The sequence below is a fragment of the Primulina eburnea genome, chromosome 13, assembly GCF_022965805.1.
Source record: "Primulina eburnea isolate SZY01 chromosome 13, ASM2296580v1, whole genome shotgun sequence".
Taxonomy (NCBI): domain Eukaryota; kingdom Viridiplantae; phylum Streptophyta; class Magnoliopsida; order Lamiales; family Gesneriaceae; genus Primulina; species Primulina eburnea.
The window spans coordinates 25,068,154-25,134,530 of record NC_133113.1 but is presented as its reverse complement, the minus strand read 5'-3'; the positions used below and the strand labels follow the sequence as shown (position 1 = coordinate 25,134,530).

The 66,377-nt window shown below is 33.7% G+C and overlaps 5 protein-coding genes and 1 long non-coding RNA gene across 6 annotated transcripts; 4 read left to right on the top strand and 2 right to left on the bottom strand.

Annotated features, from left to right (window-relative positions):
* Positions 1-21,916: 21,916 nt before the first annotated feature.
* LOC140809052 (glycosyltransferase-like At2g41451) lies at positions 21,917-28,254 on the top strand. The gene is made up of 11 exons (XM_073166519.1): positions 21,917-22,484; positions 23,356-23,505; positions 24,665-24,717; positions 25,058-25,166; positions 25,254-25,388; positions 25,580-25,624; positions 25,958-26,145; positions 26,279-26,420; positions 27,193-27,239; positions 27,400-27,487; positions 27,591-28,254. Exons 1-11 carry the CDS (start codon positions 22,134-22,136, stop codon positions 27,870-27,872), a joined length of 1,590 nt encoding a protein of 529 aa, XP_073022620.1. The 5' UTR covers positions 21,917-22,133; the 3' UTR covers positions 27,873-28,254.
* Positions 28,255-33,036: 4,782 nt separating this feature from the next.
* On the bottom strand, positions 33,037-36,866 carry LOC140810889 (pentatricopeptide repeat-containing protein At4g20740). The gene is given in 3 exon segments (XM_073168795.1): positions 33,037-35,550; positions 36,376-36,592; positions 36,594-36,866. Coding segments are annotated over 3 exon segments (2,211 nt in total). The 5' UTR covers positions 36,822-36,866; the 3' UTR covers positions 33,037-33,784.
* A 664-nt stretch (positions 36,867-37,530) lies between these two features.
* LOC140810892 (uncharacterized) lies at positions 37,531-40,152 on the top strand. Its single transcript, XR_012113336.1, has 6 exons — positions 37,531-37,757; positions 38,733-38,885; positions 38,970-39,136; positions 39,782-39,871; positions 39,947-40,048; positions 40,123-40,152. It is a non-coding gene; the product is annotated as an uncharacterized lncRNA (long non-coding RNA).
* Positions 37,703-38,719, top strand: LOC140809061 (uncharacterized). Its single transcript, XM_073166526.1, has 2 exons — positions 37,703-38,020; positions 38,144-38,719. The coding sequence occupies exons 1-2, from the start codon at positions 37,991-37,993 to the stop codon at positions 38,717-38,719; spliced, it is 606 nt and encodes a 201-aa protein (XP_073022627.1). The 5' UTR covers positions 37,703-37,990.
* A 32-nt stretch (positions 40,153-40,184) lies between the features above and the next one.
* LOC140810391 (uncharacterized) lies at positions 40,185-41,497 on the top strand. The gene is made up of 5 exons (XM_073168258.1): positions 40,185-40,353; positions 40,441-40,563; positions 40,636-40,706; positions 40,781-41,238; positions 41,341-41,497. Exons 1-5 carry the CDS (start codon positions 40,185-40,187, stop codon positions 41,480-41,482), a joined length of 963 nt encoding a protein of 320 aa, XP_073024359.1. The 3' UTR covers positions 41,483-41,497.
* A 20,176-nt stretch (positions 41,498-61,673) lies between these two features.
* On the bottom strand, positions 61,674-65,259 carry LOC140810891 (uncharacterized). The gene is made up of 2 exons (XM_073168796.1): positions 64,996-65,259; positions 61,674-62,799 (listed from the first exon to the last, which is right to left on the bottom strand). Exons 1-2 carry the CDS (start codon positions 65,108-65,110, stop codon positions 61,907-61,909), a joined length of 1,008 nt encoding a protein of 335 aa, XP_073024897.1. The 5' UTR covers positions 65,111-65,259; the 3' UTR covers positions 61,674-61,906.
* Between the last annotated feature and the right edge of the window lie 1,118 nt (positions 65,260-66,377).

The window sequence follows — 66,377 nt, the reverse complement described above, 5'->3', positions numbered from 1 at the left end:
ATTTACTCAACGTAATTTAATCAATAAACAGAAGCGAATCATACGATTAAGAACCTAAGCTTTGATAGCACTTGTTGAAGTACTTTGTCTCGCACTCAAAACGCACCAGAAGTTCAAAATTTTCAAAAAAAAATTTATTTTTGACAATCAAAGTATTCTTGGGCCTTAGTATGCTTCAAATCCATTCATAGGATATTTACATGTATTACTTTTATGTTCCGAATGATGGATATCAAACTATTCTAGATTTTAAACAGAAACAATCCATCTTGTAAATGTCCACGAAGGATCTACTGGATTAATCACTGTTATTCAATCTCCTAATCAAGCCCAAGATCAAATATTGGATTTCTCTTCTAATCCGCACTAAAAAAAATATAGAATAAATTAGCGTTTGAGATTAATCGTCGGTGGCGGTGCAGTGGCACAAGCGGGTCACTATGTTTGATGATCGGTCGGTATTGTCGAAAAAGGGAATTGGCCGAGTGATATTGGTGAGAAGAGAGAGATGGAAGGAAAATCCAATACTATATTCTCTTGTGTTGTGCGTTATCAATTTTTATAACTCATGCATATAAGACAAGCTTCTCAACTATTCTAGAATTCTCCTTCATATAAGATTATGAGATTTTCCATTGTCAAATTTATTCATATTTATCTTATCAACTTAAAATTTGATATAATTAAATAATTATTATTTAATTGATCAATTTCAAACTCTTCTTAATGAAAAGTTTACACAATAGTCAAAACTACTTAATTAATATTTAATTTACACATTAATTCTGAATTTATTAATTAAAAAACTATGACTTTATCATAATATCGATCGACGATCAGAAAATGCCAAAATGATGATGGTACAAATCTCCTTATTATAATGAAAATCGAAAATTTTGAGGAAAAAAATTCACTAATTCATTTTGGCAACTGGCTATTTTAGAATTCATTTACTAAATCAGACAGTTATACTCTCCTCACTTATTTAGCAATCAAGCTAATTTCCACATCTTTCAAATATGAAATCCACTTATAAACTCTTTTATAAGCAATATATTTGATCTCTATCAAATTAAAACATCAAATTCAATTATTTGAATTTGACTATCTCAACAGAAACACGCAATTCAATATTTGAGTGACCCTCAATAGTTTAGAGATAGAATTAACTGTGAATTCACAACTTCATGTGATTCGAGACAAAATATGTCCTTACTCATATTTACCCTAATTAGCATCAATCTTTTCATCAACCATTTGATTAAGAACGTCAGAATTCACGCTTGGTTGCGCACATCAGACCATGGTAAGAGCATCTTGTATCACCGCCTCATGGTCTCCTAGATAACATTGATAGTTCCTGCAATAACAAGTAGGTTATGGTTAGTGTACAGTATTATCTCTTCAGCACATATATCCCAGATCGAATATAAAATCATTAGTATATCGACAGTTGTAAGTTAATCAGATAACAATTTTATGTAACTTTGAGTAATCATATTGGCATCTTATGCACAACTAAGGGAAAATCATTTCATAATGGACATGTCTTACTCTGGCCAAATATCCCTGGCACTATTAGTTCTATATCACATATGATATCCACATATGTAGACGATCGGTGAATCCTCAACTACTTTGAATCGGATCCTACGTATGTCGAAACTACATCCAATTTCACGACCTGATGTCCCTCATGAAGTCGATAAACGAATCCAAGTACAATGCTAGTACATAGAGCCTTCATGTTGTCTCGGGTTAAAGGACTAATGGTGTAAAACAAAGACCCCGGAGTAATCTATTCAATAAGTAATAACCACTTGGAAAATTTAAGAGATAGTTGTCCACCGCCTCATCCAATGAATGAACATCTTCATGTTTTTACTAATGAAATGTGGATAGATGGTAGTCTCGAGCTCGAACAACATTTATCCTTGTTTTAGGCGGCTAAATTGACTATGAACAAATTTGAATACACAATTCCTAAGGAATTTCATGATCTACTTTGCGAGATATACCTCATGGTATCATAGTATATTCAAGAATTTTATCTATGCAGCTCGTAAAAATAAATAAATAAAGTAAATGTCATAATTAGATAAAATCGTAAAATATTATTAAAATAAATATTGTTGCCACATAAGAATTAATAAAACTCAAGTCACAAGTTGGCTTGCTGGACACCTATTCTAACAAACGTGACCATAAAAATTAGTAGAGAATTATTAAAAAAAATACAAGTGACTACTTTCTTGTTATTAATTTGAGTTTATTGTTGAGTTTGAATTGATGATTTAAAGTATATTATCAAATAAATTTATCCAAATAAATATTTTATATTTGAAATCTTTTAACTTTTACTTATCCATCAAAATCAATCAAGTTGGTTTTATTAAAAGTTTCTCTTTTGAATTACGTGGATCCGTACAATTTAGGTTTTTTTTTTAAAAAATATTACAAATTAATAAAGTAATTGTAAAAATATAGCAAATTGGGGAGATTTGTAAAAATATAGCAATCCGGGACTTACTGTCCCGAATTCATATTTATTATTTTTTTTTAAAAAAAAAGAAAATAGGGCACGGATCTTTTAAAAAAATATATAAGAGAAATCGGCGACCGTTTATGCAAAACCGTCGCTATTGGCGACGGTTTTAGCAACAACCGTCGCTAGAGTATTTCTTTCTCTTTTCGTCACCACTAAATAAAATTGTTCCTCATGTTCATTCTCGCAACTTATTTGTTTCATTCGATTTATATATGCAAAATCAATCTTTTCTACTTCGATCATATATTAATATTATTTGTTGATTTTATCGTCTATTTCATTTGAAGAGATACGAAGATGTAATGTTTAATTTCGTTGATAATATTTTAATTATATATTAAGAAGTAATTTTTTTATAATACTTGTCATTTATCTCATATATTAGCATCGTCCGTTGATATTATTACAAGTTCCGTATAATTACGTCTGTGAAAATAATTTAATTAATTTTTTAATATTTTGTTTGTATTATTTATATTATATTAATGTAATTATAATTTTGTTCACTAACATTATTTGATTAAAGATAACTTAGTTAAATATTATATTTTTAATATTAATCGCGAGGTTAAAAAATAGTTTGATATAATATTATATCTACAATAATTATATTTAATTAACGTGATATAATATTATATCTATAATAATTAAAAATTTTAATTAATATACTTATTTTAATTACAATAATTATATTTACTTGATATAATATTATATTTACAATAATTACAATAATTACAATAGTTATATTTAATTTACGTGATATAATATTGTATCTACAATAATTACAATAATTATAATATTAATTATTTTATTGGAATTAGAATATGTATATAAATTACGGATTTTATATTTACGTGACATTTTATGTATACTATATGGGGTTTTTTACAAAAATAATTTAATTTTTAAAACTTTTTTCAAAATAATGTAAAAAAAAACCTTTTCAAAACTACCCTAATTCGCTCTCACGGAGCGCGGATCTGCACACGTGGAGCAGCGTCCGCGCTCCGTCAGAACGGACGCTGTGCCATGTAGGCATCAGAAAATATTAGCGACGGATAATATAATCAAACCGTCGCTACTTTGCGACAGTTTATAAAACCGTCGCAACACCGTCGCTATTATTAGCAACGATTTCTAAACCGTCGCTGCAATGTACCCAGCGACGAGTTATAAAACCGTCGCAACTTAGCGACGGTTTTAAACCGTCGCTAAAGGCGCCCTTAACCGTCGCTAAATGCGCATTTGAAACTTTAATAAATTTGCATGATGGCTTATACTCTTGCAAGCCCACGATCCATGCCCCCATTATATTAATATCATCATAATCTCGATCGACGATCCAATATCATTGATTAACAATTTCAACTTGTTTGTTTATATGACGCACACTTTAATTTCGAGATACCTACCTGTACGCACGCTACGCGTAATTGTATCAACATCGTGCACATATACGCCGCGGATAATTTTGAACTTTCAACGGTTTACAAGTTTGCAGGCTTCAATATACGCTGCGGTAAGAGAATTTGCGCGCTGCGAAAATCCATTTTTGTTGTAGTGAATATTGTGGGTGTTCAAACTTTGGATAAAAATCCATTTCAGTTGAACACCCACAATATTAACTACAACAAAAATGGATTTTGGCAGCGCGCAAATTCTCTTACCGCAGCGTATATTGAAGGCTGCAAACTTGCAAGCCGTTGAAAGTTCAAAATTATCCGCGGCGCATATGTGCACGCTGTTGATACAATTACGCGTAGCGTGCGTAGAGGTAGGTATCTCGAAATTAAAGTGTGCGTCATATAAACAAACAAGTTGAAATTGTCAATCAATGATATTGGATCGTCGATGGAGATTATGATGATATTAATATAATGGGGGCATGGATCGTGGGCTTGCAAGAGTATAAGTCCATCATGCAAATTTATTAAAGTTTCAAATGCGCATTTAGCGACGGTTAAGGGCGCCTTTAGCGACGGTTTAAAACCGTCGCTTAGTTGCGACGGTTTTATAACTCGTCGCTGGGTACATTGCAGCGACGGTTTATAAATCAGCGACGGTTTTATAAACCGTCGCAAAGTAGCGACGGTTTGATTATATTATCCGTCGCTAATATTTTCTGATGCCTGCATGGCACATCGTCCGTTCTTACGGAGCGCGGACGCTGCTCCACGTGTGCAGCGTCCGCGCTCCGTGAGAGCGGATTAGGGTAGTTTTGAAAAGGTTTTTTTTTTTACATTATTTTTGAAAAAAGTTTTAAAAATTAAATTATTTTTGTAAAAAACCCATACTATATGTATAATTATAGTATTAATTGCATTATAAATTACGGAGGTTAAAATTACGTGAAATTATAAAACTTATTCTCAATATACTTTAAAAACGTAACATAATACTTTATAATTTCATTAGTATTAAGTACACTAATAATAACTCATTCTTATATTAAATTAAATTATTTATATTAAAATTACTTGTTAATATATAATTATAATATTATCAACGAAATTAAACATTGCCTCTTCGTATCTCTTCAAATGAAATGGACCATAAATTCAACAAATAATATTATTATATGATCGAAGTAGAAAAGATGAATTTTGCACATATAAATCGAATGAAAAAAATAAGTTGCGAGAATGAATATGAGGAACAATTATTTTCGACGATGATGGAAAGAATACCCGCATTTCTACTTGAAGAAAAAAAACACACGTGACACGTCTTCTCAGAATCGAAGGCAGGAATTGACGGATTTAATTTAGCGACGGTTTTGCTTAAACCGTCGCTAAACGCGACGGGTTTTCCTTAACAGTCGCCAATAGCGACGGTTTAAATAAACCGTCGCCGATATCTCTTATATATTTTTTTAAAAGAGCCGTGCCCTACTTTCGTTTTTTTTTTAAAAAAAAATAATAAATATGAATCCGGGACAGTAAGTCTAGGATTGCTATATTTTTACAAATCTCCCCAATTTGCTATATTTTTACAATTACTTTATTAATTTGTAATATTTTTAAAAAAAACCCTACAATTTACTTCCTTTTTTTGTCTCATTTCCAGCATACCAACAACTCGATGCATCTAAATCTATGAATTCTTAAGGGGAAAAAAGAAAAAAAAAAAGAAAAAAAAAGTTTGTGCAACTCATCATCTATGCCTAATTCGGATTCTACGATAACAGAAAAATATTCCATACGTTTTTAATTCGAAGAAAATCTTATAATTTATGTCGCAATAATACTAAAAGTTAAAATTTATTAATAAACGTTACGTAATATGCTATGAATCAGCTGGCATATATGTTACGTAAACAAGTTTTTTACAACATGAACTCATTTAATCATAACGTAAAAACAAAATCTCTTTATACATAATATTGATTATTTTTAATAATATTAATATTATTTTTTTCATTTACAACATAAACTCGAGTAATCATTTATTTTATTATTATTATTATCATTCATAAATGAATCAAGTTCTTCCATATTATTGTTATTTTAATTTTCTCGTTTCATATCCGTTAAATTGCCATTTATTTCTTTTCTTGTTATTTTATTATCAGTACTAAAGTGTTTATCAATATCTCGAGTCTAACTCTAAGTTGGTGTTTCTTCTTTTTATTCCCTTTTTTTTCGATACTTAGGAAAATGTACTTTATCTTAACCAGGAAAAAAAAATAATAGTAATTTTCTTATGTATTGTATTAGAACTATAAAGTATATAACTGGAAAATTTGGAAAACATATGCATATTGAGTATCATACCCATGAGAATATTTGTCGAGCCCACGAGAACCTTTGCAAGCTCTATAAAGAATCGGTAAAGGGGAAAGAAATAGAGATCAACTTCACTGAACGCAGTGACCGTTTGAGTGATTCAGATCATTTTGATGCTGCAGATTTTCTTAATGATTTCTCTAGAAATGATCAATATGCTGGGGGAATAGAAATGAAAAATATTGATGCTGCAGATTTTCTCAACGATTTCTCTGAAAATGAACAATATATTGGTGGAACATAAATGTAAAATAATTTATTTTTCATGTACTCATATGATAATGTTTTATTGTATAATTACGATATGCCTTATGTTTTTCAATAAATTATATATGTATTGTCAGTAAAAAAAATTTCATTGCATATTTTTTTTGAATTTCAAATATGAAAACTGCTATGAACAAAGATAAACAAGGGATTAATCCCATGGAAGTTTGCAAACCTGATAGTGGTACAACACACACTATTCTCTGAGATAAAATATATTTATTGGAACTAAAACCAACAAAAATAATGATGAATACAATATCAGGTCATGTATACTTGATAAAAGGTTGTGATAAACCACATTTTTTGTTACCTAATGGTATAAAATTTCTGATAAATGATGTTTTGTATTCACCACAATCGAAAAAAAATTTGTTGAGTTTTAATGACATATATTCTCATGGATATGATAGTCAGACAATAAATGAAATAAATGAGAAATATATGTGTCTTACCAAATATAAATCAGGAAAAAAATATGTAGTTGAAAAACTACCAATGCTCCTTACTGGATTGCATTATACATATATAACTCCAATTAAATCAAACATGATAGTTGATAATTCTTCAATACTAATCAATTGGCATGATCGATTAGGACATCCTGGATCAACAATGATATGAAGAATTATAGAAAATACACATGGTAATCAGCTGAAAGACCTGAAGATCTTTCAAAATAATAAGTTTCAATGCAAAGCATGTTCTATTGGAAATCTTATTATAAGACCATCACCGACTAAAATCCAAACTGAAGCACCCATGTTTCTTGAACGTATTCAAGGTGATATTTTTGGACCAATTCATCCACCATATGGACCATTTAGATATTTTATGGTATTGATCGATGCCTCCAACAGATGGTCACATGTATGTTTATTATCAACCCGTAATGTGACATTTGCAAGATTACTTGATCAAATAATAAAATTTCGAAATCAATTTCCTTATCATACAGTCAAGAAAATTATACTTGATAATGCTGGTGAATTTACTTCTCAGACTTTCAATGATTGTTGTATATCAATGGGAATCACAGTGGAGCATCATGTTGCTCATGTACATACACAAAATGGATTAGCTGAATTATTGATTAAACGTCTACAACTGATTTCTAAACCAATGATTATGAAAACAAAATTCATTGTTTCTATATGGGGACATGCAATATTACATGCTGCTACATTAATTAGCATCAGACCAAGTGCATATCATAAATATTCCCCATTGCAGCTTGCATTTGGTAAAGAACTAGGTATTTCTCATCCGAGAAGTTTTGGATGTATGGTATATGTGCCTTTTACACCGCCTCAACGAACAAAAATAGGACCTCAAAGAAAAATCGGAATTTACATTTGTAACGCCCCGAAATTTAAAGGTCCACGTAAACCACATGCATGCAATTATTAAATTCTCTTGTATTTTAAATAATTTTTTTAATTACATTAATTAATTATGTTGTTCATTTTGACATGTTTAAAATATATTTTTCTACATGGTTGCATTAAAATATATTTTTAAAGGTTATTCGTGTTGCGATCGAGGAACGGAGAACGATGGCAGAAAAATAGAAAATGTTTTTATTAAAAATTCACAAACTTATTTAAACAAAACTATTTTTAATATTTTATATAAGCACTAATGAACCTAATTTGTATACTTAATAGGCCTAAGCCTTGTTAGTAAAATAATTAAGTATATAATATGTTAAACCCACCCCTTAAACCACACATCACAAGCCACTTTCCAAAACTTCTCCACCATATTCACGGCACACACACACCTTATTTCTCAAGAGGAAAGTCGAAAATTCAAGGGAGTTTCAAGCCAAGGTTCTTGTCCTCGTTCTTCGCAATCGTCCACGAGCATTCGTATGTTTAAAATGCAAAGACACACATATTTCTTTCCTTCAACATCTATCACAGCATATTAATCATCTAAACTTATTTTGAAGGAAAAACATGGCACACATGTTGAATTTTCGTTACTTCATGCATATGTGTTTTAAACTTGTGTTTTTTATTTCAAAAATCATGTTTTGTATGTGTTAAGGGGCTGCCATGATATAGGTTATGATCAAGCATTATTTTACATGATTTTAGAGCCCTAGAATATCACCATAACGCTGCACACAATCAGAACTCAAAAGCTAGAACCAAATCTGGCATAGGCGGATCATGGTGTTCGGTTTTCATGAGTTGATGGCTTGGCTTTTGTTCGGTTGGGACCAGGACCGAGCTAAGACCATTTATGAGTCAGGGGAGGAGTCCTAGCCACGCTAGGACTCGAACACCATGGGCTGGGAGGAGTCCTACCCACGCTAGGACTCGAACACCATGGGCTGGGAGGAGTCCTAGCCAACAAGGACTCCCACCCTAGAGCCCAAGGATGATCGCGCAGGTTCAGCAGGCTTGTGCATGCTGGATGGCTCGGCCAGAGGGCTTAGGGATGAGCTAGGGTGAGTCCTTAGGGTCCTAGGAAGGTGCACAAGAGGCGGGTACAGGGTCTGGTTGGGTTGGCTAGGTCCTAGCAACAGAAAACGAGTCCATGTTCATATGGGTTTCTCGGCCATGTCAAGTTGCTGAGATGTGGCTTCGGTTTTGGAGCTTGGGGTTGGTCTGGCGTGGTCCAGGGATGGTTAGGGTCGTGTGGGCTCAGTGGTTAAGGGTTAGTAGAGTCCTAGGCAGCTAGGAGTCCCACTACAACAAGGACACTACAAACGCACACATGCATGCACTTGGGGTCGAGTTCCAGGAGGTTTTTGTGCGAGCTAGGGCTGGTCTTGGTCAGTGGGGTCCCTAGGTAGGTTGGCTAGGGTTTGGCTTGAGGTGGCTCGGGCGTGGCTCAAATAAATTGAGATATGGCTCGGTGTGTTCGTCGTTGTGTCAAAAACGAAAATTAAAAGGCTAAAATTGAATCCATGGGCCCACGGGGGTGGCTCATGACTTGAAAGGGTATAATAAATAATATAAATGTTATGTTTAAAATTTGGGATCAAAATAATGAGTTTGGATTTATTCGGGATTTTATCGCCACACGAAACATTAATTAAAGAATTAATTGAAACACCTAGTTTAAGCTTTATAAAATTATGAAAAATTATATTTAAGCTCAAATAATTATTAAAAGTCGAAGTTTTTAATTTTGAAATTTTATATTAAGGTTTGGTTTAATTCAGGATTAAAACGCATTAAAAAGGTTATATTTAAAGATTAATTTAAAAGTCATCGATTTAAGCCAAATAAAAATATGGAAAAATTCATGCAGGCTTAAATAATTATTTGGACATGTTAGAGTCAACGGAATTAAGAAAATGTCAAAAACGTGAAATTTTACATCTAGGAGTAAAACGATCATTTTACACCCGAAAATTATTAAATGTCATGGCAGGGCTCTAATTGCTGTTTTATATGTTAATATGATTATTTTAAATGATTATGAATTTTTATATGTTAAATTGTGATTTTTAAATGTTAATGGATTTTTACGATTTAATCTTGACATTTAAAAGACATGTTGCATGCTTGGTTTAAAAGAAAAACCATATTATATGCATGTTTTTATTAAGTGATGAGAATACGAAATATTGAAGGACGTGAAGGGATTGTGACTAAATACGATGATATGTTAGAAATATCGTGAGGGTTATGGTCCTAGTGGGAGCCCGACGATGGTATTTATTTGGATACGGATACGAATACGTTAATATGTTAATACGTTGGCCAAGGCCCAGTTGACCGGTGAGAGTGTCGCTGGTGTCGCCGTCGCCAGTACTGTGGTTTTCTCTAGATGGATCAATCGCCCAATACGAATACGAATACGAGTCACAATCACGATTTGAATTCAACAAACACAAATAAGAATATGAATATGAATATGATGATATAAATATGTTGATATGAAAATATTTTTATTTTAAGTTTATGCATCATGAAAATGTTTACGAAAATTTGCATGTTTAAAGTTTATGCATCTTCATGAAAATGTTATTTTAAGTACAAATATTTTTCACTATTCTATGTGATCTGTATATGTATTATTTATTATCAAGAATATGATGTGTTGAGTTTTTAGACTCACTAGATGTGATTGATGTAGGTGAGAATGATAATAACGTTTATTGAGGTCTTGATGGTTGACTTTGCTGGACTGAAGGTGCACATAACCCGAGGATTCGATGTTAGTTTCCACACTAGTTTATGATTTATGATTTTAAGTATGTTAAAGATATTTTATGATTTTTATTTATGTTTATTAGTGGTTTTGAGAGGTTATAGTATGGGTTGTACTCTTCAAATAATGTTTTTAGATTGATAAAAAGTTTGACGCTTAAACTATTTATTTTGGGATTTTTAAATATTAATTGGTTGCTTTATTTTAAAAATAGTGTCAAGGTATTTTAAAGTATATATATGTATATTTTGAATTATGGAGATTAAGGAGAAAAAAAAATTTTCTAGCACGTTTTAAGCAAAACGAATAACAGACGTTTCAATGTTAGTTATGATAGTCCATCAATCATTCGATATCTTGAGCCTCAGACATGCGACGTGTTTACTGCACGTTTTGCTGATTATCATTTTAATGAGGAAATATTCCCAATGTTAGGGGAAGAAAAGAAACATATCGAAAAGTAAATTACATCGTATACATCATCATTGTTATATCTGGATCCAAGAACTAAACAATGTGAAAAAGATGTACAAAAAATTGTGCATTTGCAAAGAATAGCAAATTAAATACCAGATACATTTGCAGACACAAAAGGGTAACTAAATTATATATACATGCTGTAAATGTCTCTGCTCGAATTGAAATTCCAAAGAAACAAATTGAGAAGACACTCATGATGTCATTAAACGCTTGAAGCGTGGAAGACCAATCGGTTCTGTGGGGACCCGGGCTCTAACTCAATTCTTTTCGGGATTAATCGGATCTTTATTCAAAATGTGGGTCAATTTTTCGCTTTTAACATTAAATCAAATGTATATAAATAAGCATAAGGTCTTTACTTATTTTACAAACATACAAACATGTCTTGTTCTAGTACAATCATACAAACTATTGTTTACTTCAAACTACAAACATAAGTAGTACAAGTCTAATGAGAACCACTAGTCATCTTCTGCGCCCGAAGTCACCACGCTATCTCGATCTCATCTCTGTCGTGACCCAGATCCTGCCGCACCTGTTGTTATGCACACATACAGACATAACAACAGCCGGAAACTCCGGTGAGAACAAATCTCAGTATAAAACATGTATACATGCTAATACTAAATCATAAATCATGCATGAAAGCAATAACAATGGTTCCAGAGTCTATGAAACCGATATATCTAAACATGCAATTCAAATCAAATCATGTCTTGACTCGAATTGACTCTACTCTAGGGATCCCGGTGTGAATAAGACGTCACTGGCTGTCACCTAACCTCCCAATCGGGGTGACTGTACGTCTTATTCCTAGACTTCGGTCAGGTCTGTATCGAATGTCTACAATCGGATTAAATCTGGTCCGAAGCGTCGATACCTCCGAACATCTAGTTTGGCAGGTCTGCCAAAGACTCTCCTATCTCAAATGCTTGAATATAGATCTATAAACAAAGCATCATCATAACAAGAGAATTGAATATAATTCTATAAACAATTCAAAATCATATCAAAAGATAAACAACAATTCTAGTATGTGATTTTGTTGGGAAACTCAAATTGAATCTCATTTGAGTTGTGTCTTCCCCAAACAAAACATGAATTATACCTTTCGTCACACAATCTGTGTCGTAGTTGAAAACTCGGAGGCGAATTTGTCAATATCGAATCTGAAATGGAAATGTTGATACATATTCTATCAATCTCTAATCTTAATCAACACATATCCAATTCAATACTTGACCTCGGTACAATTTGACAGCATAACGACGTAATTTCTCGATACCGGTCAATCCAACTCTCAATATATATTACCAATCGATAATTCTCAACTCATAAACATCATCATAAGCATATGATAGTACTCAAAATCTGCATATTTAACTCTAAACATGCTGGAAAATCGTAACAATTGCATGTGACATCCGATAATCGATCCGACTTCGAATATATGATTACCAACTTCACAAGAACACATAATAGGTATCATATCATAATTTTCTCAACATGTAACTTTCAAAACATGTTGAAAAGATATAAAAAGTATACCCCTTTTGAAGCCCTTGTCAAGAGGATTCCAAATCTTGTCTCGGATTTAACTTTGGATGGCTAAATCTTGCATAAGTCTAATTCAAATCTATGAAAAAGCTTGCACCTTTCCTGGAACTATTCTCGGTTATCTGATGCTGAAAATGACAAGGAAAGAAGACACCTACCCCTTATATTGCATGGCAAGGACAAGTGTTATAATTCTTTGTATTACACGTCTCGCGCATATGCGCGACATCACTCGCGCATATGCGCGAGACCTACGGGTCTCGGAAATGCAACACCTCGCGCATATGCACTTAGGCGATTTTCCTAGCAGATTCTTCGTCACATATTTATCGTTATTGTATTATAAGTACTCAGCGTGGCCTTGTGTTTTGTAATATCGTTATATAAGATCAGATCTTGAATGTTGACAATACTCGGGACATTTTGAGACTTACATATTTGATGAAAAAATAGTCAAAAGTCAGCGAGACAAAGGACAAAGAGCAATATGTTCAAGAACAGATTAGAGATCAAGTCATCAGAAATATCATCAGTTAACAAGAGAAATATGTACAAGAACATATCAGAGATCAAGTGATAAAAAAAACAACGAGTTGATCAGAAACAATATGAATTACAAGATAATGTCATAGTTCAAGAAATGTATCAAGAATAGTAAGCATACACAAGAAGATCAGAGCATCTCAGCTCAAGACATCATATCAGAAAACAAGATCAATGTCTCAATACTCTAGTAGATCAAAGAAATCTATCAGTATAAAAGTACTCAACAAGTAAAACAAGATCAAAGATTGCATCAACAAGATCAGATCACTTGTACAGACTACAAAAGCTCACGAAATCCGAAAGACTCAAACACACGTGTATATACTTCGTAAGAGTAAAAAAAAAAATAAAAGAATAATTCACAAAAAAAGTGAAGCAGCCCCAAGTGCAACGTACTCGAAGAATAATACACATAAGAGTCTGTATAGAAGAAGAAAGAATAAAGATCAAAGTCTCAAAGACAAAGTCAGATTAGAGAATATCATAAAATCCGAATAAGCTTCCAAAGTCGTAACATTTAGAAAGACTCTAAATTTATTCAAATATCAAGAAATATTGACCATTGAATCCTTGAGCCCTATAAATACACTCTTTGAGGATCATATCTAAATATACACATACACATGGGGTTGTGAGTGTATAAAATACAGAGGGAAAATAGTCTACAAAGAGTGAAAACAATACATCTCCAACGCACCAAAAAGAAAGAAAACCCACGACGTTGATTTCCAAATTCACTCAAACACTTAGAATATTTTGGGAGTGAATTTCTTATAGACAAGCCCAAAATATCTTTTGTAAACCTTGCAGTTTGTATTGTATCGTATCACTTGTAAAATCATCATGATGTGTGATCTTGAAGTGTAATTTGAGTTTGCTGTAAAATGTCATTCTGTGTGATTTGAACGTTAACATGATGTATATCATCCCGTTGTGTGTTTTGAGTGTCAGCCTTGCATTCTATAGAGTAATTCGTCATGTGGCATGATCTAGATGTGATTTAGTAGATTTTTTCTTGGTTGTAAGATAAAAGGGAGACAGAGAAACATTTATCTTTGAACTTCCATTAAAAAAATGGTGTTTTTAATTTCTTCATTTACTGTTGGAAATTTGAATAAAAATTATATGTCATGAATGTGGGAGTGCCTTTTGGTTCTCCACATTCTTGAGTTGGTTGTGGCTCATTATTGTGGAATGTCTTTTGACTTTCCACATTCTTGAGTTACTTGAAAACTTGTGGCTCTTCATATTCTTGAGTTAATGGGAAGATTAATTGAGTTAATTAATCTTGCATGACTCTTGGTATGCTTTTTGGGGGCTTATAAATAGTGTGCTCATTTCCCCATTTCAAAGTGCATGAAAATCTTTTCTCTTTCAAGTATTCTCTTGCATTTCATATTGTTAGCTTTTCTTTTGGCCTCCGTTAAATCTCGGTGATAAAGTAAAGGTACGTTTTCAGTTCGTCGTAGTAGTGTCTCATGCTAAGTCACTGCTGGTTGTTCCGTTGTATCCTGGGAAACAGACGTCCAAGTTCATCCTCGAAGCACATCCCGGAGGGGACGAATCTGTTTTAAGATTGTTATACAAAATGTATGGAATAAACAGAAAGGTATACTAAAACCAACGAACTAGTAGTATGAACAAAACAGTAGCACAATGCTTAAAATAAAACAAACCGATGCCCGTATTGGTTGTGGCTCATTATTGTGGAGTGTCTTTTGACTTTCCACATTCTTGAGTTACTTGAAAACTTGAGGCTCTTCATATTCTTGAGTTAATGGGAAGATTAATTGAGTTAATTAATCTTGCATGACTCTTGGTATGCTTTTTGGGGGCTTATAAATAGTGTGCTCATTTCATCATTTCAAAGTGCATGAAAATCTTTTCTCTTTCAAGTATTCTCTTGCATTTCATATTGTTAGCTTTTCTTTTGGCCTCCGTTAAATCTCGGTGATAAAGTAAAGGTACGCTTTCAGTTCGTCGTAGTAGTGTCTCGTGCTAAGTCACTGCTGGTTGTTCCGTTGTATCCTGGGAAACAGACGTCCAAGTTCATCCTCGAAGCACATCCCGGAGGGGACGAATCTGTTTTAAGGACACTGTATTTTCATACAGGCCTCGGTTTGCTTTATTTTAAGCATTGTGCTACTGTTTTGTTCATACTACTAGTTCGTTGGTTTTAGTATACCTTTCTGTTTATTCCATACATTTTGTATAACAATTACTTTATTGTGTTTGTGTGCTGATTGTGTACGCATGAGTGTTAATAGTATAATAGATTATGCAAATTTAAGTATTATGCTAGCATATAAACTTTATATCAAATAAGATACGAAGCTTAACAACTTGGAATAACATTTTGGCCTAAAAGTTTTGGAAGATTACTAAAAGAATTTTAGTAAGTTTATTCGCCCCCTCTAAACCATATTTAATGTTTATTTAGTCCTAAAAAGTGGCATCAGATAAGTTTTATTTGATATATTTTTTGCATCACTCTTGATATGTGTACAGTTCAGCAAGCATGACTTTTACCAAAATAAGAGAGAACAGATGAAAGTTCTCTAAACAATATCCAAGACCACCAGATCAGAGGTTTGAATACTGGTGCGGTAGAGATTAAGCGAAGGACTCAATGCCACGCTACTCATCAGCTCAATCTACGAACTTCGCGAGGAAGAGTTTTCAGAGCAGCAAACTCTTTAAAGATTCCTTGAAGAAGAGATCAGAGAACACAATATATGCTGCATCAAAGGAGAAAAAGATTTATATGAAGGGACAGGGTGTTCCATTGACTCCCATATCCCAGATCAGATTAGGGGCAGCTGGAAAAATTTCAGTGCAAGGAGCAATTGCAAGGGACATGGCAAGGGACATGGTGCTCTATTGACTCCAGAGAACTCGCTTTCTTCCCCCCGAATATGTCTAAATGAATGCAATTTTAAAAACAACCATAAAAAAATCCACTCTCCCTTTTTTTGACAAAAATCAACCAAAATTCAAAGATCAAACTGAGAGTTTTCAATCAATGTTCTACCCTATCTTTGTGATGTTGTAACTCACATAAAATCTTCGAAAAAATTGATTGCATAGCATTTTTCATCATTTATTCTGTTAAAACAAACAAAAATAAGAGACATTTCATATTCAAATTAGACCATGATCCAATGCTCCCATTAAATTTCAACATTGCGATTTTCCTTCAGATTCTTTGACATATATTTACCATTATTACAACATATGTAATCGCATCGGTCTTGTTTTTTATTCATCATGCATTATATCATTGCCCTTCAAAACCGGACTCAAAAAACAGGATCAACATCATAAAAAATAATGAACTCGCTATTATATTACTAGTTGATTTGATTTTATCTTATTTTCCATAGTTTTCATAATTATCCCAATTAACTAAAAATAAAAGTGAAGAAAAATGAAAGACACAAACAATTTTAATATGATTTGGTCCAACCGACCTACTCCGTGAGGTCATGCCCAAATATCAAGTAAATCAACTACACTTCGGAAGTTACACTCATACAAGGACTTGATCAAACTAAAAGACTTCTTCTTTTAGAATGATAGGAGTTTGACATGATTAACGTATAGACTTGTAAAAGAGTTTATAATATATTCTATTTTTGAAAACCAGGAGAGTAATACTGTTAAAAACAGTATAGAGAGTGTGACTGTTAAAATAGTGTGGAAGTGTTAAAAATTTAGAAATTATCATAATTAGAATCAGTGGGTTGACAAATTGAAATTTATATCGTAATAAGGAACCATAAAATACCATGTCAGTGATATTGTATCATCGATCATAATTATGACGACACCACAATAATTGGCCAAAGAATGGTCCTAACCCTAGTAAATTTTGATAATTTTCATAATCCACAAATTCTATAATGATAATTGTTATAATCCACAAATTCTATAATATATATTAATGTTGATATTATCTTGTTACATAAAAAATTACAAAACTATTCATAATTCATGAATTAATTACATCAGTTGACAAAACTAAAAAAAAAAGTTAAAACACGATTATACATGCAACACAGTGTTGTGGCGTTAGTCTCAATTATAGACTTGGCCAAGGGCCGTTTTTTACCCGGATTCGAACCGGACCGTGGTCAATGGGCCAGTTAACCGGGTCAATAGGTTTAACCCTAAACCGTGCCTAAAACCGCCATAAGACGGTCCGTTACGATTTACGGTTAGGAAACCCGTCGTCCAGCCGGGTTGGACAGTCATGATCAACAGATCAAGTATTCGTTGGAGATCAAGGGTCATGATTTAGTGACCGTTTTTCGACCAGTGGGTCAACCCATCGGGTCGGCTGTTTGACTTTTTTTATTATTATTGCCTATGAAATCAGCGGCCACGATGACATGATTGTTGTGCAACGGTCGGCCCGTTGGGTAGACCCGCTAGTTCGACCCAGACCTGTTGCAATTTTTTATATTTTTGTCCGCGTTTTCCCCTATAAATATCCTTCCACCTCCTTCATTTTTTTACACAATTTTCTCTCAATTCTCACTCTCTAATTCTCAATTATTTTTTTATTCCCAAAATATCAAGTCTCGATTATTGGTTTATTGTGAATTGTTAATTTATTTTCATAATTACTTCAATTCCATATTTATACAAATGATCAGAGCCTGATCGAGTCGTAAGGATGACTGCTGTGTATTTTCTTGATTGCTCGCAAGCGCACGACGTCAAGTTATAGTAAAATGTATTTTTTAGTACAAGTGTCGATCCCACAAGGAATGTGTAAATAAATGTATATTAGTACTTATGATTAAAATAGTCTCGACTTTATTTAGAATAATCAATTAAACGATTTGTTTGCAAGAATAACTAAATTGAAAATGAGTTTAAATGTAACACCAAATTATAGCAATTAACAATGAAATAAAAGATCTAGAGGTCCGATTTCACTCCACCGTCCACCATGTGTACTTTCTTGTAGCTATATTATAAACATGCTTCTTATTCATTAGCCAAGAATCCTATAATTATCTACTCCCTCTCCCGAATGCTAAGAAGATATTAGTTATTAGATTGCAACATCCCCATCAAAAATCTACAATTAAATAACACATCAAGCATCAGATTCTTTATGGGATTCGATAGGACTATTGATGTATTTTTCCTCTTTCTTGTTTATAATTTACTCTTCCGAGTGATAAATTGTAAACATATAAATAATTCAAATTATGGCCAATAAATTGAAAGCATTAAAATTAGAACAATACAAATGAACAATATGAAAAACTTAAATAGCTTAGTTCATAAATTCTAAAACATGGTTTCTAGTTTTGTTCCATCTTTCCTCTAGAAATAAAAATTAGTTCATGATAACACAAGCAAAATAACAAAACATGGTTCTAAAACAAGGTATATCAAATGAAAAACAAAAGAAAGAAGAATTAGAACAAGAGTTTGAAGTGTTGATTCTGTCCCCGGAATTGTGCAAAAGATTTCTGAAAAACTTGATGAACTTGAGTCTTCAATCTTCTAGCAGCAGCCTCCACTCTTCCCTTGGCTCCCCAATACCCTAGATGGTAAGTAAATGATGTATTTTATAGTCCCAGACGAGCCTCAATCCAAAGCACACCAAAATCTTGGACTTCCATGCGCAGCACACCAAAATACAGATCTTTCGGATTCTGTCGTGCAAGGACCGCGGGTGCGGTTAATAAGTCATCGTGGGTGCGGTGCTTCTACTGGTGTGTGAGCGCAGGTGCAATGCATTTTTTAGTGCGGGTGCAGTACTTCACCCCGGGTGCAATGCAAATATAAGCGCGGGTGCGCAGTAGCCTCTGTATTTTTGATCTTTTGCACTTTCTAATTCAACACTTTAATACTCTAAACTCTCATTCTAAGCTTCCAAACTACAACAACCAAAACAAGAACAAATCAAATAAAACCTGCTCAAAAATCACAAAATTCCAAGTTAAAAACAAGTAATAAAAGTGCAATAAATAGCACTTATCAGTGACAAAGGAAATGGAAAGGGCATCATGCCACCCGAGTTTAAGCATCACGATTTTCCTGCATTGTATGATCTTGAATTATCAGATTAGAAACATCAAGAACAAGTGGCAACAAACAAAACATCGTCAAAGTCAAGAAAGTATGAGCAATATGAATGTTTCTAAAAGTAAAACTCGAGCGGTTCCTCACCCGACATCCGCTATCTTCACCAAACATTTTGAAAAGGTGACACTTTTCCTCTGGTGATTTGTAAGTCAAATAAAAATAATGTTCAAAAAGTTAAAAATTTCAATAAGGAGGTGATTATAGAACTTTAACGCGGCATATCGAGAAAAATCATCTGGTGAAAATTGGTATTGATCATTCTCAAACTCAAATTCCGATATTCTCTTCTCAATCAGGTGAAGATTCTCAAATTTTGAAATTTTTCAAAGCAAATTTAGAGAAGAAACAACTAAATTTTGTGCAGTTGAACAAATTTATTTTAGTTTAGTGATAAATTATCTTTTGAAAATTTGTTTTATAAGTGAAAATTCTTCTATCAGACGTATCTCACGAAATACAGTCAAACACATACTTAAAAATTTAGCCATTGAAAAAAAAATTAATTAATCAAAGAATTTAATAGTTTAAATAATAAATATTCTGTGTTCAGATATTTGGAGTGATTATTGGAAAAGTTATTTTTATATGAGTACTACATGTTATTGGATTGGTGGTTCTTGGAATATTAAAAAAAGATTGATTGCATATAGATGTTTTAACGAACTACATATGACAAAATATTTCTCAACTTATATTTGTTATTTTAGAAGAATATGGTTTAATTATTCTATTGCAAATACTTAAGAGTATTAATGAGCTCATTCAAATAAGTAAATCATCATTAGGTGGTAAATTTTTCATATTAGGTGCACATATCATTTTTTAAATTTATATGTTCAAGATGAACTAAAAAATTTAGAATCACACGTTAAACCAATGGATATCAATTCATTATCTGTGGAGACATCCTCAAGTTAGAAACATTGGGGAAAATTTTGCGAAATAAATGTTATGAGACATAAACGGTTTGCATGAGACATTCCAATTAATTGGAATTCAACATATAATATTTTATTATTCTCTTTTGAATATAAAGATTTATTATGTACATTTTTTCATCAACATGTTCAACACCGTGATATTTATTCTTTTTCGAATCAATGGAACATATGCAATAGTATTTGTGGAATTTTATAAGTTTTTAATGATGTTATTCACCAATTATCTGGTGTTTAGTATCCTACTTGTCATTTAGTTTTAACACATTGTTGCAACATGGCGTGTAATTTTAGCGAACATATTAAATCAAGTGGTGAAGTTTTAGCTCAATGTATTTATGTAGCTTGCATGAAAAAAGAGAATTTTTTTAGAAATACCTAAAATATTTTTATGTGCTTTTGTTTTAGATCGTAGACTTAAGTTTGATGGTTTACAAGAAATGCTAACATTATATTATGATCATTTAGATCCTATTAGGGAAACAGTTTCATCTATTTCATATTTTTTTTAATATTAGAACTCTTTATATGATATTTATAAAGAATATAACACCAAATATGACGCACAAATTATTCCACATGAAGCACAATCCACTACTACTTGTAATATTACTTCTAAACTTACTAAAGAATAATTTTTATTAAGGGAGATGACGAAATGTTCCAGAGTATCCTCAAGTTCAGGTCGAGAACTTGAGAATTATTTTATCATTATTTTTTATTTTAGTGATGCGGATGAGGAAACTTTTGGTATATTGTGATCGGGTCGCAAAAAAGCATAAATATATCTCATATTGTCTATCATGACAAAATAAGTTCTAGGTTTTCCCATTTCAACGATTACAACGGAGCAATCTTTTATTATCGGAGAAAATACATTAGATGAGAGACGTTCTAGCTTAAGAACCACAAATTTGGAAGCCCAATGTTTGCTCAACGATTGACCAAAACAGCTTGCCGAACACATGATGTTAAAAGTGATAAAGAATAAAAAGATAAAAACTGAGCGAACATTCAGAACAACGACATGAAGAAATATAAGCGAATAAGCAAGATGGAGCCTTGAAAGAATGAACAAAACAAAAGAAGTTTTGGAGTAAGACCTGGGCACGATCTGTGATTGCAGAGGCCAAAGAGTGGCAAAAATTATGATAATTAGAACTCGAGATTTATGACGATAAATTATTGATAATACCATATTTTAGGAGTCCTAATTATGGTTTGATTTATTGTATAATTTTGGAGATAAGCATTTTTCTTAAAAAATAATAATTTTTTTTAAAAAAAAGAACATTAAGAAATTAAGAGCTAAATCGGAGCAAGACCCGGTGATTAATTGAGCACGAACCCATACCCGAACCACCGAGTTCACAATCCGGACCGTAACCGACCACGGACAAGCCATTTCTGAGTCAGGATTTTTCTCGACCCAGACCGAGCCCAGTCGGTGGCCAGGTCTACTCAATTATGCTCAAACCATTTTATTTTTACTTTAAAGAATAACCCACCCATTTTGGGGCACATTTTCCCCCTTCAAAACATCTTTAACCAAAAACTCCGCCTCCATGAATTTTTGCCTTTGCAATTCATATAAATAATTTTCTCAAACAAAATTCAAGAAATCCAATCAAATTACGAGAATCTACACAAAAATGTGTATTTAAATCTTGAATCCCTTTATTCTACTGCAGAAGTAACACCCCACCATCGCCGGGCCAGCCTTTCCTTCAGATGGCGGGTCTGCACACCTCACTCCGGCCCCAATTACCGTCCTCCGCCACCAACCACCAGTCCTTCGCCGCGAAACTTCTCCTTCTTCTAACCCTTCTCCCCCTCTCCCTCGCGGTCTTTGCTTTTCTCCTTCAGTGGCGCGGCGGAGGCGTGGATGATCCCATTTCCCGATGGTCTCCTGATGAATCGTACAAGTTCCCCGGCATGGACTCCTCCCCTCTGGCTACTGTTGGGCATTCCTCTTCATCTCACTCTTCCGATTGCTCCACGCTGTTGGGACACTCCAATTCAGCCTCGTTTCCGTATTTTAGGGACTGGAAGTACAAGTTCGACCCCGATCTTAAACCCAAGGTTTTTCTTTTCTGTTTATTTTTGGTGGGTTGATCTTTTGTGGGTTATTCTGATTTTGGCTACCTGTGAAAAGGCTGCTTGTGTTTTCGTGAGGGAAGGCTAGATTTGAGGTGATTTGGAGTTTGGGGAGTGGCGTTTGAACGTTACGGTGATTCAATCTGAATAGTTCTTTTCATGGATTTTTTTATTATTTCTAATTTCTGTGATCCAAACCATTCAGTTGAAAATGAAATAACGAGCGACGGTGCATTTAAATTTATGGAACATATATATTATTTCTGGATCATTTCTAATTTTCTGACTTGTTACAAGTATGCGAAGCTGGTGGGAGTGATTCCTAGTTTCTTGAACACAAAGCTTATTGTTTTATGAGAAATTAGTAGGTTCTACAAGTCTACAACTCGTTTTACAGAACTGGAGTTTGAGATTTGTTTTGGGACCAAGGTATGTATGATGATGAGGGAAAATTGATAGTAAAACAATTGCCACTAATGCTTGACTTAGTGCTCGCTAGTTCTCTTTTAAGATCCTTTTTCATTAGACCTCAAAGCTACATTTTAATAACCAAAGGGAGGATTGGCTGGCTGGGTGGTTTCATGGAAATTTTCAGAATTTGCAGATCAATTAGGTTTATTATGTATAGATGGCTTCAGCATCATGCGTCTCTCATGTCATTTGGTTTCTTTGAAAGTGATGTGCATCCCGTTCAAGTTTCAAACTCAAGGTTTCGTTATGTTCCTCGACATCCTGATATAATTTTGACCTTTTCTCTTTGAAATTGGTCCAATGTCCAATTTTAAATTTTCATTCCTAAAAGTTTTTAGTCGGACGTTGGTTGTTATTGATCTTATTTTTGCTATGCCACAAGTAGATATGCATCACGACAAGTACATCTGCTAGCTTGGAGCAAATTCTGCCCTGGATGTTCTATCATAAAGTTATTGGGGTGTCAACTTTCTTTCTCTTTGTCGAAGGAAGGGCCGCATCTCCTCCTGTATCCAAAGTCCTTGAATCCATTCATGTGAGTTTGTATCCATCATCGTGGCTGCTTTATTCCTTTAGCTATCTATATTTCTTGATCTACTAGGCAGTTTACCTTAGCAATAAGTATTTTCTCATAAAGTTATCGTGTTTGCTATTTAATATTTGAAAATCATATAGCTATCTCGATCTTGAAGGCCAATAAACCGATCAATACATGAGAGGCATGATAACCTGGTTTGTAACCAATTGAACTCGAATTCAAACCTTTTATTATATTTAAAATAAATATTATCTTTATATGTTGTAGAAACGTTGTTATTCCTAGCTTGAGTTTTTGGTTTTTCAGTCGCACTTGAGCTCATAAATTTTCATATGCTCTACTCACTTGTACCTTGAGGCAGTCACTTGAATAAAAAATCACATAAGAATTAAGATTCATGGGATGATCACCTGGTTCATGGTTTGTGCTTTAAGAGTAAAACACGGTTAGATTGGTTCAGCTCATCGATGTATTCCTAGCTTGCATCCTCAAGCTGAACATTTTTGTCAACTCTGCTGGTTCAATACCTTAGATTTGCTGGATCTCAATTGCCTTGTCGAAAATGAGAATAATTGGATATGGTGCATTTTAGACACAAGATACCTTATGAGTATCCTTTAGCTGACTATGGAGCACTTCTCCCACAGTGACTTGCATACCAAATGCTGTAAGTAATCTGAATTTTCTATGCCTTTGTTGTAAATAAATGTCCGGTTGCTTAGTTCTGTTATGCCATAATTAGAGTAAATTTTGAGATACTCTCAACTAAATTAAATGTCTTTATAAGCATGACTTTGTTTAATGTACATGCCAGCATGTGAGAAGAAACTGAGTCCAGATTTTGTCCGGTCTCAAGACTGTTAGAAGTGTTCCATTTTGACCTCATAGAAAACTCATATGTCGTTCCCTCTACATTGTCTACTGAGATACCGATTTAGATTGGGGTCTTATTTCAAAATATGCTGGGTAGATAAAAACATTTTCGACAGCTACTTTCTGCCTAAATCACCCCATTTCTGTTGCACCTTCTCACATCTACCAGGGAGAATGAATGCCATTGGTGGATAGTTTATTCAACTATTTCCTGTTTTGCTTTGGTCTATTGATAATGTGGTGTTAATTGTACCTGTAAGTGTCAATTTTATGTTTTTTGCAGGGGGTCAAAGTGATTTACAGAACCAAAGATCTAGAAGAGCAACAAGCTAGGAGGTAAATCACGTGAGCTTTGTGAGTTTAGACATTACGAGTTAAAAATTTGTGATTTAAAAGGAATTTTCCACATTCTCTTTATTTATTTCATCTACTTGACATCATGAGTGGAAGTTTAGGGCTTAGTGAGTCAAGTATTAGTGCATTTCTTGAGTTTTGTTAATCTATGGTTAACTTGTTGATTCACATCCCTAGGTTAACGAATTAGCTCCCTACAACCAGCTCTGTGCTTAAATTTTACAAATCTACATATAATAGCAGCAAATTTTACAAATCTACATATAATAGCAGTTGCTATTGGTATATTAAAAATGACAAGCTTTTCCTGTTGCTGCTTCAGCCGAATCTGGAATGAATCTTGGCTGTCAAGTTTCTTTTACAAGCCTTGCAATTATGAGCTTTTTGTGAAGCAATCTCTTAACATGGAGATGGCTATTGTCATGGCAAGGGTATGAATGATTACAAACATGGATGAATTTAACACGGGTTTTTTTAATTAAAGAGCAAGTGATATTTTCTACATATTATGAGTTCAGGATGCTGGCATGGACTGGATACTTCATCTAGACACTGATGAATTGATACACCCAGCTGGTGGTCGAGAATATTCGTTGAGGCAACTGTTACTTGATGTGCCTAGCCATGTGGACATGGTTGTCTTTCCCAACTATGTAAGCAGTTTGTTGTCATTGTTTCTTTACTTCTGTGTGTCTGACATATATAATCTACTCTTTCATACATGTCCAAGTTTTATTCTGGTGCATTATCAATATTAGTTGGAGCATCGAGTCAAATAGGATTATAGGAATAACATTATTTTATCACCAAATTACACATACTTACCCTCCTATGCTCTTGTCAGGAGAGCAGTGTCGAACGAGATGATGTCAAGGAACCTTTCACGGAGGTAATTCTTCAAATGTCTTATTTTTCCTCTCAGTGAAATTGATTGCTTTATGTTTCCTTTCCTAATATGATTCCAAATTTGGGAATGGTACGTGGCTATCTTCGGTACCTTCTATTATAATATTATTTTAAAAAAAACTTGTGCATGATTACTATTGATTTGAAAAAGTAGCATTTACCTCATTTGACCTTCCTGAACTTATAAAACTGAGTTTGCTTTGGATTTAATGGGCAAAGTTTGGAAATTTAATAGAGTTTTTGCAGAAGTTTGTTTGGAGGAATTAGTAAGGTTTGTTGTAACTAGCTATTCTTCTTTTTTCTGCCTGTCATATAGGTATCGATGTTCAAGAGAAACTATGATCATTTAACAAAAGACACTTATTTCGGAATGTATAAGGAATCAACTCGTGGCAATCCAAACTACTTTTTGACTTATGGAAATGGGAAATCGATTGCTCGAGTTCAAGATCATCTTCGCCCCAATGGTGCACACAGATGGCACAATTACATGAAAACTCCAAGGTATGAATCCTTGTTATTTAAAGATTTGTGTTTGTTTTAATTTCCGTATATCCATTTTTTCCATCCTCTCGGTTGTGGCATGGAAACCACACAGTTACATTCATCTAGTCAGCTTTGTGGTTGCATTTGGCAGTGAGATCAAATTTGAAGAGGCTGCGGTCTTGCATTATACATATGCCAAGTTCTCTGACTTGACTTCTAGGCGCGACCGCTGTGGTTGTAAGCCTACTAAAGAGGATGTCAAGCGATGTTTTATGTTGGAATTTGATAGAGATGTGAGCGTCGACTACCTTCATCATCATCATTATTATTTTGTTATTTATTTAGCTCCTTCCATTGTGGTAACGATGAACTTCCTTTAAAATAAAGATATTTTGGGACCTATAGTAGATTAATATGGTATGGGACATTTGGTCCTAAAGTTTAGTGGAAACAAAGCTAACACATGGTAAATCACTGATGATGCCACGGCAACAAATCTCTGATACTGATGCACTGGTCCTGATGTTATCATAATGACTTGACAAGCATGTTTAGTTTTAAAATGGTGTGCAAGTATGACTTAACAAGCATGTTTAGTTTTAAAATAGTGTGCAAGTCTAGAAAGATGTAATTTGATTTTATTACCCGTTTTACCATTTGTATTGTATGTGATGAGGATATCTAATCTGATCAGAAAATTATCAAATGTTGAATCCAATCCTTATTATAGTATTATTTTTGCAATGGTGGGATCACTTATATTGTGTCTATTATTTTTTTGAAATGCAAATTCTGCAGTAATATTTTTTTCCGAAGTTTAAGTAGTAGAGTGTACATTTTACAATCAAAACTTAAGCATTCACTTGTCAATGATGCAATATGTTCTGTGAATTTACTGAAATTTTTGACATCCGAAAATGAAATAGTTTGCTAGACTTCCGTTGACCAGAGACCATCGAATTTTTGCTGCCATGGGGATATCGATTAGTTGAATTGATTTGGTATTTTATCGTTCTCGGTCTGTTTCGGTTTTTGTCATGCTGACAACTTTGCTTCTTTTTTCAGGCATTTATAATTGCTTCAACTGCTACAGAGGAGGAGATGCTAAACTGGTAATAACTGCCTAAAATACTTGAGTTTTTTTTTCTGCCCATGATTTACCCCGTTTACTTGGAGTTTGTGTAACAGGATTTATATTCATATACCAGCAATTGTTTGGTTTATTTCCTGTACTTCTCAATTTAGTTGAACTATCTTACTTTACTGCAACAGGTATCGCGAGCATGTTGTGTGGACTGATAGAACCATAAATCTGAAATTATTGAGGAAGGGCATTTTAACGCGAATTTATGCTCCTATGGTAAGTTCAAAATCCAGTCACTCAAGCTTGGATGAGAAATTTTTTTTTACCTAAATGTTCACGACGTTTTCTAATTTATGCTCTTTGCCCTGATATATACCAGACCATCATTCAAGGTTTGAGGGAATCTGGCATATTTGAATCCATAATTGCATCTGCTCACAAATCTGAGTCGAAAACCAAATTCTTAGCATCCATTGAGAGCAACAATTCCTCTTTTGCTGCTGCTTCTGTCTCACTTCCATCAAGAAAGATAGGCAGAAATAAAGTTTCTCAAGAAACATCCAGAAAAGCACTTGAAACTACTTCGTATCTTTTTCATGAAGTAGCTATCCCACCGTTATCTCCCCCGGTAATGAATGAAGACCTAACGATTGAAGCATGATTCTCTTGCAAGATTGCTGGATTTTTCCTTTCTGTTATACCACTGAAATGAGGAGAATTGGGTTTCTCCTGTGTAGTAGAGGGAAAGATTAAGCAAGAAGCGGGTTTAAACGTGTTTCAATCTGTGGCTATTCCCGATCATTATTACCCAAGCGGAGGTTTACGTTGTGACGCTAAGACAGAGAAGGGGGAGGGGTTGAGGGCTGAGGGGAGGTGTTTCTTGCAATATCAGCTCCACAACTCCGTGTTTTAGAGACATTGATTGATATGTATTGAATTTAGAAACATGGGGCATTCATGAATATGATTCTTGTTGATGTACAGTAAAAATGGAGCTTAATTTGCGTCAGCTGTGGTACATATGTTTAATTCTTGTTTCTGTACGTGTTTTAAACGTCAAATACTCAAATATTAATATGCTGGTTCGTGACCAACCAATCAATATACTTGTTTGTCACATTGGAAGCATGAGTGAATGCATCAATATCAATTACTAAATTCATAAAACTATTTGCAGATTGTAGGTGCAAAACCAGTAGCTACTAAATCGACTTTAAAGGACTCAAGTTTTCAGCTTAATGGAAGAAGCTAGCAGAGTACATCCAAATTCCGATGCCGCTTACTTGAGTCTTGAGTTGCCTGGATTATTTTGCAGAGAATGTGTTACATATAGACAGTATATATCTAAAAGATGAAAGAAAATAGGATTAGTGAGATCCTGACGTATATAAAACAGAGTACATCAACTCATTAGAAACCAGTGAGGATCAAGATGTGCGTCACGTAAAATTCGTCAAACACCCCGGATAATAATATAACGATATGTATGGGTATAACAAAGCTTGGTACGTGATATAATAACATTAATCGTGTGGGATCCTTACAATATGCCAAAAGTTTGATAGGTACATGTAATAGTATAGAGATGACAGTGTAATTTTTGATTCAAGTCAAGGTGAACACATGGTCTCCTTGTTCCCTACTCCAGTTATGTGGTTTGGTAATCTAGCTTTTGGGGTGAAAATGGAAACCCATGAAGTCAAGAAATATATGGCATTCTTTGAAAGCCGACAATACTAACAAATACTGTATGTTGCAGCAAAAGAGGAGAAAAGAATTGACAAAAAACAGCAAAAGAGAAGAAATGGTAGTATATTTCATGTTTCTTTTCACAATTCAAAAAGCGGAAATTCGTGATACTCGAAATTTCTCTACCCCTATTTGGTTCGTGTGGTATTTGTTGGAGTTTGAAGCTTTAAAACTTTAAAAACATATGGCAGATTGAGGGAGATTGCGTTCTACAAAATAAACAGTGGTCATTCTTTGGATTGTGGTTATTCATGTTGTTTCCTCCTCAACTTCATATACAAAAGCTAATAATATATATGATATATCCATGTTATTTGTTTTTGGCAATTTGATAAAGTCTGGTTCATAGTTTTCATGAGATTGTGCTTATGGTAGAAGACATCCGCTGTAGCTTTTGGGTTTTATTGGAATTATATTGAGCATGATATCACCTGCATGGAGGGAGAGATGATGATCTTAAGACATGATCAAGTGAAGTGACTCTGATAGACCGACTAGAGATGTAAGCAAATCAAGCAGAATCGAACAATATAAGACTCGAGCTCGGCTCGTTTAAGATATATAAGCTCGAGCTTTATCAAGAGGTTTGAGATCGGCTCGTTTTGAAATTACTAAAATCGAGAATACCTCAAGCTCAGTTAGTTAATAATAGCTTCATTTATCATGTTAACGAGTCTGGTTCGAGCTGACTCGTTAAGCGGGCTCATTTTTTGAGCTCATCAAAGCATGCAATTGAGCTCCAGTTTGTGTTTTATGCGAGCTCGTTAAAGATAAAATCAAGTCGAGCATACAATATAATGTATCTCTCTATAAATTAATTTTATATTAAGGTATAAAAGAGTAAATTCATTCATAACTAACCAAAACGAGAAATCTAACAACTAAAAAACATAAACTCAAACATCATTGAACATCTCAAAACACAATATCTAACTAAAAGTTCAAAATATCATTCATTATTTAAATTGATTTGTTATTTCATTCATAAATAAAAATATAAGTACAATTCTAGTAGTTAAGTTTTAATGAATTAACAAGTTTCATTGTGTAAAATTCATTCAACATGTTTTAAATTGAATTTTTTTTCTTGTTCCATTACAAAATTTATTGATCCAATCATCATTCATTAGACATATTAAACAATTAAATATGATTATTTCAAAAAAATAAACAATTAAATATGATTATGTTATCATACAATTCGATTCATTTCAATCATCACATAATAAACTACATCTTGTTAAATAAAAGTGAATTCACAATTCTAAGTTTAAATCTGTCACGCCCCGAGCCCGGTCCTGCGCCTGCGTGACTGCACAATGGGTCCCTATAGCAACTACTTCGTATTCGTCCCCGCTTTACGAAAATGATTAACCCAAGTTGCTATAGAAGTCCATTGTAAGCCATTATAAACTCATTTTAAATCTTTCATTTTTAATATATGAGACAAGGGTATCACAATCACCCCTCTTTCAGAACGCGACGTCCTCGTCGCGGCCTGACCTCTCGATCCACCAGCACCGAGAATCTAGAGGTGGCTCCTACAGGTTCAAGAGTTGGCTCCCGTCATGTAGCACTTTGCCCCGCAGGTTCAAGAGGTGGCTCCCATGCACGTAGCACTTTGCCCTGCATAACACTTATTTCTCGGTGTTTCATGCCGGTGACCGGCTCTGATACCATTTTGTCACGCCCGGAGCCCGGTCCCGCGCCTGCATGACTGCACAATGGGCCCCTATAGCAACTACTTCGTATTCGTCATCGCTTTACGAAAATGATTAACCCAAGTTGCTATAGAAGTCCATTGTAAGTCATTATAAACTCATTTTAAATCTTTCATTTTTAAGATATAAGACAAGGGTATCACAAAATCATAATAAGTTCCATATCATTAACTCATATTTATTAATAGCGAATGTCGTATCAATTTAATATATATATATATATATATATATATATATATATATATATATATATATATATATATATATATATATATTTCAAGTAATTTGCTTTAAATGGTTCATAAATCATACTAAGATTTGATTTTACCATTTATTTGAAAAATGATAAGCCTAATTTTATTAATCTAAATCTATAAAATTGTATTATTATTCTATGAATTCTCTTGATTATATGTAATTATTTAATTGATTTCTCTAGATATGCCAATGTGGCCATGCTATTATAAAATTTGAATAATATTTTATTTATTTATCATGCTAGTTTTAAAAAAGAATGTTTCAACATAATATATACAAGTTTATTCAAATTTACAATCGGCTTAGTGGTTCAAGTTCATATTATTTTAATGTGTTCAGTCTTTTTAAATGAATTAGTTAGTACATTTTTGCTGAATTTTATTTATTGATCATGCTAGTTTTTTAAATAATATTTTATTATAATAGTTCGTGACTTACTCAACGTGCTTATGGTTCAGTGGTGTAAATTTTGAGAGAAAAAAAATAAGTTGATGCATTCCTGTTATTTTATTTATTATGATTTAAAAAACATTTTAGTATAATGATCTGCATTTTAAATACAAAAATACAATCGTGGCTAAGTGACGATAATTTATATTTTTTCAACAAAGTCTTATGTTCAAATCCTTCTAAATTCATCAGTATTAATATGTTTATTTGTCAACTCAACAAATGAGCCGAGATCGAGATCTAGCTCGAGCTCACGAGCCATATAGTCGAGCATATTCACGAATATGTAGAGGAGTCAAGCCCAAACAAAATAAATGAGTCGAACTCGAGCTTGTGAGCCATATCTTCGTAAACAGTAAAAAGCCGAGCTCAAACTCGCAAAGATCACGAGCCGAATATTCTTAAGCTCGAGATCGGTTTGATTAAATTGTCGAGTTGGGCTTCATAAGATTAAAGATGATCTCGAACGACGAATAGCTTGCAACCGACTTGGTTCTTTTATATTTCTAAGGCCAGCCATCATTTTCATTTTCTTGTTTTGACTTATTTGTAAATATATTTATGTTACAAGGATAAAAAAATAAATATTTACATCGACAGCAAAATCCTGATTTGTCCAATTTTTAATTTTTTTTATTCACTTTTTTTATTTCATAAATCAGTCTCCCAGAGTACAAGGTCTCTCATGACATCAAAGAAAGTCTATTGCCCCCTAAATCACTCGGCCCCTGATTGAAGTAGACTAGGTAGATATAAATATTTTCAAGTCTTGGGAAGAGTTACCCATTGGACGAAGTAAAACAAGGCAGTGACAACCCCCACCGCGGTTTGTTTCACCCTGTCCGTGCAGGCAATACAATGAACGGCCCGGATCACTTCACATGAGTGATCCGAGCCCACCTCCCTGTAAAAAAATAAAAAATTGACTCGAAAAAATCCGAGCCGTTGAATCGACCCCTGCGAACAATGCCCGCAAGGGTAGGGTCGACCGAACCACGAACCGCAACGTTTAACACTGAATCACAATCAAATTTCTTAATGGTAAAATAAGAACTGACAAGCTTCAGTCTAAAAAGAACCAAGTCTGCAGCATTCAGAAATGTTACTTGTTATAAACTTGATGTGAGGACAGGAATAATGTCATAAATGGAATTGCCCTGCTATATCAGCTCTTTGACACGAGCAAAATGACTGTAAGCTTAAATATTAGCCTACAAAATAGCAGTTTTCCCTCATAACTTGACCCGTATGCGTATTTAAAACGATATTGTAAGTGTCGAGAGGGCCTCGGCCATCTAGGTTGTTGAATTTTTAATAAATTTTTTTATAGATAATTATATATAATCATGCAATATAATTATAAATAATCATCACTTTTTATGTAATACATGAAATTAAATAATATTTATGCATAAAAAGTTTCATATAATATAATACAATACAAATAAATATATAAATACAAACTAACAAGATAATTATGATGGTTGTTGATGGTGACGGCGGCTGACGCCAGTTTGGGGGCGGTGGTGGCTGATGATAAAGGATACTTGAAAAAAGAGAGTGAACGATGTTTTTATTATATCTAATGTTTTAAATTGATTGACTTTGACTTATTTTTAAAATTATTTGATTTTGACAAGTTGACTAGGATTTTACAATCATTGATCACCCTGATCGTCAGCTCGGCATTTACAACAGTGATCTAAAAGAACAATATTATTATTATTCCATGTACAAAAATAGAATCAGACTCTGGCCTATGAATGCACATTGCTACACAGGAAACTCTAGTTTTACAACCTGGTATATACATACCTTAAAAGCTAGGTGACCCACAAGAACAAAGTCAAGAAGAGCTTTCAAATTTGTCAGCCCTCCATTGTTTAAAGACCATATTTTTCAAGCAATCACCGCACCATCTGTCTCTAATGTCTTTAAGTCTTCACAGTTTAAATTGCTCATATCCTCAGAAAATAATTCCATAAAATAAACCAAATGAGGCCCGACTACCAGAGAGTGATTCCTTAATAAGCAAAACAAGATATTGCACAATATATTTTCTATTATACGGTATATCAGAAGGTCTTACCAACGAGCCATGGGGGTGGAGCTGCTGAAGTTTGGAAAAAACGGTGGGCCAATATTGAAGCCTCAATCTCATAAAAAGTATTGTATTCTTCACCAACAGAGACTAGCCTTATACTCCAAACAATAAAGTTAAGTTCGGCCCATGTTTTATGGTATCTACTGATATTGAATCCTTGAGAATTAGTGCCCACTTGCTTTGATTTTGAAATATTTGCTCACTGTGATAAGATCTATCCCAAGGGATAACTCTAATCGGAGCAATTTGAAACAAGTCAGGTTAATCCAATCAACTCATTTTTACTTTTTATCAGCCACGTACATCTTTTGCATTTTCAATTGGCAAGAGTGTACAGCCCTTTGACTTCAGTTTTGACTCCAAACCGAAAAATTTAAGACTGGACAGCACCAAATCTGATGTCTTCTTTTTCATATGGTCTATAAGTATTTCATCGTAGGCTATTACATCAGCTTCACTCAGAAAATTGCGCTCTCTCATATTTAAGAAAATCTTTCTTGCCTCTTCAATTGTTCCATGCTTACATGTGCCAAAGATGACTGCCGAGTAAATGATACTGTTTGGAAGACATCCTTGTTCGATCATTTCATTTATGAGTTCACATACCACTACAGCATCATTTTTCCTGCAAGCATGGACGACAGCGAGGGTGTACTTGAATTCCATAGGACCACTAGTCACATTGGCCAAGCAATCGCGAATAAGCAACATAGCAGCATCAATCTCTCCTAGTCGAGAAAGGCCCTTAACAAGAGAATAATAAGCAGCAACAGAAGGAACTGAGGACATTTCTTTTATTTTGTTGTACCATGTGCACGCTTCGTGTACATCTCCCACTTCAACAAAGCATAAAACTGCATTGCTGTAAGTTGATGCATCAGGTACCAAGTCAGAAGAATCTTTGAGCTCGTGGAACAGTGCTAATGCCTTCTTTTCCTCCCCATTTTTTACAACAGCCTCAATAAGAACATTGTAAATTGGAGTACTCACGTATCCTTTCACTTTCAAGTATTTAAACACTTCTAAAGCCATCATTGTTGTACCAGCCTCATCCAGCATAAAAGAAAAAAATTTGAGTAAATCATCCATAACAGGAAAACCTAATTTATTCATTCGCTCAAGCAATTTAAAAAAATCATCCATCCTGTTCAACTCTGCATAAGACTTCAAAATTGGGTTGACAGTATAAAAATCTGGCTGGAGATCCTCTTGAATTGTTGCTTGAAAAAGCTTATATGCTCTCCCAACCAGTTTTGCTGCACATAGCCCTCTTATTAGGGTGTTATACACTGCCAAATCAGCACGATATCCCGAATCAATTAAGTCTTTAAGCAGATCACAGGCTGAACCTACTTTCCCATCTGCCACATAAGCTTCAATCAGAGATCCGTAAATAGCCCTGTCGATCAAATATTTCCTCTCTTTCATCTCCTTGAACATTTCATAGCCTTTGTTAACCTGGTTCCCTTTACAAAGTGCCATAACTAAAGTTGAATAGGCCATGACGTCTGGTTCAACACGATCCTTTCGCATTTCCCCCCAAATCCTCAAACAACCTTCCAAATTTCCCTTCAATACCAGCGCTCTTACCATTGCTGTGTACGCAAATACATCTGGCTTGCACAGATTCTTCCTCATCTGATCCAAAAGGTCAAACATTTCATCCAGGCGTCCAGCTTTGCACAAACCCTTGATCAAAATCATGAAAGTGACGTTATCTTCGGTCAAATCATCCTTCTTGAAATCATTATAAACTGAGATGGCTAAATCTAAATGATCAGTTTTTACCAAGGCATCCATTATTCTGTTATATAAAAAGACTCTTGGCTTTACTCCAAATTTCTTCATTTTCTCATACACATAGTGAACCCTCAGACCCCTGTTTGCATCCGAGTGCATCCTAATCAAGATTTCAAACTGTTTTTCACTAGGCGGCTTCCCTTGCATATGCATCAGCTCAGGAACCTGATCAGCATCCCGGAAATGATTAGATCGATTCAAAAGATAGGCATAGGCATTGTAACAAGCAAAGTCATGCCTATAACCTTTCTGCTTGCCTGAACAATCAAATGAAGAAAAATCCATTTATATCACAATTTCATGCCAGAAGACAACTAACAAACACAACTGCAGATGACCACTATTCTAATATCCGTCCCATGGAAATTAATATAATGCATTTACAACTGTCGACATGTCCGTGGGTCCTCTGCTTTATACAATGAAAAGAAAGACTTTGCAAGAGCAACAAATTGATTCATATATATCTATTTGTTATTGATGTACTAAAACAGGTTGGCAAACATAATTGTATAACATGACATACTATATCCACATAAAGATAAAGCAATGGCACTTGCAAGATAAAAATTAACAATGTTCGGCCGTATATATAGCACCAAAGGACCAGGGAATGTCATGGGTATGGATAATTGTGGAAGTAAGAACATAAGAAAATAACCTGGAGTACATAAGCAAAGCAAATCCAACTTAAGTAAAAGAGAGAATCACCCCCATTCTTCTGCTCCTCTTTCCAAAGAAGAAAAACGATAATTGAAAAACTACATTGAAATAGTACATAGTACTATCAACAGTTAAAGGAAACAACAGGAGTAACCAGGCTTACCAAGAAACATATCTGGAAAAGAACAAAATTGAAAAATATGAAATGAAGGATTTTTTTTCCTTATCAAGAATGACTAGATGACAAGCAGAGGCATATGCTCGCATAGGCACAACCTCCGCCGAAGATTTATTGGACCATGTTTACAACAAGAATTCTAACATGATGTATACTTTTCACATACTTGCTTGCAAACAATATCCACAATACATATTCGACTATTTGCATTACAATGGGAAAGAAAAATTTTATTGCATACCAGCCCAATCAAAAAACTTGGAGGATAGCCTCTGATCAATATTGGGAAATTTCAGAACCTCCGTCACCAGCTTTGGCGTCACCCGGCGCAGCCTATTGAGCTCTTCCACGAGCGGCGGACCCCAGCGCTTGTGTTTTCTGAACGAGTCCACAATGTATCTAGCAATGGGAGATAGATATTTCGCCAAGGAGAAGAATACCTCTGATGGGTCTTTCACAGTACAGCTGCTTCCCATTGCTCTTTTCATCTGGGTCCCACTTTTGGAGATCAAATGAATCGTGTCTTGCGGAGGTGGGCTGGGTCAGCCTCTTAAGGGTGATGGATTGGCGGTTGGAGAAGAGACCACCGCGGACCGTAGGCCGGTTCTGGGTTGGTTTCCGGTGGCCATAGAAGAAGTAGGGTTTGTGGGGTTTGGTCAGTGCCGCCGGCGAGTTTTGTGGCGGCATTTTTCGATCAGTAGTCCGAGGAATCTAAAGCTCCTAACCCATGGTTTCCTTGGAAGATTAATAAAAAGTAGACCTCCTCGCCCTTGTTTGTCAAATTCCCACTTTACCCTTTTCTTAACTAATTTAAAATCATTATTTAAGTAATAAAAAAGACTTAAACGCTTAAACAGAAGATTTGTTCTAGTTTTCCCTTCCTTCAACAGCTCACGTTCCCTCCGACAGACGTGCCCATTTTCTCAGTTTTTTTCTTAGACTCTCCTTTCTTCTCAAAGCACAGAGACGATGGATTGGGCAGATTGATTTCTCGATTGCGTGTGAATTCATCAGTCATAAACCATATATTTGAATGATAAACACTAGGTCAAACTCTCATTTTTGTTGCATAGTTGTGATCTTTTTATGTTAGAAAATTCAAGTTTTATGGATTTGTTTTCCTACTTTTTTATATAGTTGAGAATTTACAATACTAAATTTACAGGTATGTTTTCCTACCTCACAATCATAATGCTTCAGAAAATGTTAGGAGCTAAATGCATCCATTAATTTAATGGTGATAGATAGAAGCTTGAACTTCGAAACACTTGATCGGTCGCTGAGTTGATTGGGTTCATAAATTTCCCAATTTGAACTTAACAGCTCTAAAAAAAAAGAAATGACAGAGAATGGATACTATAAGAGAGAATGAATTTGATACAATATCAATAGCAATTCATATTAGATAAATAATGATTTAAAACAAAAGTTTACATATTGTTATCAAGTATAGCATAATTCTTTTGTTATTGGAACAACTTTCATAAATTTAATGAAATTTTGTTATTTCAGTTTTTGGATGGATTAAATATATTATCCATGTCTATATCCAACTAAAGGCATCAACCAACTGAAATTCCTAAAGGAGAAAAAAAATCAGAGATGGTTGCACACAAGATTTAGGTATGTTCATTATTTCTTTAGAAATTTCATGAATTTTAACATATTCAGTTTGTTAATGAATTAACCAATAAGCATGCCTGTAGATTGAAATGATTGAGTTGTTGATATTATTGATTGACTTTGTCTCAATCTTTCAATATCAAAGATTTCATGTAATCTATGAATTTTGAAGTTGATTATTTTTTTCGATCAAGATCTCTTCTCTTTGAAACTTCTTGTTGGTAGAACGAAGAATGTCGGAGATGGTTGCACAAAAGATTTGGGTATGTTCATTTTTGTTTTGAAAAATATTTATTTTTTGTATTGCTCTTTAAATTTCATGAATTTGACATAATTGAGTATTTAATTTATTGATACTACTAGTTGACTTGATTAATTTTTTTCAGGTTAATCTTCAATCTCAACTATCAGAGGAGAAGTATTTTAGTTGCAAGTTAAGTGTACATTCCAAATATCAAAAAGTCAGTGAATTTATATTAGATTGCTTGAATGAGCAGGACATGGACTTCATGGTTGAAAACACACAATTTGGCAATCTGATCAAGTATGCTGCGGATTATAACTTATCTAGTCAGATTTTATGGTTTATGGTGATGAGACAAGTGTATGCAACAGACGATGATGAAATGTGGTTTGTTGTAAATGATAGACCAGTCAGGTTTTCTAGAATGGAGTATGCATTGATAACAGGGTTGGATTGTTCTGATAATTTTCCTGATGAAGTAGTAGAAGTTTCAGACTTTTGTGATAGATATTTTCAAGGTAGTGATAAAGTATCTGTGAAGGAAGTTGAGATGAAGTTGAAGGATTTGAAAACTGTGGATAAGTTGTTGAGTATAGAGAGAGTGAAGATGGCTTGTTTGTACTTCGTCTGTGGTGTACTATGGCCTATAGCTCCAGTTAAGAATCCTCAAGTTGATAAAGAGATTTTTAGCCTGATTGATGATTTTGATGTTTTTTGATGTTTTTAATAAGTACCCTTGGGGTACAATAGCTTTCAAAGGAGCTGTTTGTGATTTAAAGCTTGATTTGAAGAAAAAAGAAGTTGCGTTGAGCAAAAAAACAGAAAACGATAAGTTTTCGAACAGTGGAACCCATGATATGGTTGGATTCATCAATCCGCTACAGGTAATTAATTTTTTTTTTTTTTGCATTTTTCCATATGATTCGAATATGGTTGATTATATGTGTTTTTATAATTTTTGAATTTAGATTATTGCATACGAATGCGTTCGTGGTATTGGGGAGCGTTTTGCGAAACAAAGAGAAGGAGACAATACATCTCTTCCACGCATGTGCCAATGGATTTCCAACAACTGGTCAAAAAAAAATCTCCTAGATATATTGACATTTTAGATGCATCAAAGAGTGGTAAAAAGGTTAGTGTATTTAGCATATAATTTAGTTTTATTAATATATTTTCTATTTGTGTATTACTAATTTAAAATATGTTAAATTTACAGATTGTTAGGAGTATTTTATCGCCTACAGATGAAGAATCTATTGCTCCTTATATTAGAAATATTTCCATTGAAGATTCTTGTACAGATTCCTATTTGTCTTATATTAATTCATTGTTGTTGGAGGGAAAATCTGTGTACTGCACTAAGAATCCCACTGTTTTTGAATCTAAAGTGACCATTCAATCCAAAAAAGAAGTCCATGAAAGGAAACTTTGTCCCAAAAATAAGTCAAAGAGGTCTTCTAAACTTTGTCCATCCAAGAAAGCACTAGAAAAACAATCCCATCAAGTCGAACGAGATGATGTCCTCGGCAAATCAGATACTAGTGGACAAGTTAAAGCTTTACAAGAGCACGTGGACAGAAAATTTGTGGAGTTGAAAGATATGATTTCAAATTTGGATAGCAAACTTAAACGTGTAATGGAAGTTTTGAACATTTCAAGTTCATCTTTGCATAATCTAAGAAAAAGAAGACCCATGAAAAATTTAAGCTTTGTGAGTTTTAAAATGTTAGAGATAATTATTTATCTGATTATAATAATATGTTTTTTTTAATTGTAGGTGAGCCAGGGACAACTGTTTCCAATCAAGGAGTGACTCTTGGGCAAGAGACGATTGTTGAGCCATCCATATCTCCTCTTACACATTTTGGTATATTTTCTTTTAAATCCAAATTGTCGTATGCTTTTTTATTACACCAATGATATTTAATTTGTTAAATCATAGATAACCCTGTCAAAGATGTAACTTCTGTCAATCAAGACTTGAATGAAGGAATGAGCCGAGAGGAAGAAGTGTTTGATCCACTTAACAACGCCATGCATCATCGTACGCTTGATTTTCAAATTTTATTTAAACGTTTACATATTTTTATTTAACTTGATTTATTTGTTGAATCGTAGATGAGCCACCTTCCACCAAACGACAACGATAATAATCATTTGAAATAATCATTTATTTTATTATGATACAATACTATGTGTTAGGTGAGCCACAAAAGACCTATATCGTTGAATGTGGTGATAAAGAAGCTGCACATGCTAGCCTAGTTGGTGCTGGTGATGTAGCAACTATGTTTGTGAACGATAATCCATTACCACAGGAAATCACACCATCTCTCGTAGTTCACAAGGGTATGTGTTGTACTTTATTCTTATTTTTTTGGAATTATGATTTGACGATATGTACTAGTATCTAAAACACATGCATTACATATGTAGATGCTCGGAAGAGTACGAAATCTCAATTTTGTCGCTCTCCATATGTACAGCTACCCGAGACACCTGCTTTGGCAGCACTTGGTTATACCGGTCCTTACAATGGTTCATTTGAACCGGTGCAATGTGTTTCCATTAAGAAAGTATTGCCAGCTGTTACTAAAGAAATAAGTAGATTGAATGATCTATCTAAAGCAGGTGTGTTTGGATCATATTACAAGTCATGGTTTACGGACCTTCTCAATCCGAGGCACTGGCTCGATCAAAGCGTGAGTAGGATTTTGTGTTCTATTTATTTTCTAATCATAATATTATATATATAACATGCTTCCAACATGTGCAGCACATACAAGAGAGCATGTACGGTCTATATGTGTTGCAGAAGACATACCCACATTTGGTAAAACAGGATGTTGCCATAATGGATCCATATTGTTCTCAAGATATAGTCTTCGCATATCGTAATGCTCCTGATGATTTTGAAAATAGCAAGTGGAAAAATTTATTTCACTATGTTGATGGATATTGTCGTCGTTGGAGTTCGGTACCATGGGCAAATGCATCTTTCATATTGATACCATTAAATTTGCCTATACATTGGGTAGCAGTTGTAGTGAACGTGAAAGATGGAATCACTACTATGTATGATTGCAATCATTGTTGCTACACAGATGGTGAAATGAATGTTTATATTGAGCCGGTAGAAGATGTAGTTCAACATCTTCTACATTATTGCAAAGTCAAGATTCCAGACATTTGGACAGTATCACGGCCCAAAGATTTTCCGCAAAATGCCAGCAGGTATGTTTTTGAATTTTTGGATTTTTTTTAAAAAAATACACGATCTATTATATAATTTGATCTCGATATAATTTTATAAGTTTAAAATAATTTATTTTGCAGTTCTGATTGCGGTGCATGGATGATCAAGACATTTGAGGTGGAGTTATCTCAGCAGTCTCCATATTCATTGAATGATCAAATTGTGAATTCATATAGAAAATATTTAGCAACATCTGTATGGTATGGTGAATGGATTTTATAAAGTTGCAATGATTTTGTATGAGCTCGGATGTAATAGATTTGAAATTGGTTTGTCGAAGTGATGTATAGGTGTGTTGGACCGACTGAAATGCATGTTGCACCAACTGAAATAATTTATTAACCGACGAAACATATTCATTAACCGACTAATAAAACCCATGGAACCAACTGAAAATTTTATTAATCGACTGAAACATATGAATTAACTGACTGATAAAACCTACAGAACCAACTGGAATATTTTTATAACCGACTGAAACATATGCAATAACCCACCGATTAAACCCATTGAACCAACTGATATATTTTTTTTATTCGACTGAAACATATGATATAACCGACTGATAAAACCCACGGAACCAACTGAAAAATTTATTAATCGACTCAAAAAAAAGAATTAACCGACTGATAAAACCTACAGAACCAACTGAAATATTTTATAACCGACTGAAACATATGCAATAACCCACCGATTAAACCCTTTGATGGTGATCGAAGACGGAGTATTAAGTATGTTCAAGCAATTAGATGAGTTCAAGAGTCCAAATGTCCAAATATATTATAACTCAGTCGTCATTCGGTCGTTCTCAGTAGTCATTCGGTCGCTCTTATTCATAACTCAGTCGTCAAATATATTATAACTCAGTCGTCATTCGGTCGCTCTTATTCATAAAAATATATTATAATATATTAAGTAGAATATAAAACTTGAACTTGCTTAATATTTTTTACTATATAACTCAGTCCTCATTCGGTCGCTCTCAGTCGTTATTCGGTCGCTCTCAGTCGCCATTCGGTCGCCCTCAGCAATTTTTGACTTATTTCACACTATGTTTAATTTCGTAATTTTTTATCCATGAAAACGTACCATAATATAGTAAATGTGATATAAAACACGAATTTGCTCACTTTGTTTTTAAGACATCACTCAATCGTCATTCGATCGTCTTTTAATCACTTTTTAGCTTATTTCACATTATTTTTCATTTTATAAACTCTTATTCATAAAAATATATTATAATATATTAAGTAGAATATAAAACTTGAACTTACTCAATATTTTTTACTATATAACTCAGTCGTCATTCGGTCGCTCTCACTCGTCATTCGGCCGTTCTCAGTCGGCATTCAGTCGCCCTCAGTCATTTTTGCTTTATTTCACACTATGTTTAATTTCGTAATTTCTTATCCATGAAAACGTACCATAATATATTAAATGTGATATAAAACACGAATTTGCTCACTTTGTTTTTAAGACATCACTCAATCGTCATTCGGTTGCCTTTAATCACTTTTTAGCTTATTTCACATTATTTTTCATTTTATAAACTCTTATTCATAAAAATATATTATAACATTTTAAGTAGAATATAAAACTTGAACTTGCTCAATATTTTTTACTATATAACTCAGTCGTCATTCGGTCGCTCTCAGTCGCCATTTGGTCGCCCTCAGTCCTTTTTGTCTTATTTCACACTATGTTTAATTTCGTAATTTCTTATCCATGAAAACGTACCATAATATAGTAAATGTGATATAAAACACGAATTTGCTCACTTTGTTTTTACAATATCACTCAATCGTCATTCGGTCGCCCTCAATCGCTTTTTAGCTTATTTCACACTATTTTTCATCTTATAATATCTCATCCATAAAAATATATCATAATATAGTAAGTAGCATAAAAACATGATCTTGCTCACTATTTTTTACTATATAACTCAGTCGTCATTCGGTAGCCCTCGGTCATTTTTGCCTTATTTCACACTATGTTTAATTTTATAATTTCTTATACTTGAAAACATACCATAATATAGTAAATAGGATATAAAACACAAATTTCCTCACTTTGTTTTTACGACATCACTCAATCGTCATTCGGTCGCCATCAATCGGTTTTTAGCTTATTTCACACTATTTTTCATCTTATAATCTCTCATCCATAAAAATATATCATAATATAGTAAGTAGCATATAAAACATGATCTTGCTCACTATTTTTTACTATATAACTCAGTCGTCATTCGGTCGTTCCCAGTCGCCATCCGGTCGCCCTCAGTCATTTTTGCCTTATTTCACATTATGTTTAATTTCGTAATTTCTTATCCATGAAAACTTACCATAACATAGTAAATGTGATATAAAACACGAATTTTCTCACTTTGTTTTTACAATATCAATCAATCGTCATTCGGTCGTCCTCAATCGCTTTTTAGCTTATTTCACACTATTTTTCATCTTATAATCTCTTATCCATAAAAATATATCATAATATATTAAATAGCATATAAAACATGAATTTGCTCACTATTTTTAATATATAACTCATTCGCCATTCGGTCGCTCCCAGTCGCCATTGAATCAACAGAAATATAAAAACGTTTAATACACAGAAATATATACATTGAATCTGCATGCACAACTTGTTCAAACAACAAACTTGACAAAAACTACTCAACATGCAAATACAACATCGTAAACAAAATATTGAACAACTCGTCTACACATCAGTTTGTCTCTTAGGGCATTTTTTTCGGTAATGGCCAGATTCATGACATACACCACATTTTTTAGTTCGCTTCCGACCAAACTCCCCAATAGAAGGAATTCTTTCCTTTTGTGCTCTACCACGTTTCCTCTTGACATCCGGGGGAAGTACATTGTATTTAAAATGATCTGGAATGTTCCATTCATTTGCAATGGGCACCGGATATATGGTATCAGCATAAACGAGGGCCCACATTTGTGATGAGTAGTAGGGCGAGCAAAAGTCATACAAATCTAATTTTGCCCCATAAATTGCTGCAATTGCATGAGCGCATGGAATTTTATCAATTTGAAACACTCGACAACTACAAGATCTATCAGATAAATTAACAACTTCATCCTTCCCATCACCGTACACGTTATACTCAAATGCATTGAGTTGAGATGCTTTTAACCGTTGTGACAATGTAAAATTAGCTCTCAAGATAGCCTCTGTCGATGGAGTAAGTGTCGTCGTAGCTGAACCTGCTGCATTTCGATGCTTGTTAACCACTTTGAAGTTAATTTATGAATTGCATCCAACAATGCTACAATAGGCATCTCTCTTTCAGTCTTAAGTTTTGCATTTATTGACTCTACCCCATTTGTCGTCATTATATTGTATCTAGCACTAGGGGAATAAGCTCTAGACCATTTGTCAGGAGATGAATGCATTTCAAGATACGATGCAATGTTGGGATACCTATCTTTCAAACATCCGTACAACTCATCAAATTCAGACACTTTGTATGCATATGCTTTTTTCATAAACAAATCAATCCCACTTTTTCCGCCAGACACTCTTTTAAGGTTCTGTGAAAGATGCCACGAGCAATGTACATGTGATGCATGCTCATATACAATACGAACAACATTAATAATAGATATATGTCTGTCAGAAATGATTACCAAGTTAGGATCATCATTAATAAACTCCTTCAAATTCTGCAAAAACCAAGTCCATGAATCATCATTCTCAGAGTCAACAATGGCCCATGCTACAAGGAATTGATGAAAGTCACCATCTTGGGCTGTAGCAACAAGTAAACAACCTCTATATTTGCATTTTAAAAACGTTCCATCAACAGATATAACTTTTCTCATTCTACGAAATCCATCAATGCATGTCCCGTATGCTAGAAACATATATTTAAATCTACCTGTTGAATCTGTCACCAAATCAGTTTTCGAGCCTCTGTTCACTTGTTCAATCATGTACAAATATGAAGGCATAATTCGATAACTCTCTTCAGGACTGCCAAGTAACTTATCCAAAGCAAATTGTCTTCCCCTCCATGCTTTGAAGTAACTAATTTCAACACCTTTATTTTACATCATTGTAACTATGGTTTTTGGTTCAGGCAAACTGAGTTGTCCTTTAAAATTTTGAACCAAAATCTTTGCTACAAAGTCTGATGTTGCTTGTCGATGCATTTTCCTCCGATATGAAAGGTCACAAGTATGTGTGTTACGATAAACACGTATAGAGAATCGTGATGAATTCTCTATTTGTGATGCACGTATTTTCCAACTGCAACTCGGTGTAACACATCTAACATCATAAATTTTTTTGTTGGATTTTCGAACATCTATTTCAAAGGATGCATTTAAACAAATCTTAAACAATTCTGTTTGAAATTCATCTTTACTCTCAAACTCTTGACCGACAAAAAAATTAGACAAATCATTAAAAGAATAAGTCACATTCCCTTCAGCATCTCCTACTGTGGCTAATAATGTAGAATCTTGCACATCTTGTTCAAGATAAGAAAATTCAACTTGTGTATTATGTGTGTTGTACACAATGTAAGCTCTTCAACATGATTCTCTTCATTCACAAAAAATTCATTCTCAACCATTTCTGTTACCACATTATCAATACTTGTTATTTCATCTACCCCATTCTCATGCTCATTCATTTCATTGTCTAAGTCATTCTCAAAAAATACTCCATCAAAATATTCATCATATGTTCTCTCATTACCACCATATACTTCAGTTTCACAATTTTCAATCATCTCATCATTATGATCTCTACAAACTTCAAGATCTTTAGCATTGTCAGTTTTTTTATAACTTTTTTCAAAGCCACTTGTTTTGATAATTTCAACATGAAGCAAATGTCTAACATTTGAAACGCCAAAAGACAGATATGTTGTTAATGCTCTTGAGCTTTTTATATATATTGGCCTTGGATTAGATACCTCAAATTTCGGCAAGTAACTTAGCTTCAATATCATATCATGTCTATCCAAATGAAGTGTCTCAAAAATTGCATCTTCAACATCTTCAATCCTTACATTACTATCATCAATAGATATAGCATGCCATCCCGAAGTACTTCCATCAAACCATGAATATCTATGTTCACCGTCAACCTTCCATTCACCATCAAAATTAATTAAGATTTGAATCATATTGCTGTCCACACAATCTGAAAAAAAAAAGTATAAATAATAGATGTAAGGGAGTTGGAAATATATAACTATAACCGACTGATTGAATGATATTGACCGACTGCAATGCATACCTTAACCTACGGAAATAAATGTTTCAACCTACTGAATATGAACCGACTGACTCAATGATATTAAGCGACAATGATATATGATTTAACCGACCGACCGAATGCTATTGACCGACTGAAATATATAATTTAACCGACTGAAATAAATGTTTTAACAAACCGAATAAGAAATCAAATTACTTGAGTAGCTGATAATCCACACACATGAAAACATACATGGCCAAATAAAATACCTTATACTGATATTTCAATGATCCTATGAAAACATAAATGGCCAAATAAAATTCCTTGGAGAAAAGAAAATGAAGAGGTTGAAAATGCTAAGAATGAAATGAAGATTGAGAATGAGAAAAATGGGAATAAATGGACCATAGAGATGATGCAAAGGAAGAAGAGATCAAAGCTTGAGCGTGACCTGAAAGAACGAGGAGGGAGGGGACTGAAGTGGATTGGGTTTTCTCAATTAGCTCAAAACCCTATTACTTAATATTTAGATTAACTATTAATTATAATAAGGTCTATTGACCAAAAAAAATATTCTAAAGCCCTTGACCTTAATATTTTTTTTGTTTGGAGCTCAAATTTGCAAATGGTTTCCTTTGTCATGTCAGAGGTGAATATATAATTGTAATGTAATTTGTTATATATATATATATATATATATATATATATATATATATATATATATATATATATATATATATATAAACGGAGTTTATGGTATTTTTTTCGAATAATATTCTAAAAAATAACAAAATTTATACATGTAGATTTCCTTGAAAATATCTTTGTCCAACTATGTCCGCAAAAAAACTAAAAATGAAAAAAAAATTAAAAGATTAAAAATATAAGCTCACCGTTAGCATCACCAAAACATGAGTAAAAAAATATATAAGTTATATGACTAAAAATATAAATGCAACGTTAATATGAATAAAAATGAAAAAAAAATTATGTTTGTCACATTATTAAAAATTTAAAATCATCGTTAACATGACCAAAATGAAAAAAATATAAATTACATGACAAAAAAATATAATTTTTATTTTTCTCAACCTTCACTCAAGGATGTTCAAATCAAGCACAAAATAATGTTGGGGCAAAGATGGGCTATTGCCCAGCGGAGTTTTGCCCAAACCTTTCTAATTTAGCCCATCTAAAATTGTAAAAAAAATAAAAATTGTAAAATTGTTAGATTCAAAGCATAAATTAACAAGTAAAAAGTAGATATCATATGAGACAGTCTCATGAATTTATATATGTGAGACGAGTTATTCCGATCTATATCTGAAGTGAAAATTAGAAGTTTTAGCATAAAATACAATATTTTTTATGGGTCGAGTTAGGTAGGAGATTCATCTCACAAAATCGACTTGTAATATTGTCTCATGAGAGTTTTTGTGACAAGTAAAATTGTATCCCTTCAATTCAATAAACTAGAAAGTAGAAGAGAGTAGTTATTGACTATTACAACTTTAGATTTTGACAATCTTCCAATTTTCCGATAACATTTGGCTCAACTATTTTCATATCGAATATTGTAATTTTTTTTTTTTTAGGATTCTTGTAATGATATTAATAAAGAATGACTAGATGATTGGGTTTTTTATAGTCTTTAGATTGATTAGGAAGTGTTTTTTAGGTTCTCAATGTATGGATAAAATTATTTTTAATTAATTATGAATAATATTTTTTATACAAAATGTAGATTTATAATTGTAGAAGTTCAAATTTTCTCAAATTAATTTTATGAGTAAAAAATAGAAGTTTGTTCTCTTACTTTTTGCTATTAATACATGAAATTAAATGCATCAATAATATGTGCATAGTATTTGAACTTGATTAAAAAAGGATTATATTATTAAAAAAAAAAGGATTTTGAACTTACAAGTTAATTTAGAATTTGGATATTGGTTTTAAAATAATAGTGTAGACTTTCGATAAAATCATTACAAAAGAAGATTATAAGGATACACATATGTACTTTTAGATGATTGGAAATGCACATAGAAAAAAATTCTCCACCAAATTTAAAATTTCTAGTTATGTTCGTAGGTTCAAACTTCGAATAAAAAAAAAAAAACGTAAATCTAAACCAAAGAAACCGAAAATCTAACTCAATTGAAAGCCAAAATTTTAAATTTTTATATAACTATTAAAACCAAATTTTATATGTTTCGATTTTGAATTATTTTTTTCAAAACCGTACAAGCAGAAAAATAAAAATTTAATTGAATTAATAAAAATTATATTATATATTTTGAGATGATATTTAATTAATTAAAAATATTTTTTGTTAATTTTTAGTTCATTTTTATTTATTAGTTTTTTAAACATTTATATTATAAAGTTCTACTAAAAAATCAACTAACAAATAATATATTGTATTATAATTATTAATTTAAATAATTATCAAAGCGAATAAAGCAAACTGAAATAACAGGAAAATGGTTCGAATATTGGATTATATATTTCTCATATGCCTCAATCTCGAGTTTACTACTACTCGAGAAAAAGTGCATTCTTCTCATTAAAAATTTTATTCAAAAAACAATCGCTTTGAATTTATGTGTTTTTCAAAATCAATCCTAAAACTCATTACAAATGGGGTAATTTTGTTTGAGTTTTTCTAACACATGGATTAAATGTGTCTGAGTTTTTTAAAAATAGAAAATATATTACCCTATTAATAATTTTTTGAAAATTTTATATCTTTTATACTTTTCACTAAACTTTGTGCAATTAATCTTAATACTTCATGCACAAAAATAAATGTTTTATCTTTGCACTGCAAAAGAGTTAATATATTATTTTAACCCAATCTGGAATTGTAACCGTTGAACCGGTTCGATGGTCTGAACTGAAAACCATTCTGTGTATAGGAAAACCGCTTGCAATTCATCTTGTAGGAGACAGTGAACCGCCTTAATTTACCAATCTTCACTTTTCTTTTCTCTTCATTTATCCAACAATCCCCTACGTCAATGAAACTAATGCATGTATGCAGATTCATTTGAAAACTCTTGTGAATTTGTATTGCATCATGATAGGTAGTTTTTGACTTTGAACCTTCCTTAGTAATATACTATAGGATTTACTAGTTGAGTAGTGAGAGCATGCCTTGAACTAGTCAACTGTTTATATAAACCAAGTTAACAATACTTACACTACAATAATTCTAACATATTCTTTTTCTCATGTTGTGTCCATTTCGACCATGGACCATATCTTAGATTAATAAGTGTTTTCCGTTGAAGCAGCTATTACTTCTCACTTATATATGTGATCTCCTATCTAGAATATCATGTCATATCCTACCTCTTAGGTATATGAATAATTAAAAGAAAACTTAACATCACTACGTGTTGCATGTCTTTTTTACTTGGATTTTGTAGGAATGAGCCTTTACTAATTCCAAGTACACAAACTAATATTTATAACTTAGTTTACCCATTGAACCAAGGTCATGAGATCTCCAATTCACAAGGTTGGGTTACCTCTATTTTTATTTTGTGGGTTTTAAGCACATTCCACTTAACAGTTTATATATTTGATCTCTATTTATTCTTTTAGTAAATGGATCTGCTATATTATCTTTTGATTTCACATATTCAACAGAAATAACCACGTTCGAGATCAATTTTTTTATGGTATTATGTCTCTGTCGAATGTGTCGAGACTTACTGATGGATCGTTTGTGCTAGCGCCTTCGAAGGCATTTCGCACACAACAACCTTCAATGAGCTTCAATAGCTCGTGTTCAAAGAATATTAATACCGATAAATTAAATCGAGTTTGGTTTTAAATCAAGCGGAATAAACTCGAAGTAATCATTCGTAAAGAAATGTGAAATGTTATAAAGTATTTTAACTTGTGTAAATTGACTAACTGAAAGAACACATGTTAGTTTTTGCATTCTTGTATTTCAGTTATGGTAACAACTGAACACACAAACACTCTAACTAATCAAAACGATAGTTAATCAATTAAATACACAAGATATGTTTATAGATGTTCAGATATTTCAACTGCTCCTACGTCACCCCTTCTATCTCCACGGATAGGATACACTAGAAGACTTTGGTTTATACAATTATATATACAAGCCCACTCAGCTAGGACTTATCCACTGCCTAAACTGAACTCCTAGCTACGACTGAAAACATCAACTTCCAGTCAACATTTATTTAACGTCTATGTGAGAAAGACTACATACACAAGTTTAACATCTTTGTGCAAGACTGTTTTGGGTGGTATTGAGAGTAAGTATGTGTGGGAGAACTGAACAAGAATGTTCCCACACACTGAGGGAAAGTGACTTCTAAACTAAGCTGATACAACGATGAAGAATTTCCTCTGGGCTTAAGTGCTTCTGAAAGCTTATATGCAACTGAGCGTGCCTTTTTCTCTCTTAGTATTGTATATGTGCTCCCTCTGTTATTTGATTCTTCACCGATCTTCTCTTTATATAGGCGGAGGAAGATGATCGTACATTGAGGCTCATTTATTGTATCTGTTGCATTTGAATCGACTTCTTGGACTATGTGTCTCGTCTTTTTGACTGTCCCTCTGAAGCGTTTTGTATTTAATTTTCTGAGGCAACATCCATTATTGTCTTTGACTGGATAATGGCTTTGTACCTTCTCGCATAGATAGAATCCACTCGAAGGAATTTATCATCAACTATAACTGAAGGATTCTAACTCATGCTTCGTATTCGTCAATTTCAACTGATCTTTCAGTTGTGCTGGTGAAATCAGTTGACTCGTCGGTGGAACTGATTTCACATTCGTTCAGTTGGACTGATCAGCTAGGTTTCTTTATCAGTTGAACAATCTTTCGGCTGGCCAGGCTTCTGAGGTTTTCCTGCTGAATCACCTATCAACTGATCAACCAGCTGTACTGCTCAAATGACGTAGCCAGTTAAACTGATTCAATTTGTGTGATCAGTTGGGTCTTCAGTTTTGCGATGTAAACATCTCGTGAGTGATCCTAGATTCTGCATAACTAAAGTAGATCATTAGTAAAACAATTAACAAGTTTTGTTATCATCAAAATCAAGATTGCGAACTTGAAAAGTTCCAACAATCTCCCCCTTTTTGATGGTTACAAAACTTGAGCAGTTAATCTTAATATATTCAGTTTAAGAGTTAGTACATTCAAACTGTCGAAAGCTCCCTCTTAACAACTGAATTAAAGAGATTTTGAATACAAAAGAAAAATCCTCTTTTAAAACTGAGTAGAAAGGAAAGGAGAATTTAAACAGATTTATCAGTTAACTGAAAGAGTAAATGAATTTTAATACAAGTTTTTAAGTTAAAAAGAACGCTCCCCCTCTGGAACTGAATGAAAGCCCGTATTTTAGAATTATTTAATTAGTCATTTAATCATTCAAGCATCATAGGCAAGATAAATGAGAATATCTATTCAATCACAAAGAGACATAACTGAATAATCATGATATTTTATTTGAATAAACTTTCATGTATTTGCATATGAGTACATACATCAGTTGAGAAAGGGAAAAATTGCTACAACAATAGCATATTTTAAACAACATCAGATATCAGTTGGTTTCTGTGACAGAACTGGATATACAATCAGCTGGTTGTCTTGACTGCTTGAACTGCTGCGTCAGTTGTGAGTTCAATTTGCTAGAGAAACGAGTAAAACTGCTTTGAACTTGTCCTCTATGCTTACCCAACTGGTCGAGCAGACTCTAACTAATCAAAACGATTTTAAAGCGATAGTTAATCAATTATATACACAAGATATGTTTATAGATGTTCAGATACTTCAACTGCTCCTACGTCACCCCTTCTATCTCCACGGATAGGATACACTAGAAGACTTTGGTTTATACAATTATATATACAAGCCCACTCAGCTAGGACTTATCCACTGCCTAAACTGAACTCCTAGCTACGACTGAAAACATCAACTTCCAGTCAACATTTATTTAACGTCTATGTGAGAAAGACTACATACACAAGTTTAACATCTTTGTGCAAGACTGTTTTGGGTGGTATTGAGAGTAAGTATGTGTGGGAGAACTGAACAAGAATGTTCCCACACACTGAGGGAAAGTGACTTCTAAACTAAGCTGATACAACGATGAAGAATTTCCTCTGGGCTTAAGTGCTTCTGAAAGCTTATATGCAACTGAGCGTGCCTTTTTCTCTCTTAGTATTGTATATGTGCTCCCTCTGTTATTTGATTCTTCACCGATCTTCTCTTTATATAGGCGGAGGAAGATGATCGTACATTGAGGCTCATTTATTGTATCTGTTGCATTTGAATCGACTTCTTGGACTATGTGTCTCGTCTTTTTGACTGTCCCTCTGAAGCGTTTTGTATTTAATTTTCTGAGGCAACATCCATTATTGTCTTTTGACTGGATAATGGCTTTGTACCTTCTCGCATAGATAGAATCCACTCGAAGGAATTTATCATCAACTATAACTGAAGGATTCTAACTCATGCTTCGTATTCGTCAATTTCAACTGATCTTTCAGTTGTGCTGGTGAAATCAGTTGACTCGTCGGTGGAACTGATTTCACATTCGTTCAGTTGGACTGATCAGCTAGGTTTCTTTATCAGTTGAACAATCTTTCGGCTGGCCAGGCTTCTGAGGTTTTCCTGCTGAATCACCTATCAACTGATCAACCAGCTGTACTGCTCAAATGACGTAGCCAGTTAAACTGATTCAATTTGTGTGATCAGTTGGGTCTTCAGTTTTGCGATGTAAACATCTCGTGAGTGATCCTAGATTCTGCATAACTAAAGTAGATCATTAGTAAAACAATTAACAAGTTTTGTTATCATCAAAATCAAGATTGCGAACTTGAAAAGTTCCAACAATCTCCCCCTTTTTGATGGTTACAAAACTTGAGCAGTTAATCTTAATATATTCAGTTTAAGAGTTAGTACATTCAAACTGTCGAAAGCTCCCTCTTAACAACTGAATTAAAGAGATTTTGAATACAAAAGAAAAATCCTCTTTTAAAACTGAGTAGAAAGGAAAGGAGAATTTAAACAGATTTATCAGTTAACTGAAAGAGTAAATGAATTTTAATACAAGTTTTTAAGTTAAAAAGAACGCTCCCCCTCTGGAACTGAATGAAAGCCCGTATTTTAGAATTATTTAATTAGTCATTTAATCATTCAAGCATCATAGGCAAGATAAATGAGAATATCTATTCAATCACAAAGAGACATAACTGAATAATCATGATATTTTATTTGAATAAACTTTCATGTATTTGCATATGAGTACATACATCAGTTGAGAAAGGGAAAAATTGCTACAACAATAGCATATTTTAAACAACATCAGATATCAGTTGGTTTCTGTGACAGAACTGGATATACAATCAGCTGGTTGTCTTGACTGCTTGAACTGCTGCGTCAGTTGTGAGTTCAATTTGCTAGAGAAACGAGTAAAACTGCTTTGAACTTGTCCTCTATGCTTACCCAACTGGTCGAGCAGACTCTAACTAATCAAAACGATTTTAAAGCGATAGTTAATCAATTATATACACAAGATATGTTTATAGATGTTCAGATACTTCAACTGCTCCTACGTCACCCCTTCTATCTCCACGGATAGGATACACTAGAAGACTTTGGTTTATACAATTATATATACAAGCCCACTCAGCTAGGACTTATCCACTGCCTAAACTGAACTCCTAGCTACGACTGAAAACATCAACTTCCAGTCAACATTTATTTAACGTCTATGTGAGAAAGACTACATACACAAGTTTAACGTCTTTGTGCAAGACTGTTTTGGGTGGTATTGAGAGTAAGTATGTGTGGGAGAACTGAACAAGAATGTTCCCACACACTGAGGGAAAGTGACTTCTAAACTAAGCTGATACAACGATGAAGAATTTCCTCTGGGCTTAAGTGCTTCTGAAAGCTTATATGCAACTGAGCGTGCCTTTTTCTCTCTTAGTATTGTATATGTGCTCCCTCTGTTATTTGATTCTTCACCGATCTTCTCTTTATATAGGCGGAGGAAGATGATCGTACATTGAGGCTCATTATTGTATCTGTTGCATTTGAATCGGCTTCTTGGACTATGTGTCTCGTCTTTTTGACTGTCCCTCTGAAGCGTTTTGTATTTAATTTTCTGAGGCAACATCCATTATTGTCCTTTGACTGGATAATGGCTTTGTACCTTCTCGCATAGATGGAATCCACTCGAAGGAATTTATCATCAACTATAACTGAAGGATTCTAACTAATGCTTCGTATTCGTCAATTTCAACTGATCTTTCAGTTGTGCTGGTGAAATCAGTTGACTCGTCGGTGGAACTGATTTCACATTCGTTCAGTTGGACTGATCAGCTAGGTTTCTTTATCAGTTGAACAATCTTTCGGCTGGCCAGGCTTCTGAGGTTTTCCTGCTGAATCACCTATCAACTGATCAACCAGCTGTACTGCTCAAATGACGTAGCCAGTTAAACTGATTCAATTTGTGTGATCAGTTGGGTCTTCAGTTTTGCGATGTAAACATCTCGTGAGTGATCCTAGATTCTGCATAACTAAAGTAGATCATTAGTAAAACAATTAACAAGTTTTGTTATCATCAAAATCAAGATTGCGAACTTGAAAAGTTCCAACAATCTCCCCCTTTTTGATGGTTACAAAACTTGAGCAGTTAATCTTAATATATTCAGTTTAAGAGTTAGTACATTCAAACTGTCGAAAGCTCCCTCTTAACAACTGAATTAAAGAGATTTTGAATACAAAAGAAAAATCCTCTTTTAAAACTGAGTAGAAAGGAAAGGAGAATTTAAACAGATTTATCAGTTAACTGAAAGAGTAAATGAATTTTAATACAAGTTTTTAAGTTAAAAAGAACGCTCCCCCTCTGGAACTGAATGAAAGCCCGTATTTTAGAATTATTTAATTAGTCATTTAATCATTCAAGCATCATAGGCAAGATAAATGAGAATATCTATTCAATCACAAAGAGACATAACTGAATAATCATGATATTTTATTTGAATAAACTTTCATGTATTTGCATATGAGTACATACATCAGTTGAGAAAGGGAAAAATTGCTACAACAATAGCATATTTTAAACAACATCAGATATCAGTTGGTTCTGGTGACAGAACTGGATATACAATCAGCTGGTTGTCTTGACGGCGTGAACTGCTTGCGTCAGTTGTGAGTTCAATTTGCTAGAGAAACGAGTAAAACTGCTTTGAACTTGGTTCCCTCTAATGCTTACCCAACCTGTCGAGCAGACTCTAACTTAAATCAAAACGATTTTAAAGCGATAGTTAATCAATTATATACACAAGATATATTTATAGATGTTCAGATACTTCAACTGCTCCTACGTCACCCTTCTATCTCCACGGATAGGATACACTAGAAGACTTTGGTTTATACAATTACATGTACAAGCCCACTCAGCTAGGACTTATCCACTGCCTAAACTAAACTCCTAGCTACGACTGAAAACAGCAGCTTCCAGTCAACACTTATTTAACGTCTATGTGAGAAAGACTGCATACACAAGTTTAACGTCTTTGTGCAAGACTGTTTTGGGTGGTATTGAGAGTAAGTATGTGTGTGAGAACTGAACAAGAATGTTCCCACACACTGAGGGAAAGTGACTTCTAAACTAAGCTGATACAACGATGAAGAATTTCCTCTGGGCTTAAGTGTTTCTGAAAGCTGATATGCAACTGCGCGTGCCCTTTTCTCTCTTAGTATTGTATATGTGTTCCTTTGTTATTTGAGTCTTCACCGATCTTCTCTTTATATAGGCGGAAGAAGCTGATCGTACATTGAGACTCATTTATGTATCCGTTGCATTTGAATCGGCTTCTTGGACTATGTGTCTCGTCTTTTTGACTGTCCCTCTGAAGCGTTTTGTCTTTAATTCTCTGATGCAACATCCATTATTGTCCTTTGATTGGATAATGGCTTTGTACCTTCTCGCACAGCTGGAATCCACTCGAAAGAATTTATCATCAACCATAACTGAAGGATTCTAACTAATGCTTCGTATTGGTCAGTTTAAACTGATCTTTCAGTTGGGCTGGTGAAATGAGTTTACTCGTCAGTGGAACTGATTTCACATTCGTTCAGTTGGACTGATCAGCTGGGTTTCTTCATCATTTGAACACTCCTTCGGCTGGCCAGGCTTCTGAGGTTTTCTTGCTGAATCACATATCAACTGGTCAACCAGCTGTACTGCTCAAATGACGTAGCCAGTTAGACTGATTCAATTTGTGCGATCAGTTATGTCTTCAGTTTTGCGATGTAAACATCTCGTGAGTGATCCTAGATTCTTCATAACTAAGTTAGATCATTAGTAACACAATTAACAAGTTTTGTTATCATCATAATCAAGATTGCGAACTTGAAAAGTTCCAACACTTACCATTGTACATACTGCTATATGCTCTTCCTATTGCCAATTGACTATCACAATGAATATTGATGGAAGGCACTTGCTTATTCCAGCAAGAAATATCTTTTAGGAAATTTCTCAGCCACTCGGCTACTTCCTCAGCTTTATCTAAGGCAATGAACTCGGATTCCAAGGTGGATCGAGCTATATATGTTTGCTTAGAAGATTTCTGTGACACTGCTCATCCACCTATATTGAATACATACGCGCTAGTGGACTTGGAGTCTTTTGTGTCAGATATCCATTTGGCATCATATTATCGTTCTAAAACTGCATGATATTTTGCATATATCAAACCATAGTTCAATGTATATTTTAAATATCCAAGGACTCTCGTTAAAGCTTTTTGATGATCCATTTTTAGATTACTTTGTGAACCTACTTAACTTGCTTACTGTATATGCAAGATCTGGATGTGTACAGTTAGTCAAGAACATTAGACTACCTATTGTCCTTGCATATTCAAGTTGTGAGATGAGTTCTCCTCGATTCTTTGCTAAATGAATGCCTAAATCTATAGGTGTTCTAGCAGGATTGACTGTTTAAGGCACTGAATCTTTCAAGTACCTTTTCAATATGAGTTTGTGATAAAATAATTCCATCAGGTATTCTAGAGATTTTAATCCCCAATATAATATCACATAACCCCAAGTCTTTCATATTAAAATATTTTTCAACATTTTTTTGGTATTTATAATGAACTCATGATTACTTCCCATAATCAACATGTCATCTACATAAAGGCAGGACAATTACATAAGTATTTGCATTACCTTTAAAATAGACATATTTGTCACATTCGTTGATTTGAAACCATTTGAACTTCATTGTACTGTCAAATTTTTCATGTCATCGTTATGTGCTTGTTTGAGTCCGTAGTTTACACACCTTCTTTTCTTGTCCAAGTACGACAAACCCTTCGGGTTATTCCATGTATTTTTCCTCTTCCAGTTCTCCATTCAAGAAGCTGTCTTTACATCCATTTGGTGAATCTCAGGTTATGCAATGCAGCGATAGCTATGAGAACATGAATGGATGTAATCCTAGTGACCGAAAAGTATGTGTCAAAGAAGTTATATCCTTCCTTTTGTTTGAACTCTTTTGCTCCAAATCGAGCTTTGTATTTATCTATAGATCCAGCTTCTTTGTATTTCCTTCTAAAGATGCACTTGCATCCTAAAAGCTTACAACTCGGAGGGAGATCAGTCAACTCCCAAGTATGATTATGCATGGTGGAATATATTTAATCATTTATTGCTTCTTTCCAAAAAAAGGAGCTTCTTGAATAGTTCTCGGTTCATCATCTAACATGTAAGTCAGAAAATCAGGACCAAAGGATTTTTCAACTCTTTCTCTCTTACCACGTCTTGGTTTCTCATTGATTTCTATGGAATCATCAGTAGATTCATATGATCGTTTGTTAGAACCTTTTTTTTTCTTTCCTTACAAGGAAAGTTGGTTTCAAAGAATATTGCATTCCTTGATCCATAATTGTTTCTTCATTAAGATCGGGAATTGCTGAATTATGCACAACAAAACCTATAAGCACTACTATTATATGCATATCCAATAAAAATGCAGTCAACTGTTTTGGGTTCAATTTTAAAATGTTTTGGCTGCCAAACCCCCCCCCCCCCCCCCCCACCCCCACACACTTTTAGGTATTTGTAAGATGGTTTGCGTCCCTTCCATAATTAATATGGATTTTAATTTTTCCCTTTGTGTGGTATTTTATTAAGAATATGGTTTGTAGATAAGATTGCTTCTCCCCACAGGTTTTGAGGTAAACCAGAATTTATCAACATCGTGTTCATCATCTCCTTAAGAGTACGATTTTTACGTTATGCAACTCCATCGAATTGAGGTGAGTATGGTGTTGTAGTTTGATGAATTATGCCAGAGATAGTTCAGAATTCTTCAAGTGGAGCAACATACTATCCACCTCGATCACTTCGAATCATTTTGATTTTTGTACTCAATTGATTTTCGACCTCATTCTTAGAATTTTTGAAAGCTTCTAAAGCATCATCCTTGCTTTTCAATAGATTGACGTAACAAAACCTTGTGCAATCATCAATGAACGTTATGAAGTACTTTTTCCCACCTCGAGTTTGTACAAATTTTAAATCACATATGGCAGTATGAATCAATTCAAGTGGCTTAGTACTTCTTGTGACAGAATGGAGTAGAGTTTTGGTCATCTTTGCTTCAACACATATCTCACACTTATCTCGTGTATTTCTTTTAAATGCAGGTAGTACATTTAAATCTGCAAGTCTTTGTAAGTTGTTAACATATCCTAATTTTTCATGCCATAAATTAGAACTTTCAAACAAGTAAACAGAATCATTAACTTTATTCTTCGCCTCGTGCGGATAACATTCATTACATTCATTTTAAAAAGACCATTATCTTGGTACCATTTGCATACAAATACATCATTTTTAATCAGGACAAATTTGTCCAATTCAAACACAAGCTTAAAACCAGCCTTACTCAACAAGGATCCAGAAACTAAGTTTTTTCGAATGTCTAGCACATGCAGCACAATTCTCAGCGATATCTCTTTCCAAGAAGTCATCTTGAATACTACTTTTCCAATCCCTACAACCTCAGACGTCGTAGAGTTCCCATAAGAAATTTCATATCATTTACAGAAGTGTAGGATCCGAATATTTCTTTGTCATCACAGATGTGGACTATTGGACTCGGTATCTACCCACCATTCCCTTGGATTATCCACCATATTGGCTTCAATTCTGACCGCTATGGCGCGCTGCCCTCGCACAGAGACGTGTTGGGGCACGTGTTTCTGGCCTTTGGGGCGTGTCCTAGCTACCTTTCGGGTTAATTTTGCACTCAAATTCTTTGTTGCTCGATACCTCTTCATGGAATGCTTCATTAATCTCTTTCAATCGTTCAAATGTGCTTGATTTTTCATCTTTAATCATCATCAAGCTTGTACGATCGAGACAACACACATGTCTAGGGTCTCCTCCCATGATTTAGCATGTCATGATCGGTCAGATTCGTATCACAACCTATCTTCCTCATTCTTTCACTTTCTTGGCCAAGAACAGTAGTTAAGTTGTCGTCGAATTTTAAAGATCTCATAAGGATATTGTTGGTTAATTTGATGATAATTTGATCATATGAATCTGGTAGACTTTGAAGTAGAAGCTCCACGCGGTCATTTTAATCTATTTTATAACCATAGAAGTGAGTTGAGAAAATAAAGTATTTAATGTGTCTATATGATCGGTAATCGATGAGGATTCCGCCATCTGAAGAGTATAAAGCATCTTTTTTAGGAAAATCTTGTTGTGCAGTGACTTGACCTCATACATTTTTTTCATAGTCCCAAATATCTTTTGTCGTTTTTATCTGAGATATTTGACAGTACTGAGATATTTGACAGTATGTTGTCTGTTGTAGCCAATTGTAATTGGCAAAAACATTATCATTCATCTCATTCAACTTTTAATCATCCGTTATTTCCCTTGGTCTATCTCAATAGCTTCCAAAGAATTCTCCTTTATTAAAACTGCTTGTATCTTAATTTTCCACAACATTAAATTGCTCTCATTGAACTTTGCTATCTCGTACATGTCCATCATTATGTCTACAATAATTTAGTAGATTGGACAAAATAATATTTCCTTAATAAAAAATCTTAACAAAAAATTTCTTATTTGAAAGATTAGTCTAAGCTGCAACCGCTGAGCATACTCAGATTTTTAAGAAATAAACCAAAGCTCTGATAGCACTTGTTGGTCTCAGTGCGGGATCTTTATATAATAATATGAAAATAAAGTATAAAACCGAACATCAAGATTTAAGTGGAAAACCCCTAAAAATTATCACGGTAAAACCACATGCAAGGTAAACAAAATTTCACTATAATATGTTATGGTGTACAATCACCCATTTGGTCGTCCCGTACATCTCTCACAGGTTAGATCTCAATGGTCTCCGCCTCCACTGAACCACTTATTTTCGGTTGTTCGTATCGATTGGTAAAATATTTAAATATTATTGATATCCGTTGATATTAAAGAGAGATCCTTTTCGTTATGGTATTGAAGCAATAAAATATGGACAATATTTTGTACCAAATGCCTATTAATTAATAAAATATGATCATTTTAATTTTCAAAATTGATTATTTTAAAGGAAATTATATAGTTCATATTTATTTTATTCAGGTTCATTTCATTTTCCCACTCGGAACTATGATCATTGCCCACTAGACCTTCTTGAACCATTAAGTTATCTTATCCAAATATTCACACTGCTTAGTGAACCCATTGCAATATGTTAAATTAAATTATAAATAATATCACTTTTTTAACCAAATAATATTGAGTATACATTACCACTATAACTATAATATCATAATCAAATTTATAATTACAAAATTAAATAAGACACAAAAAAAAAATTATTGGAAAGTACCCACAGTTCAGCATCAATCTTCTATTGGGCTCTTCAATCTTTGTTAATGAAGTAAATCATGGCAAAAACTTGTGTGAGACGGTCTCACAGGTCGTATTTGTGATACGGATCTCTTATTTGAGTAACTCATGAAAATGTATTACTTTTTATGTTAAGTGTATTACTTTTTATTGTGAATATGGGTAGGGTTGACCCATATCACAGATTAAGATCCGTGAGACGGTACTCACTCAAAAATCATAGATGAACCATTCCTTTTTATCCCAATGTTGTCACAAGGAAATAGTATGTCAATTATGCATTGATATTTTAATCCAAGAAGTGAAAGAGTTTATGCCCTTTGGATGTGAACAACCAAATAAAATACAAAACTTACTTGTGTGGTCAAAACAAAAATGGAGGAACCCTGTAATAATTTTCCAGAAAAGGTCATTTCCATAGGTGCCAAAAATCTCCAAGCGCCATCTCCATGGTTATAACCTTTGATACCTGGAGCTCTTATAGTTAGGAATAGACTGGAAAGAACTTTCCCTCTTCCGGCCACTACCACGAAACGACAAACATCCATCCCCCTTCCTGAATCTGCCTTGATCCCAACAATTTGGCTCCTCCCTCGAAATCCCTGGTCCATTCCGATCATCCCTCCTACCTCTTTCTCGGAAACCAGTAGACCAGTCGTTTGACTGAGAATATCCACAATTACCCCAGTTCCTGAATTCTTGATCATTAGAATTTCCGGCACCCCGATGTTCCCGTCCTTCTTGTTGTCCAGCCACACCTTGACTAGAAGGCTTGGCATTATCAGGCCACGCAGGCCAACCTGAAGAATCATTCCCACTTCTCCATCCATTATCTTTCAAGGAATCGGTAATTTTATCTTGGCCTTGTTCCCAAGGATCATGATACTGCTTCCATCCCCGTAATGTATCTTTGAAACTGGGAGAGTTGTGTAAATGATCCTTTTCCCAAGGGTTATTAGTACATTGGTTTGTATCATTTGGTGATTGAGCATATTCAACCTCTTCATCTATGGTTTCCAATTTGTCAACCGTGTGGGATTTATCTGGATTAAAATAAAGGGTCTCGATATCTGTCATCAGTTTAGGATCCAAAAATGGGTTCCAATCAATTTCATCAATGAACATATCAGGGTCGGGTAAAGGGTTAACACAGGGTAAGCCATTGATCATCGTCCAGTATCGTTGTTTCGCGTTATGGAATGCTTCTTTTCCAGCAGAATCATCCCAATTTAGTACGGTAGGATAACAGTAAATGTACTTTTTGGAAGCCGAAATCTTATACCATGGAATCTTCAAGGAATTACAATAATCAACTTCCCATGACGGCACCCGGTTACCTTCAATACCTTCAAGATAATGATGCAACAAACATCAGAATCCATATGTTACAAGGAAAACCAGATACAATATAGTAACTGTAGTAGAAAGTGAGAAACCAAATAAAAAACAAAATAGTTAATGGAAAGTTTTATCAAAATATGCACCGGCAAGGAAATAACTTCAGGCATTTTTTTTGTTATCGTGGCAGCCAATGAGTCAAATAATAGTCAGTTGGTTTCCCGGGAAATCGCTTTTGAATTCAAGTCACACAAGGGGGGCGTGTTTGTTAAAAAATAATAAATAGTTATTGGTTTATAGGGTATTTGCCCCTTTGAAGATCAGCCCTCTAAAATCCGTATCAAAGTCCAAAGAGCAGAGGAAATTTGAACATGCCACTAATAATTTATTTGATGTGAGTTTCCAAACTTCATTAAACTAATAAAATTGTCTAGGAACTGAATGTTATTCCAGGAAAAAGTGGAAAAATAAGTACGTGATAGCAATACATGGGAAAATAGATGTTCTTAATTGCAAAACTATGAAGACAATTTGAGAATAAAAAACTGAAGAAAAGAGGATCAAACTAATATAGTAGAAATATGGTAAAAGTAAAAAGATTAGTGTAAAATAACGCCTTAGCATATTCAAACAAGCCTCCATTCAATCCTCGTACTTTACCATTTCTTTCTTAAGCACTTCGTCATATTGACTCTTGAAAACAGAACCAGAAGTTTCAAGGTTTATGCAGGCGAAGCGTTCGTGCAAACTACTACTCAGTGGAATTTAAATATGTCTAAATCAACATAAATTATTAATAGAACATCATAACTTCAAGGGAACCAACTCACAGCTACTCTGCAATTCCATTTTTGTACTTAAAAGAAGGAAAAATCAAATCACGATAGTTCATAAACTCAACCAAGTCAATTGTCAGTAAGATTTGGCTACAAGTTAATAAAATTACAGCTTACCTCTTGCAGTAACAAAATCAGAGTAACAGAACGTTAGTTTTAAAAAATTTCGAAGCTGAATATCCTCTCCAAACATATTTTATATTTGTAGGATACAGACACCAAAAAAAAGATAGAACTGGAAATAAATATCGCTCAAACAAGTTGACCTCATAGAGCATATCCAGCAAGCCTACCACCTCAGTCAGATAAAATCATTTTTCTCATCATGTCAGAAGCAGCTTAATTATAATGATGCCATCAGCTTCCAAAATATCAAATGGCGATATCAGGTGATAATACAGGAATCAAGAAACAACTGTGCTATCTAATGGCAACTAAACAATACAGAAAAGATAAGAACTCAAATCCTCGACGAAAATACGCTGCTGGGGATTAATATACTTACGTGAATCCAAGCAATTTCTAAAGCTTGAACGAATGGAAGGAACAAATTTATAAAAAAAAATGTTCAAAAGATCGAAAGCTAAAGGATAAAATGGTTGAGCCCAAACACAATATTTAATCTCAAACTAAAAAAACAGGTATTACAAGTGCAAATTAGGGAATTTTTCGAAAAGCCCAAAAAAATTACTTAGATAAGGAAAAAAAAAGTAAATTAACCACCATCAAATGATAAAAATTGAATGAATAAAATATTTTGGTTCAAATGCAATCTTGAATCTCAAAATAATTAAAAAGATAATGCAAATCACACAATACAATTAAGAAAATTTGGAAACCCAAAAAAAAATTGTTTTTTTCCATGCCAACCCAAAAAAATAAAGAAATAAATAAATTTACCCAGATGAGAAATAAAACAGTAAATAAACAACCATCAAGTGATAAAAAGTTGGATTGGATGAATAAAATGTTTGAGACCAAAAAAACAATCTTGAATCTCAAAACAAACAAACAGATACAGCAAATCACATAATACTAATACGGAATTCAAGACACCCAAAAATACACTTAGATAAGAGATAAAACAATAAAAACACGACCATCACTCTGAATCTTAGCCGAAATCCTTCGTTCAAATCCTAAATTTCCCACTTCAAAAGAAGAAACATAAATCCAAGAAAACCCAGAGACCGACTTATACTTTCTTCAAATTATGTTCAAAATTCGATCCATATTCGCAATCCCGAATGCACAAAGGAAAATTTTTAACACAGAGTATATACTTGACAAAAAAAAAGTAAAAAAAATAATAATAATACACGAGTGAAGCATGATAACAGTCATATTAACAAGAAGATAAATAAATACCAAAAGAATTTGATTGGGTGTCGTAGGATCTTGAAGAAGACGGTGCGTGTTCTTCGTACTGGCCGTATCTGCTGCTCTTCTTCCTGGGCAGATATCTCCGATTCCATTTGCCCATTCTTAGAACAGCAAAGGACAAAGGCAATCTCGAAATGGGGTTGAATGCCCGATTACGTACTTAAAATAGTGCTAACCCAAGGTTTCCTGGGCTGAGATTCGGGACCTCGTCCAGTGGTCGAGGCACGTGTACTATTTGTAAAAGTTTAAAAGACATATCCGAGGCTAGAAGATGTTATTTTTACTTGACTCAGAATATTTTTTTTATAATGTATTTTAAATATATTTGATGAATTTATTTTTTTAAAAAAAAATTGTCCAAAATTATTTTACAAATTTTTTTTTAGAAATTGGGAGAGTTAAGCCGAATGAAAATAAAAACTTGCAATATATTTTGTTTTTAACAAGTTATGCTGGATATTTATGAAATTTTAAAACATGGTCACAAAACTTTTTATAAAAAATTAATTGGTTAATATGTCTTCGCCTCAAACTTTATTTAAAAATACATATGCATGACACTTCACTCGACCAACAAAATGATTAACACCATGAAGAATAAAATACGACATCTTGGACCTTGGTAACATGAATATATCAAATAGAAAATGAATCATTTTTTGTATTTTACATCCTAGATATAATCTCATCTTCTTCAAGGTGTCTCTCAATATCACTATGGCTATTAAAACTCGCACTTAGGTTACCAAATGATTCACCTTGAGCTACAAAATGATTAACACAACGAAAAATAAAACACGACAACCCTGGTAATATGAACGTATCTTGTAGAAAATTAAACATTTCTTGTCTTTTGCACTCTAGACATAACCTCACCTTCTCCAAGGTGCCTCTCAACAATACTATAGTTGTTGTAACTCAGCACTTAGGTTACCAAATGATTCACCATGACCAACATTTGGAAGCAAATAATAGTTTCGAGCTTGCACTACAAAAAAAATTCAACTTAGTTCATTAAACAAATATAATATATCATTTTTTTTCTTCTCGGACACCACAACACAAAAATACCATAAACAAACGCGTCTAGGGCGACAACAATCACAATGTTAGTCGCAAGGGTGTTGTGAGCTAAAATTTTAAAAGTTCGGGTATATATATATATTCATACGCGAATATTATATTCTCATGTCCTTGTCAGAACAGACTCATAAATTTTCGACTCGAGTTCCACAAATTAATTATGTGAACGATGATATATTAATTAATTATGTATCTTTCTTTACGTCAGATTCTAGTTTTATATAATCATAAATCATTATTTTATTCATATATAATTATATATTGATTTATCATTCATATAACAG

Bases quoted from the DNA above. Each gene is read 5' to 3' on its own strand.
- LOC140809052 (XM_073166519.1), top strand. From the start codon at position 22,134: ATGGCGGGTCTGCACACCTCACTCCGGCCCCAATTACCGTCCTCCGCC. The intron at 22,485-23,355 runs GTTTTTCTTTTC...TGCCACAAGTAG, and splicing joins ACCCCGATCTTAAACCCAAG to ATATGCATCACGACAAGTAC. The intron at 27,488-27,590 runs GTAAGTTCAAAA...GATATATACCAG, and splicing joins CGCGAATTTATGCTCCTATG to ACCATCATTCAAGGTTTGAG.
- LOC140809061 (XM_073166526.1), top strand. From the start codon at position 37,991: ATGTCGGAGATGGTTGCACAAAAGATTTGG. The intron at 38,021-38,143 runs GTATGTTCATTT...AATTTTTTTCAG, and splicing joins TGGTTGCACAAAAGATTTGG to GTTAATCTTCAATCTCAACT.
- LOC140810391 (XM_073168258.1), top strand. From the start codon at position 40,185: ATGATACAATACTATGTGTTAGGTGAGCCACAAAAGACCTATATCGTT. The intron at 40,354-40,440 runs GTATGTGTTGTA...TTACATATGTAG, and splicing joins ATCTCTCGTAGTTCACAAGG to ATGCTCGGAAGAGTACGAAA. The intron at 41,239-41,340 runs GTATGTTTTTGA...TTTATTTTGCAG, and splicing joins TTTCCGCAAAATGCCAGCAG to TTCTGATTGCGGTGCATGGA.
- LOC140810891 (XM_073168796.1), bottom strand. From the start codon at position 65,110: ATGGGCAAATGGAATCGGAGATATCTGCCCAGGAAGAAGAGCAGCAGA. The intron at 62,800-64,995 runs GTATTTATTTAT...ATTATCTTGAAG, and splicing joins CACCCAATCAAATTCTTTTG to GTATTGAAGGTAACCGGGTG.